At 39.0% G+C, this 72,089-nt stretch overlaps 2 protein-coding genes across 3 annotated transcripts; one reads left to right on the forward strand and one right to left on the reverse strand.

Moving 5' to 3' along the window:
• The first annotated feature begins 26,392 nt into the window (after positions 1-26,392).
• LOC137015502 (uncharacterized protein DDB_G0285291-like) lies at positions 26,393-32,194 on the forward strand. 2 transcript variants are annotated; one of them, XM_067380521.1, is made up of 7 exons: positions 26,393-26,970; positions 27,406-27,577; positions 27,669-28,078; positions 28,208-28,337; positions 28,693-28,760; positions 28,885-28,928; positions 31,843-32,194. In XM_067380521.1, the coding sequence occupies exons 1-7, from the start codon at positions 26,770-26,772 to the stop codon at positions 31,931-31,933; spliced, it is 1,116 nt and encodes a 371-aa protein (XP_067236622.1). In that variant the 5' UTR covers positions 26,393-26,769; the 3' UTR covers positions 31,934-32,194. The 2 variants fall into 2 exon arrangements, with proteins under 2 accessions (XP_067236622.1, XP_067236613.1); XM_067380512.1 differs by having other exon boundaries at positions 27,669-28,337.
• Positions 32,195-35,026: 2,832 nt separating this feature from the next.
• On the reverse strand, positions 35,027-58,873 carry LOC137005665 (uncharacterized). Its single transcript, XM_067366460.1, has 15 exons — positions 58,679-58,873; positions 41,320-45,383; positions 40,211-40,291; positions 39,692-40,084; positions 39,330-39,431; positions 38,950-39,182; positions 38,774-38,826; positions 38,184-38,277; positions 37,978-38,076; positions 37,520-37,637; positions 37,334-37,425; positions 37,185-37,215; positions 36,204-36,440; positions 35,829-36,005; positions 35,027-35,232 (listed from the first exon to the last, which is right to left on the reverse strand). The coding sequence occupies exons 2-15, from the start codon at positions 41,561-41,563 to the stop codon at positions 35,027-35,029; spliced, it is 2,160 nt and encodes a 719-aa protein (XP_067222561.1). The 5' UTR covers positions 41,564-45,383; positions 58,679-58,873.
• Between the last annotated feature and the right edge of the window lie 13,216 nt (positions 58,874-72,089).

A 72,089-nucleotide genomic window follows, 5' to 3' on the forward strand; every position in this document is an offset into this window, starting at 1 on the left:
TTGTTTTACTTAGGGAACGTCTGTTGCTTGAGGATTTTAAGCAGCGTCTTCCTGAGCGCGTGATGCTGTGCTTCAATGAGCAGAAGTTGGCGACACTTTCACAGGCTGCAGTGCTAGCAGTTGAATTTGTGCTTACACATAAAAAACTTTTTTCATTATAGCAGGTGCTGAAATGAGTTCCTTACCGAGGTCTTCAGCAGAAGTTCAGATGCCTAAACAGAACGGTGAGAAGACTAATGAGACTCAAGACTGTTTGAGTTGTAGTGTTGTTGTAGTGAGTGACCCTTTGTCATTACCTGTGACTAAATAAATGATCCATCATTAGCAAAGTGTTTCAATCCGGCAGAGAATGATAAATTGGACAATGTTACATTCTTAGTTACAGGTTAGTTCACCCCAAAATGAAAATTATTTCATTAATTACTCACCCACATGTTGTTCCACACCCGTAAGACTTTTGTTTATCTTCAGAACACAAATGAAGAAAGTTTTGATGACAGATTTCCTTCCATTGACTGCCTTTGTTACTGCAACGTTTCAAAAACTTCATAAAGAGATTGCAAAACTAATCTATACAAATCGAACAGTTTAGTCTAAATTTTCTGAAGAGAAACGATCGCTTGATATGATGAACAGATTTAATCTAGGCTTTTTCTCGCATGTAAACATTGATCAGCGAACATAAACAGAAGCTCAACCAAACCTGCTTCACGTGTGGGAACAAACCTCTTCCGGAAGCTCAAACATGCTGCGTAACACACAAGAATGAACCTCATTAGTTACGCAACATGTTTGAGCTTCCAGAAGAGGTTTGTTCTTGTGCGTTATTCAGGTTAGATTGAGCTTCTGCTTATGTTCGTTGGTCAATGTTTACATGCGAGTAAAAGCCTTAATTAAATCTGTTCATCATAACAAGTGACTGATTCTCTTCAGAAAAATTTCTACGCCGAATTCGAATGCTTCTCACTAGATCTCGCAGCGATGTTATTAATTCTGTGGCGAAATCAATTGCTTTCTTTACTAGATCTCCCAGCACTCTGTAGTAATAGTGACGTGTGATCAAGATCGGCTTGTTATCAGCTCATGCTGCACTGACATTGGTCCAAACTAATAAATGGTCCCTGAAGCACAAATGAGTAGCACAGTTTTATTCCGCTTTCATTACGTTTGCCATTTGACTTTGGGCAATGTTATGGTGGTTACACCAGCACGAGTGTTAACAAGTCAAGTCAAGTCACCTTTATTTATATAGCGCTTTTTATAATGCAGATTGTGTCAAAGCAGCTGTAGTGGCCGTTTGTCAAACAAAAAAAAAACATGAAACTCAAATCAAACTTTCAAACGACAACTTCTAGCATCCTGGGCAGGTAATGTACGCAGGCAAGCAATGAGTCTACTTCCAAACTGGATTCAGGATTTTGTGGCTGGTTTATTTGTTCCAACTGAGCAAACAATACAGCATTTCTCACGCTGGTAAAAAACCATATGCCCATCACCCAGATGCCTACAGGTAACTAACTACTTCCTGCCTATATTCACCTTTGCCTGTGCCCACTACTGCCCCCAGGTGTCTAAAGCAAACATTATAATGATTAAACTAACCAAAAATAAAGACTAAACAAACAACAAAAGAATTTTACCAAAATATATTACTAATGTGAGCAAAATCATAATAGTAAACAAATTAATTAACAAAATTACCACTACTGAAAACAAACTAATGTAGCTCCAACACTCCGGCCCCTAATTGTGCTTTATCACAATTACTGAACTCTCAGAACGGAGCTACACACTATGTATTCTAACTATAACAGGCACAGATGTCTTGCTGCACCTGCAAGAAAAAGAGACAGAAAGAGAATGATAGAGACAGATGAAGAGAAAGAGAGAGTCAGTTCATGTGATCACACTGCCGCCTCCAGCAGCAGGCACAGCTTCGTCACAGGCCTCTCTAAGATGCTGGTCTTCGTTTGGAGGCGGACAGAGCGCACAACGCCATTCACATCTGATCTGGCATCCAAAACTTTCCCCATCATCCAAGATCCTCTTGAAGCTGTAGCGTCTGCCACAAGAACAACATCTCCAGGTGCAAGGTTTCTTCTTAGTGCTGTCCATTTTTGTCTCTGTTGCATCAATGGCAGATACTCAGAAATCCATCTCTTCCAGAAGAGTTCCGCCATGTACTGTATCTGCTTCCATCTTTTTCTGACATACAGATCATTTCTTTCAAACAATCCTGGTGGCATAATTGGTATACCTTTCAACAACAGAACGTGATTCGGTGTCAAAGCTTCCAGGTCATTTGGATCATCTGAGGCCCTCGTAATAGGCCTATCATTCAATATTGCTTCGACTTCGCAAAAAAATGTTTGGAGTGCTTCATCATCCATGGTCTGCTGTTTAAGGACTGAGGTAAGAACACTCTTCACTGAGCGAATCAGGCGCTCCCAAACGCCACCTTGATGGGAAGCTGATGGGGTGTTAAATCTCCATTCTATGCCTTCCTGAAGAAAGGCTCTTTGAATTTTACCATGATTCAGAGCGGTCAGACTCTCCTTGAGCTCACGACTGGCTCCAACAAAGTTAGTTCCATTGTCAGACCGAAAAGTTGAAACTGGGCCTCGTCTGCAGATGAACCTTCTCACTGAATTTATACAAGAATCTGTATCCAATGTGTATGCTACTTCCAAGTGTACAGCACGACTGGTCATACAGGTGAAGAGCACTCCGTATCTTTTGAGAAGACTTCTGCTTCTCTTAACTTCAATGGGCCCAAAATAATCAATGCCAACATGAGTGAAAGGGGCTTCATCAGGCAACACTCTTTCAGCAGGTAAGTCCGCCATTTTTTGTTCAAGGAGTCTTCCTCTGTTGCGTCTGCAAACAACACAATCTGATATGACCTTTCTGGCAGCAGAGTTTGCATTTATAATCCAATACTTCCGCATTAAACTGGACAACATATAATTTCTTCCAGCATGACCTATCTGCTGATGAATGTGGCGCAGAATTAGTGTGGATACATGCAGGTCTTTTGACAGTATAGCAGGACGCTTGGATTCCAATGGCAGTGAGGCTTTGCTTAACCGACCACCCACTCTGAGAATCTCACCCTCCATCACTGGATCCAATCTGTACAGTGAACTGTCCTTGGATATGGATTTCACACCACTCTGCAACAAGGTAATTTCATCCTTAAACCGTTGATGTTGTACATACCGGATGATTGACAGCTCTGCCCTGATCACATCTTGAGGTGTCAGACTCTGTCCTTTGAGCGTAGCCTTAAAGCTCTGCATTTGGCTTTCCACCTGTTGATGACAGTCTATAGTGTCCATAGTGAGATCAGCAGAGGCATAAAGCTCCTTTCTCTTATGTCCCAATAACACAAGAGTATCCTTGATCTTAAGAAGCCAAGCTACAGCCTTCTGCAATCTCTTCCAAGATGAAAAGTAATGAATCAGGTGGCTCGTAGCATTGTCTGTGTCTTTAACAACAGCATTCACTGTCAAGTCCCTTTTGATCTCAGGGTCAGCGCCAGGAATCACCTGAAGATCCACATCTAATTTAGGCCACCCATCCTTGAACTTACGAAGGAAATCAGGTCCCATCATCCATCTCCTACTGTTCAGGAGATCTTCTGCCCTCATTCCTCTTGACGCTTCATCTGCTGGATTTTCCTTTGATCCCACATATCTCCATTGATCAACATCAGTTGCCCCTCTGATGACTGAAATTCTGTTGGCGACAAAGGTATAGAATCGCCGGTTTTCATTTGATATATATTTAAGGACTGTTGTACTGTCGGTCCAGAAAACTGACTTCTCCAGCCTAAGTTGCAACTCCTTCCGTAGCATACGGTCTATTCTAACAGCGAGGACTGCAGCTGTTAGCTCCAGGCGAGGAATTGTTGTCTGTTTCAGCGGAGCAACTCTGGCCTTCCCCATCATAAATGCAACATGCACTTTATTATCCACTTCCAATCTTAAATAAGAGACGGCTCCATACCCAACCTCACTGGCATCAGAGAAGTGGTGAAGCTGTACAGTGACAGGGTTGCCAAAGTCATTAGGCTTAATACAACGATCAATCTTAAACTTTGCCACCTTGTGGAGATCTTCCAACCAGCCAGCCCATTGCTTAGCGAGAACATGGGGAATATCTTCGTCCCATCCAAGATTTCTTTTACAGAGTTCCTGCAATAACAACTTAGCCATCATGCTGAATGGAGCAAGGAAGCCCAATGGGTCATAGAGAGAGCTGACCACCGAAAGAATTCCTCTTCTCGTCTGTGGTTGATCCTGTGCTGAGGCCTTAAATCCAAATTGGTCAGTCTCAACATACCATTGTAGTCCTAATGTACGTTCAACAGGAAGTTGATCTGTATCCAAATCCAGCTCCCTCATGTCCTTTGCTCTGTGGCCTTCGCTAACAGAGCGCAACACTGCACGACTATTGCTGACCCACTTTGAGAGAGTGAATCCTCCTTTCTTACAAAGTGCAGTTAAATCCTGAATCATTTTCCTAGCCTCCTCTTCTGAGGCCATTGAACGGAGGCAATCATCGACATAAAAATTGTTTTTCACTGTACTCACAACCTCTAGAGGGAAGTGTTCTGCGTTGTCATCTGCAGTTCTCCTCAAGGCATAATTGGCACAGCTTGGCGATGATGCAGCTCCAAATAGATGTACCTTCATACGGTATTCCTGCGAAGCCTGTGTAGTGTCACCACCTGGCCACCAGAGGAAGCGGAGAAAGTTAACATGCTTATTTGAGACATGAACCTGGTGAAACATAGATTGGATATCAGCCACTATTGCAATAGGCTCCTGCCTAAATCGGACTAAAACTCCAATGAGGCTGTTGGTGAGATCGGGGCCTTGCAAAAGCTGGCTATTGAGCGATGTTCCTTTGTATGAGGCTGCACAGTCAAAAACAACTCTTAGCTTGCCCTTCTGAGGATGATACACCCCGTGGTGAGGGATATACCACACTTTCCCATTACTCTGTGTCAGCTGGTCAAGAGGAACTAGCTCTGCATGTCGCTGTGTTATTATTTCATTTAGGAACGTGGTATATTCCTCCTTAAAAACACTGTTCTTGTCAAACTTTCTTTTCAGGCTACATAAACGCTGCTCTGCTATATAACGATTGTCTGGCAGGATTACATTTTCTTTTCTGAATGGCAAGTCAATGCAATAATGACCTCCAATTAGTTTTGCTGTTCTACTGACAATATCCATGAACTTAATATCTTCTCTGGACATTTCAATCTGCTCTTCTGATGATGTCTCATTAAAGTCATGGTGATATTGCTTAACAAGCATTTCTTGCAGGTGTTCAACAGAGATGCGATTTGCTGTTACAGCAAAACCGCCACTCTTACCTCTACAGCTTCCACCATGAAGAGGACCATTAACGACCCAGCCAACCCTGGTTCTGACAGCATATGGGCCCCCATCTTGGCTATTTATTACTTCCCATGGCTCCAAAACCTTAGGGGTGTCAGTTCCAATAAGCAGATCTACACTTGCATGAATGTCATGGAGTATTACATCCTTCAAATACGGCCATGGATCAATATCTGCTTGCCGTGGAATATTAAGTGTAGACACAGGTATGGTTCTTTGAGTCAAAACATCAGGAAGCTCTATAAAATCTTCAGCACCCAAGCCAGACACTTCAAGACCTGTCAAAACATGAGCATTCACAACCTTTCGTTGGCCCATTGTTCTCAACAAAATGCTTGTCTTCCTACCTCGCAAATGTAACCTTTTCGCCATGGTTTCTGTACAGAAGGTGCCAGAACTACCAGGATCCAGAAAAGCATATGTCTGCATGATCTTATTAGTCAATTTGCTTCTGACCTTTACTGCAACAATAGAGAAGGTAGAATCATCTTCTACACCGGCCCCAATATGGCCACACGTCTGAAAAGTTACAGATGAATCACTTGGAAGGCTCACAGGATGTTTGGCTTGTTCTACAGCTGTACCTTTATCCTGTCTTTCTATATGAAGGACACCGGGGTGCGGCTGATGACATACATGGCAATCCAATCGACTCCTACAATCCTTGCTTGTGTGGCCTACCTTTAGGCAACCAAAACAAATACCCTTGCCCTTAATGAAGTTGATCTTGTCCCGGTGCGTCTTGGCTTTAAACTGTGAACACTGACCTAGTGTGTGGTTTCTCTGCAGGCAAAATAAACAGCAATGAGTGGAGGGTGTGCTATGTTCTGCAGGCCGTGCCATAGCTTCTTCCCTCACAGGAGTGACATTTGTAACGTAGCTGCTTCCCTTCCTTCTTTGTCGTAGCTGGCTGACACAGGAGGCCTTGACATTAGGAAGTTGAGGATCTTGAATGTTTCCAAAAACTGGATCTAAAGCAATTTTCACTTGTCTCTCAATAAAATTTACAAGATCAATGAATGTAGATCTCTGTCCACTTCCTTCTTGCAGATCACATGCAATATTCCTCCATTTTTCTCTTAGTTTGTAAGGAAGTTTTAAAATGATACTCCGCATGTTAGATGGTAAATCCAATTCCCTCATATACATTACTTGTTCTGTTAGATTTGCACATCCTCTAAGAAACAGAGAGAATGATTGTAATCCTTTCACATCTTCACCTTTAACGGGTGTCCAGTTAAATATTTTCTCCATGTAAGCAGATGCAATTTTATATTCATCTCCAAAGTGCTGAGCAAGAAGACTCTTAGCTCTGTGATAGCCTTGATCTGGAGGCATATGTTGACAACTATGCACAAGATCCTTTGGCTGCCCCCTAGTGTACTGTTCAAGGAGGTACAAACAGTCCCTGAAATTATTCGTTTTCTTCTCAACTACATTTTCAAAGGCTCTAATAAAGGATTTATATTGAAGAGGGTCTCCATCAAAAATTTGCAGATTTCTTGGAGGAAGAGCAGAGGATATATTTTGCTGAACCAACAGTGCAGTGATTTCGTTTTGTTTTTGCATAATGCCCACCATGTCGTTTTGGTTGTTACCGCTTTGAGTTTGAGAGTTTAATAGATGTCCCATTTGACGTCCATTTGCAGTCTGTACTTCTTGATATGGAGCTTCTGGCCCAACTGACCTTCCATACGTTTGTTCTGCAAATCCTTGTCTTGGCTTAACAACTGATGCAGGATCAGGTACAGCAAGAACATCATTTTCATGTGGGACAAAGACTTTGGCAAAAGGATCTAAACCGGTGGATCTTTGAGCCTTGCTCCTCTCCAAATAAGAGTTCATTCCATCAGATCGTCTTGAACCACGCTGTGATGAGTTCATTTCTAAAACCTGAAGCCTTGCAGTTGTAGCTGCCAAATCTGTTTCAAGCGCCAATTGCTCCTTTTCTCTACGAAGCCTTTCCTCCTGCACCTCTATGTGATGTTTTCTTTTTAAAGCTTCGGAGCGTTTAAGAAGAGCTGCTCTCTCGGCTTCCGCATTAATGCGTGCCTCGGATGTTACAGAAGTCTTTGATATGCCAGTGGCACGTGATTTTGCAGAACTTGTTCTTACACTTAAGACGTTAGAAATACTGTCTTCAGGTTGTATTCCATCATCAACGCATCCTGCGTCGATAGATTCTTTAGGCTGTGAGTATGGATAACCAGCTTTAGACAGCCACTCCTTCACATCTTCAATAAATACATAACATAATTTCATCTTCTCTTCAAAGTTTTTAGTTTTATTGATGAGTATTTCATCTTCTGGCAGAGGCAATTCCATAAATGTTTCGTGTATATCGAGTGCTTCTTCATAACACTTAATGAACAAAGCGAGCTGAGTGTACACTGCGTCTGCAGTTTCATTTAATTCCATTAGGACACGGATTTTATCCATAAGCTTTTTAGCCTGGTTAGTTTTTGCAGTGCGTTTTTCTTGACAAGTTTGTATGTAAAAGCACATTCCTTTAGAAGTCAATTTAATTGACCGCTTTGATTCCGGCCTCTCCACCTCTGTCATTTTGTTGCACACTTATAGCCAATTTGTTAATAATATCAGTGAATGTTCACAATCGGGCAACAAGGTTAGCAAAGATGGCAACGTTGCTTAAAACAACTTCGTTTTATACGAACAAATCCTCTTCATCCACACAAGCGCACACTGCACTGACTTTACTTTTTTATGAGTGTAAACGTTGATAATTCAACAAACACACAGCCAATTAAGCAGTCCTTTTAAGTTCATATAACCTTTCATGAAACCGTCTTCTTATACAGCATTTCTAGCGGTACATACCAATTGGAGATTTCTTAGCTCGTGCCAGGCCTCTGTCTCATGCCAACAGATAATCCACACGTGGTGAATCAAACAATCCATGCTGATTTTCCATCGGGTATCCCAATAATATCCGAAGCGAATTCCAAGGAAAGTTCTTCTTCTTTCTTTAATCAATGAGCGGGTTTTTTACTTGATGTAGTGGCCGTTTGTCAAACAAAAAAAAAACATGAAACTCAAATCAAACTTTCAAACGACAACTTCTAGCATCCTGGGCAGGTAATGTACGCAGGCAAGCAATGAGTCTACTTCCAAACTGGATTCAGGATTTTGTGGCTGGTTTATTTGTTCCAACTGAGCAAACAATACAGCATTTCTCACGCTGGTAAAAAACCATATGCCCATCACCCAGATGCCTACAGGTAACTAACTACTTCCTGCCTATATTCACCTTTGCCTGTGCCCACTACTGCCCCCAGGTGTCTAAAGCAAACATTATAATGATTAAACTAACCAAAAATAAAGACTAAACAAACAACAAAAGAATTTTACCAAAATATATTACTAATGTGAGCAAAATCATAATAGTAAACAAATTAATTAACAAAATTACCACTACTGAAAACAAACTAATGTAGCTCCAACAGCAGCTTTACGGTGATAACTGGTATATAATTTTGTCTGCACAGCAGCTCTTAAAGAATAGTGTCAATGCAGGCAGATCAAAGCACTGTTGAATAAATGTCAAGAATACTGTTGAATATCAAATGTCAAGTGTCCCCAACTAAGCAAGCCAAAGGCGACAGCAGCAAGGAACCCAAACTCCATCAGGTGACATCAGGTGGCAAATAGGTGTTAAAATGGAGAAAAAAACCCTGGGAGAAACCAGGCTTAGTCGGGGGGCCAGTTCTCCTCTGGCGTACAGTGCTTTGTTACGATTCAGGTTGCTATCATAAATCTGATAGGATCACAACAATCAAAGTATTTATTTCAGTTTCATCCAGTTGAGGATCGTATTCATCACGCCGGTATGGACGGTCTGTTGAGGAACTGTGGCACTGGCTGTCGTGTCGATGAGGCCTTCACAATGGATGATCTAGTCGACTCGATCTCTGCTGATACTTCAGGGCTGCGTTGTGGTCGTGTCAAGGCACCGGTCCTTGGTCTCACCTGGATACGGCCCGGATCCGGTTGACTGCGGTAAACCTCAGGATAAACAGAAAGAATAATATTAGCGTAGATGCCATTCTTCTTCTGATGTAACGAGTACATCTGGTGTTATTACAAATTTTAACTAATTAAATTAACAAATTTTGATCGCACTGGCAGGAAAAACGATCGCAAAATGCGACCATTTATTCGCAGTCTGGAGCTCAATCTCAGTCATGTGTGGAGTAAAATACAGTTTATTAGGCAATTAAAAGCTTTACTGAGAACTTTGAAATAGAAAGCAAACATAATACCTCATGGATTTCAGATATAACAAATGATAAAATTACTTTTTCCTGATGCAAATACAATCAGCAGACAATAAAAGTTGTTGATAAAATATAAAAAGTAAAGAACAATGTATTAATTTAATCAATAATTACTCAAAGCAAATGTTAAGTAAAAGTGAAAACTAATGAGATGGATCTCTCTCCTACTGAGTTACATGTAGGGATGGGTATTGCTTTACCTCAAACATCTTGTTTTCATAATCCTTGGAAGGCAAACTCGAAATCGGAAATTAAAATTAGATTAATCGCATAGGGCTGGGAAAGAGTTGCTGGATTTCAAATAACAAAAATGCATCATAGACAATTGTCTTTATCGCATATAGGAACAGTTGGCAAGATACAATTAACTTGATAATGTTTATGTGGCAATAATAAATAGTAAGGATATTTTCTTAATTTTGACAGTACTGAAAGCAGAACTAATAACATCTGAGCTTATCGATACTACGGTCTTTACCCCCAGGGCCTGTTTAATTCCAGCTCCGGTACCCATCCCTACTTACAAGAGAAGCAAAGAAGGCAAGGCAATTTTATTTGTATAGCATATTTCATACACAATGGTAATTCAAAGTGCTTTACATAAAGAAGAATACATAAAGAATACGTAATAATGAAAATGGAATGCATAAGAAATAGAAATAACAGTAAAAACAGAATTTTGCTATCTGGATGGAAGAGCTAGGAAGTTTCAGGGAGTTTTTTGTTGTCCGTCAGGGTGGATCTAAACGGATCTATCCATCAGAGTGGATCTAAATGGATCTTCCTCACACAACAGGACCGCTGTCTAGCTCTACCTGTTAAGGCACTTCGAACTGATACACAAAATTTCAATCTCCCCTTTTGTCAAGACGCCTCAAACTGCGCCACACAGCTCCAGTCCCCCTTCCGGAGATATCTTAACAACGCAGCTCAAACTTCCCCTTTGGAAAGTGCCCCAACCAACGTGTTTTGATTTCCAAAATGTGTTAAAGGGTTAGTTCACCCAAAAATAAAAATTCTGTCATTAATTACTCACCCTCATGCCGTTACACACCCGTAAGACCTTTGTTCATCTTCAGAACACAAATTAAGATATTTTTGATGAAATCCGATGGCTCAGTGAGGCCTCCATAGCCAGCAATGACATTTCCTCTCTCAAGATCCATAAAGGTACTAAAAACATATTTAAATCAGTTCATGTGAGTACAGTGGTTCAATATTAATATTATAAAGCGACGAGAATATTTTTGGAGCGGCAAAAAAAACAAAATAACAACTTATTTAGTGATGGCCGATTTCAAAACACTGCTTCAGGAAGCATCGGAGCATAAATGAATCAGTGTATCGAATCATGATTCGGATTGCGTGTCAAACTGTCAAACTGCTGAAATCACATGATTTTGGTGCTCCGTGCCGCTGATTCGACACAAAAGCATTGGGTGGATAGCAGAATAAATGGCACAAACAATGGATTTAGTAAATAGGAAATACAGTGATGCAGTGCCTATAGCTGTACTCCCTCCGTGGTTATTTAAAATGCCTGCAATAGATCTGTATTTACTAAAAGTGGAAAAATCCAATAGTGGTGTAATAAATGAAGTAAATCAGTATATGGAACGGATGTACTATGATAATGTACAGATTTATACAGATGGTTCAAAAGATCCAGAATCCAATAAGACAGGAATAGCAATAGTTATACCACAACAAGACGTAATTATTACAAAAAGAACACCAATCTGTATTTACTACAGAATTGATTGCTATTGTCATAGCTTTACAATGGTTGGAAGAGATTCAGATTAAGAAAGCAGTGGTATGTTAAGATTCAATGGCGGCGTTAAGAAGTATTAAATCGGGTCAATCAAATTGCAGACAAGATATTATTATAGAAATAATGCAACTGCTGTATAGAATGCATGCTCTTGACAGGGTTGTGTCATTTTTATGGGTCCCAGCACATGTTGGAATAGATGGAAACGAAATGGCAGATAAACGTGCTAAAAGATCATTGAATAAAAATAATGTAGAAATTAATGCAAGAATCAGTAAAGCAGAAGCAAAGATAATTATTAAGCAAGCTGTTATTAAATCTTGGCAACAAAAATGGGATATGGAGAAGACAGGTAGACATATAAAATCCAAGAGAAAGTAGGATTACAAATTAATGAGACTGGAAGTGACATTAAAAGAAGAGAAGAAGTAATAATTACACGATTAAGATTAGGACATTCATCTTTAAATGGAAACTTGCATAAAATCAGGAAACACCCTTCTGGGTTTTGTAGATTTTGTGGTGAAATTGAAACAGTGGAGCATATTTTATTACAGTGCAGAGCATATATTAAAGAGAGACAAATGCTGGAAACAAAGATACAAACAGAAGGTGCAAATAATATGACATTAGAACTGATATTAGGCAATAGAAAATTCAGAAGAATGATAATAAGATATATAATAGATACAGGAAACTTCAGGAGAATAAAAGTCTTTATATAATATAGTTTTGTTTTTTTGTTTTTTTATATATATATATATATATATATATATATAATCCTTCCTATTGTCACTTCACACTCCAGTTCAGTTGGTGGCGGTAATGCACCAAAGGTTGGCTTGCTCACCGCAAATAAACGTCACAAGAAGAAGAAGAAGAGCTGTCAGCGTATTTCCTGTTGTTGTGGTCTATAGTGCTCAGTGTTTTTGTATACTTAAAAACTGTCCTCTGTTTCTTTTTCCCATAATTCTTGCCGATGTGTATTAATCAGTACTGTGATCTTCCCTTTAAACTCTGGCTTGCTTAGTGGATTATGAATCAACTTCAGGAAGTTCAGTTGCTTGTTTTTTTTTTTTTTTTTTTCTGGTTAGTCAAATCTCGCACTGTATAAAAAATTTAAAAGTTGCCGCCTGAAGACGCATCAGGACAGCTCATTGGCTCTCGCCTGCGTCAACACCCGAGGTTATCTGTTTGAATATTAAGCGCCTTCACGAGTGGGAAGCAGGTGCCTGTGTTTTTTTCTCCAGATCAATGGATTCAGATCTGAATAAAGAGAAGCTGGAGATGATGATGAAAGATCAGCTGGTCACTCGATCTTCTGTAGGTCTCATTATATGGAGATCCTGGATTATATGAAGTGTTTATTGGATTTACATCATGATTCTGTTCACATGTAGAAATGAACTGGAGAATCTGGATAAACCACAAGGCACGGATGAACATGAAAAGTTTCACTGTTTCAGTATAGAACTACTACAGAAGGTTGAAGGAAACATATAGGCCTAGTGGAATGGTGGGACATTTATCATGTAACACATGAAATGGAGTGACAGCTGAGCAGGGACACACATTTAAGATTGTAAGTTGTTTTGTTGTCATAAACCTATTGCAGTTTGCTCGCTAAAAGCCGTTTGCAGTTAGTTGCAGTTGGGAAGTGTTAAATCGATCAGGCAAAGGACTTAGAAATCATACTGCAGAAATCTCTAAACTGTCAGTTTTCTTGTCCTTATGAACCGTATGCTTTTTTAATGTTTTAATAGAAACTGCAGCCAACTTGTTTCATAATTAGCAAGAACAATAAATGTATGAATCAGACTCGCTAACACATTTGCATTTCTGTGCATCATTTTATTACATCATCCATTCTACAGATAAATGGGTCATTCTACGAAACGGGTGCCAAGTTGAAATATATGGTAATCCTCCAAAAAAACATTTTCTCACCTCAGGCACAAAATCTTTATTAATATTATCCTTTTTATTCAGGCAGGAAGCCATTCTTGTACCACCCACTGTAGTAGTAAAATAAGGCATAGATTTTTAATATCTAATGTTTTCCTAGTAAAATGTCCCTTTTTTGGAAACCATCAATAGAAAGTCTGTAATTCATATTATATATATATATATAATAATTATTATTATTAGATTTTTAATCTTGAAAAATGAATTTGACGTTTCAATGGCCTCATTGTTTGTACTAAAAAAAAACGTTTCACTTAAATGTAACTTTATTTGTATTTTTATCTGATTAGTCCACACAACAAGAACATAATTAAACATTAATTTATGTAATATTTCATTTTCTTTCCATATAATTTCAACAAAATTACTTGTGACGGGGTGGTATAGACAAAGTGTTTCTCTATATGATCTGCTGGTTTTAAACTTTAAAAACTGGGGGAGGGAGATCTTCAAACTGAGTAAAATGTTTGAGTGAATTAGTGGGGGAGTGAATGAGTGAATTAATAAACCAATCAGTGTTGCCAAGTCTGCGGTTGGGCTACTTTTACACTGTTGCCGTGGGTTGTTTTCATGTCCACGGGTTGAAGCGAGCCCAAATAACATGATATTTAGCCCTTGGAATGCACATTTTACCAAGGAAATCCTGCGAGAAAAAAAAAAAAAACCCTTTTACCCCCCAGAACGTGATTTTTATCGGGGGACATTTTGAGAAGAAATTTACCACCCCGTCACGTAAATTTCATCCCAAAATGTCCGCAAATCTCCTATGTGGTCAGGTTTGTCATCTAGCATACATGCATTCAATCTGAAATATAATTTTCTTTGTATTAATAATGTAAAAAAAAAAAAATAGCCTAATAAAAAACAGTTTTCCCTATCTATTTTGCGTGACGGGGTGGTAGATTTGAGCTTGACGGGCCCTGCCTAACATGAAAAAGAAACAAATAAACAATGTAAAAAAAAATTTACATAGCTTCCTGCTTTTGTTCTTGGTGGCTATAAGGCTCAAATGATGTCACTTCAGCTTTGTGATGTCATTTAAAGGAACAGTACATTATTTATAGATAAAACAAGTTAGTGTGACGGGGTGGTTAGTAAATCTGAGGGACACGCACAAATCATAAAATATTTACAAAAAAAAAGAAGGCTTATTGTGAATAAATATATCTTATGTAAACAGGGACACATAAAATCCTGAAAATATTATGTTTGAAAAATATATAACTTTATTTGGTGATATTTTGGATGCAAATGTCATGTTGGTTAACTCGGACATGTGAAATTGGCTATGTAATAATGAAATATTATTAAAAATAGTATGTAAATCTTCCAAAAAAAAATTGTTTTATCATATATCATGTTAAAAAGAACACTTGAATTAATAACTTTAAGCTTTGGAAACACATTTTGGTACATTTTTTTTTTTTTTTTTGTGCCTTATGCATCTGATCAAACGTTGCGGACCCAAATGGCACCCGTTTCGTAGAATGACTCATTTGTATCTCCAGGATACGTCGCCCCGTTGGCGGTAAACATTAATTGAAAAATTGACACGACAGACTTTTGGGGAACATTTATTTGTCCATCTCCTAATTATCATTGATTTGCAGAATTTTTTTTATATGAGCTATAAAAGCCTGATGTATAAATATGATGCGCAAAAACAACAAAAACATGCACATACAAGTTTGTATATTTTCACACACACACACACACACACACACACACACACACACACACACACACACACACACACACACCTACACATCTGGATCGCTATCTTCGTGGGGACTCTCCATATGTGTAGACATAATGATTTTTAAACTGTACAAAGTATATTCTATCCTCTCACACCGGGATAGATAGATATATGCAAATCAATGATAATCGAGAAATGGACAAATAAAAGGCTGTTGTCATATTTGATATTTACATTAACATGAAAACATTGTATTTAAAAAAAAAACTTAATATTTTCATAAATAGACATTATACTTATTGTTCAACAGAATTTTACAAAGAGTGTTTTCTTTAAGTTATGAGTGAATAAAGGTTTTAAAAATCTGGCTATAATGTTGTAACACGCATTGCCAAACAAGCATTCTGTTTTCAGCTGATTTATACTACCCAAACTGGCGACGTATCCTGTGGGATACAAACATTTACACACAAATTATGAAAAATGTAAAAATTAAATTTATAAAATAGTCCCCTCCAAATTTACTATGATAATTTACAACTCTCCAGTTTTTGCATGTTTTAATAAAATGATATTTAATAAGTAACCTTTTTTGACCAGAATTGCGTTTATTTAGACGTAGAATAACTCTCTTTGCAACCACAACACAGTTTCACAACTTCGCCTCAAGTCACAAATCGACATAAGAAATTTGCACTGTACATTTGTAATGGGCGACAATTTTGCGAAAATGGATCACATTTAAATGTGCACAAAAAACGAGACTGAAAAACGAGAGAATTAAATATTTGCTATATTGTGCACACAATTTACTTAAAACGAGGGGGAAAATTATTATATAGTGCTCACATTTACTTATTAGCTTATGTCGTGCGCATGATTTAGCCTACTTAAAAGGACAGAATGAAATATTATATCGTGCACATGCAAGATTTGTGCTACTTAAAATGAGGGAACAAATTATAACGTGCATGCGCACTTTTACTTAAAACGGGCGCGAATTATTAGTCTTTATCGTGCACATCATTTACTTAAAACGATGAAACGAATTATATTGTGGGCACGATTTACTTAATATGAGAAAACGAAATTGTATAGAACATTTTATTATGCGCACTATTTACTTAAAACAAGGAAGGAATTATGTTGTGCACAATTTACTTAAAATGAGAGAACAAAATATTGTATCATGCGCACAAATTATTTAAAATGACGTAGCTAATTATTTTATCGTGAGCCCGATTTACTTAAAACGAGTAAAGGAATATGCTATGGACTTTTTTTTCTCGGGCTTGTACAATTTAGAACGATTGTGGCGATTAATTTATTTTGACAACTAACAGAATGTTAAACATTCGGTGTTTACTTTTTCAGTTACAACATTTTGTAAAAAGATCTTATACTCTAAGTAAGAATTGTTGAAGAATTAATTATATAAAATTCAACGAAGGTTGACTAATATTTGAACTATCTGCATGTCTCATGCATGCGAGGATGCAGTAATGGAGAGAACAAGCTCTTTCCTATTAACCCTAAAACTGGCGACGTATCCTGTGGGAAACAAACATTTGAGAGGGTGTAAAGGGTTCTATCAGGCGCTTCATATTTGGAACCCCTAAAAGGTTCCATATGGAATCCTTTGTAACGGATGAATCAAAAGAACACTTTAGGGTTATTTGTAGCCAGGAAAAGGTTATATATAGAACCTTATACGGGTTCATGGGATAATTTTATGGTTAATTAATTGATTTAGTTAAGCAGCTAATATAGGTACTTCATCACAAGAAAAACTGAATTAACCATAGGCATAACACAATAAAGTATTATATAATCATAATATAATCTTTTATATACGTTCACTGAAAATTGGTGTGCATCCTGAGAAAAAAAAACAATGTCACTAACATATTTTAAGATCTGTCAGCACAAGTTATTTTCACGTTTTATTAAACCCCCATACCAACCCATCATCTGTCAGTCATAATTATATGTAGATTGCTATAATAAATCAAATAATGAACAAATGATTGAAAAAAATCAATTGTTTTAAAAGTAAAATTATAATATGAAAAAGTTAGTCACCAAATTAATGACATTCTAATCGCGCATCTCACCAGCCTCCTGGACAATACAGTAAGCCACCTCTATTTTGTTTGTTTACTAAAAGAAACGCGTAGGCCAAGTGAAAAAGTTAGACAAAAGCAATTAAAGTAAGTTTTTCACTTACCATGTAACCGTCGTTCTCTCTAGCCATTACGCGCTTTGTAATCACTCGCGCGAGAGGCGCGCGGCTGAAATGCGCGGCACTTTGAATAAACCTTAAAGTTGTTTGCTGTTTATGACGAATGCATCTGTTTGGTGGGCTGAGACTGAGTCATAAGAATAGATTTTCAGAATCTAAATGAAACACTGAAACTTCATTCAATATGAGGTTGTTCGTCAATATAAGAGATACGTTTTGACATGGCAAGTTCCGCAGAAATTGCAATCATGTTAATGTGTAGATTAAATAGCAATCTCTTTAAATCGACAGGTTTATCTAGGCTATTTTTTAACTAGGTACACGCTCTGCTATTACATTGCTATACAATTGATATTTATATTGGGATTGGGATAGTAGCCTATATATTTAATGCATTTATATTGATTCAGTGATAGCTAATAAATAATAGTCCTATTTTAGGCTTCAGTAAAAGGTAATTTTTCCCCCAGGGCAGGATCATGTGGCAATTATTATTTTGGAATAAAGCTATTAAACTTGAAAGAAGTAGCCTACATTTATTATTTTCTTCAGAATGAAAGATGTGCCAAAGTACAATATTGTAATAATTTTTAATTATGTAAATATGCCGTAAGGAACCCCAGTGAGATTTGTCAGATTCCTGAGAGGAAAGATCTGGGGCCTCATGTATAAAACTTTAGTAGATTTTATCGTAAATGTGTACGCACAAAATCTATGCTTAAGCACAAAAGTTTTCAGCTTTATAAAACCATATGCCAGAACAGAAATATTTGTGCAGTTTTTAAAAAGAGGAATGATCATGCGCCTAACTCCTCAATGTCATTAAAACATTGCATGCCACAGGAAAGGTGTTCAAAAGCAGTGCATCGACTACATCTAAATTCATTTCATTTTTGTTTAAAGGGCACCTATTATGCCCTTTTTTACAAGATGTAATATTGGCCTTGGGTGTCCCCAGAATGTATTTGTGAAGTTTCAGCACAAAATACCCCACAGTTAATTTATTATAACCATTTGAAAATGTTATTTTTAGGGCCTGTTTTAAAAAGAGCTGTTTTGGTGTGTACCACCTTAAATATAAATGAGCTGCATATCCCCGCCCTGCCTTTGGATGAGGGCGTAACTTGCATACCTATGGCAATAAACAGTCGGTAGAAGCAGAATGGCTGAGAATGAGAGACCAGCTGTTTTGTATGGCATTCATCCGTACATGTTTGAACCGGAATCAGCCCCAGATGATGAAGAGACTCCGGCAGAAGAAACACAATTGAGAATGGAACAGGACGTCTCTGAATGGTTATTTGATTCATTTATGTACTTGTAGAGTTTTAATCGCGTCCCCTTTGCAATTATGGATGTGCAACACACACACACACACACACACACACACACACACACACTGTGATAACGTTCGCCCAATTTTTTGAAACTACAAACACAAATACTGTGATGACGTTTGCTAAGTACGTTAGATACACACCATACAAACAAGGTTTAAATTATATACACAGACATTCTACGACGACGACAACAACTTTAGACGCATTTGTTATTGAATTGGCTGACATCGACTGAAATGACTATTTGCTCAAAAAACATTAAATACACTTACTTCTTCTGGAGGTGACGTTGGATCGCGAACAGTAGGCAACGATCCACACTAACTTTGAAGCAAGACCTGCTTTGAATTGACCCTCGTTCTCAAAACAGTCAGTCAAAAAATGATTCGCGCAAACATAAACGTATTTTGGAATTTTGAGTGGCGCCTTTCCTTCGTAAATAAAATCCATCCACTGTGTTTTCAGTGGCTCTGATGTCGGAAGTAAGTGAAAACTACTATATTCATTATTACATCCCACAACAGAACACTTATGTTTCTTAGGAGACATTACCGGCTGTCATTGAAACAATGGAGGATGGTTGACAGATCACCGAGGGCGGGGTCTATGCCAAAACCTGTCAATCTGTCAATCAAACCACGTGGGTGGGGCTTAGCGCAATTCTACGTCACAGTGAGAGCAATCTTAGAACAGGGCGTTCTGAGACAGTGCTTATGAATTATTGAGATTGTAAAAAAACCACTGGCTGAATTTTTCTCATTCTAGGGTGGTTTTGCTCACACACTGCCAACACACATTTATGATCAAACACCATGTAAAAGTGAATTTTGCATAATAGGTGCCCATTTAACTTCTGTATGATGGCTTTGAGTGATGAACTCCACTAATGAGAGTGGCTTGTTTAATTTAAATGTGTATATAAAATGTAAAAGGTTAAATTTTGTTAATTACTTCGCTCACTCACTCCAGTAAAAGTGTGTAGAGTGTCTGCACGGTGCGCACATATTTGCGCATAATTTATTTATTTTATGAATTTATAAATAATTTTATGTGCAGCTGAGAAACTGTGGAGAGGAAGGGTAAAGCTCCTTTATAGATGATCGATGGATATGAAGTTGGGACCTTGGAGAAAATATGTGTGTAATTCAGTGAGTAAAATAATTAATAATGCTACCGAAACTTATTGAATCTCCAAATTCTCAAAATTGGACAATTGAAAAACACTCCAAATACTGGAATACACTCATGTAAACTATCCCTGTTTGAAGGATATGCTGTTTTTGCTACAAACTGTTCTGACTCTGAGTACTGAGCATCACAAACTTTTCATCACCCATGGAATTGTGGCCACTCAGAGTATGACTACTTAAAATTAAATTAGAAAGAAGTGGTTTCATTCTGCTTACGGGAGAATAAAATAACTTAAGTTTGAAGTCAGTCATGATGTTTATTAGGTGCAGAATTATGTGTTTAATGACAGTCGATGTGATGACTTATTTCACAAGAGATTTAAGCAGTTGCGTTTGTGATCACTTACACGTGTTGATGACAGTGTTAAATGCCTTGTATTTCTCAGAATCTGAAGTGTACACGGACAGGAAATCCGCTTGCTGGTAAACCCCTAGTTTGCCAGGTTGTGCTTAATGATACATTTTAAAAGTATGCATTTAACCTTTGTTCATCTCCAGAACTCAAATCACGATATGTTTGATGAAATCCGATGGTTCAGTGAGGCCAATATCATTGTCAATATCATGTCGCTGCTTAAAATTCGCAAACATTAATTTATTGCACATGTATTGGAAAGACTGAATTTATCAGAAGTCCGAATGTGCGAATATAAAACCAACTTTACCCAAGTATGATGGATGAATGTGGATGGAAACTTTATCTTCAGCTCATACTCATTGATCCTGTTCACTGCCATTATAAAGCTCTGTTTTGTCAGGATATTTATTTATATAACTCCAATTGTGTTCATCAGATATAAACACATAAGATGGCTTGAGGGTGAGTAAATCTTGGGCTTATTTCCATTTGAAAGTGAACTAATCCTACGTTAGCATAAATGCTAAAAGCTGAAATCGTGATTAAAGGACTTTTAAACAATCCACTGCGTGATTAGAGATCAATTCTGTTTCCCTTTTGATATTGTGGTAAGAATTTTGACATTTTACAAAATAACATGGTGTAAGACTTTTTTTTGGATTGAAAGGCTATTTTCTCAGAAAGAGCAACCTTCAGTGCTTCAGATCTTATCAGAGAGGGAAAGTACCATCTTTTCTGTATGTTTGTGTGGGATAAGTTATTTTTAAACAGTTTAATTTTGTAGAATTTGGGCAATTACTATTTAGAGCTTTTACACTAATAAAAAATTCTGCTTGATTTACTTAGAAAAAGTGATGATTTTCTTTTTGCATAATTTTATTAAGTAGATCAAACAAGATTAGTCTTTGTAAAAAATACTTTTTTCTCTGTTGAATAAAAATTGCACAAAGTGAACTTAATTTTAGTATTTCTCTAATTTGTGTGTGTGTGTGTGTAGTTTAAGTTTCCTTTGCAGTACTTTTTACTCAAACATTATAACACTGAATTAAACCATGCTTTAAAGTGTATGCTTTACTTAGAAACATCTAAGTAATTGATAAAATAAATGTTATAATTAAGAAGTATTAGAAGTAACATGGCACCTGAGAGACCTCAATACACATTCAATGGGTCATTTTTGAGTATGAATGTGCCGTTTTGAGTAGAAAATGAACTCCATCTGCCACAAAATGGCAATTTTCTAAACCTAACAAAAGCAATGATGGAACTGTAAATACAGTGAAAAATCAACCTCATTAATTATTCAAGACCCAGTGCATGATGGGAACACCAGTATCAGAAAATTTGAGTAGGTTTTACTTAAAGTATTAGTATTAGTATTCACCCAAAATGAATATTCTGTCATTTATTACTCACCCTCATGCCACCAAACATATTCTCATCGCTTTATAATATTAATATTGAACCACTGTACTCACATGAACTGATTTAAATATGTTTTTAGTACATTGGATCTTGAGAGAGGAAATGTCATTGCTGGCTATGCAGGTCTCACTGAGCCATCGGATTTCATCAAAAATATCTTAATTTGTGTTCCGAAGATTAACAAAGGTCTTACAGCGGTGGAACAGCATGAGGGTGAGTAACAAGTGACAGAATTTTCATTTTTGGGTGAACTAACCCTTTGAATTTATAATGTTGATAAGCTTGAATTGAGTACTAACATAGAATTTACTTTATTATTATTATTATTATTTCCTTAACTATTTCAAGTAGAAATTAGTCTACATTTGTTTGTTTATTCTGTAGTAGTATTTACTTTACCACAGAATCATTTTTATCAGTACAATAAATTAAATATTACCAAAAGAATAGTAAACTAAAATATTTAGATTACTCGACATGATGCATGGAAGAAATACACTGACTAATTCAGACAAAAAACAAAACAAAAAAAAAATCACGATTTTCAGCTACGTAGGCATTTTCTACAGAAAATATTAAATTGTTATGGCCTGTAACTTGTGATCCATGACAATGAGTAACAAATTACTAAAATAGCACCACAGTAGACAAAATGTAGCCTATCTGCAATCATAGGATCACCCATATTTGTTTTGTAATGAGTAACGCCTTCTACACCGCAAATATCAAGACTCATGTCACTATAGTGATGTCTTTCGCGAACGAGTTGGCACTATGAGCCGGCTCTCGCCTGAGAGACTATTTATTTATTTAGTTTAATTTTATTTATAGTAACCTTTACACAGGGCCGTCGCAAGGGGGGTGCGAGGCCCTGTGCAAAGTTGACTTGCGAGGCCCTCTCTGCAATTGATTTGCGTGCGTGTGTGCGGGTATTGCTATAGTAACGAACCCAACTTTCGCGTATCTGTAAAAAAAGGGATTTGACCTATTTCAGATGCTGCAATTAGAATTTAAAATGGAGCGAGTAAAACTGTATGCAATCTTGACTTGTGTGGTAGGCTATAACAACAATAATAAAGCAGTTAAAGGATTAAAAGCGATCTAAGGGAATAATAACTAGCCTAAATATGGTAAAATAAGATCTAGGTCTAATTGTAGTTATGAGGTAATCAACCATTTAAAAATATTTTATTTTAAAATGTGAAAACGCAAACGTTTCTTGTCATATTAATTTATGATTAACATGAATCATGATGGCATAATTTCGATTCAAAACGGCGAAATTTCATAGAAAGTTGAGTAGTTTGCATCATTAGATTAGATAGTCTATCACTAGATAGCCTATTACAGTTGCTCGCTGAACATTTCTATCGTAAAACAGTTGTCTAATACAGACCTGCATCTCTCCACGAACTCTCGTTGCGTTGTGACAGTAAGACCCGCCTTCTTGGATTTGATTGGCCATCTCACTCATTCTGACAGTGACGAGCGCTGTTAGACTGCTGAGGCAGACCCAGACCAGACTAAAACTTTAGTCATTCTAACATAAAACAGATTTACTCATTCTACACTAAAATGATAAATTAAAACAACAAAATAAGAAATATTAATTATAGCCTATTATTATTTATTTTTTATTCATAGAGCTCAGACAAAATCATTGGCTACACTTTGAACTTTGGCGTTACATCAGTTCAGCTGTCACTTTATTTTGACATGTTGAACAATGACATACAATGACAATGAATGACAGACAGATTATTACAATTTAATAATTCAGGGCTAAAGGCTATAGCCTATTTCATTCAGATTTTAGAAACATTTTTCAGATGAGCATTTACACACAGAGACAAAGAATATACATTAGGCCTATAGATTTATGTCAAGAATTTCTGCAGCTGCAGGCTGAATACATTTTGAACTGGTTGACATTTATTCAGAAAAAAAAAAACCTTGGAATGTTTAGATTTGGTTGAACACATTTAAATATAAACAATAATATGATGGTTGAAATTTATCTATAAACAATAATACATATGAGAATGAATTAGATTAAAGTCACTTTCCTTGCCTTTTTTGCTGCAAACTCTGCAATAAAATCATTGTAATCCAGCTTGGATGCAATATCCTTTTCAATTGATAAAAGGGCGAGACCACATAGTCTTTCCTGCGACATGGTTGTACGCAAATAGTTTTTAATTAGTTTCAATTTTGAAAAGCTTCGCTCGCTTGATGCCACCGTTATTGGGATAGTCAGTAGGATCCTGAGCGCAATTTCACAGTTGGGAAAGGTTCCCTCAATCCTTCTGATAAACCAAAGTGTTTGAAGTGCTGTAGTTACTCCCTTTGGAATAATCTCTCGAAGTATCCTCAACTCATGGAAAAAGTCCACTGCATTTATATCCTGAGATTCGGACGCACTCAGAGCATCATTCAGTATTGTGCACTGTCTTTCCAGTTCAGTTTCATCCATTTCACACAGTTTGGTCAGATCAAAAAGAAATCCAAACATGTTGCCAAACTCCTGCATTTGTTTGAAACGGGTATGGAGAGCAGTGAGAGCCTGATCTACTATCACAAAAAAGTAGTCCGTTACATATGCTTGCTCTGGGTCTGGGGTATATTCATTTTGATTTTCATCCCTTTTGCACTTCACTCGTCGTATAGCTTTAAATACAGGTTCAATGTCAATATCAGTAGCAATCTGTATTGCAGTGGATTTTGCAGCAACAAATCCGGTGTCCCTATATTTTTGCATGAAGTCAATTAGTCCATTTAGCTGCGACAACGCGACATCCAGCTGCATGTCCTTTGACTGCAGTGTCTTACTGACGGTGTTCACGGCAAACAGAATATCATACCATATGACCATAGACATAAGGAATTCAAAGCTTTGGATTTCATTTGCCAGCGACATGGTTTCACTTTTAACTTTTGGGTCACTACAGTCCTCTGCCACTTCAAGCAAAGCATCCCTAATATCACTTGTTTGATAGCGTATTGCTCTTACACTCTCTACGCGACATTCCCACCTTGTTTCAGACAGAGGTTTTACAGTGAGAGATGGGACTTTCGCTTTAAGTATTTCCCACCGTTTAGGCAACACGTTCTCATTCCCAACTCGTCACATATGGACGCTTGGTCAGGACCCCTTGGCGTCACATATTAACGCACTGGGTACCCCCTTGGCGTCATTTTTCAACGAGCAGGGCAGTCCGATAGACTTCAATGGAACTCTGAACCGGAGCCTGCGGCGTTGAAATTTGACGTCTTGGGTAAACACACCGCAGCCCGTTGACTGCTGTGGATGGATCGAGACTACAATAAATAAGAATAGATAGGAATAGGCTACAATAAATGATCTATGCCGAGTGTGGTCAAATGGCGGCCCCCATATCATCTTTATCTGGCCACCCAACTGTTTTTTAATGTTAAGAAATCCCTCGCAGTCTGATATTAAAGTGCCCTCTGAGAAAAAGGGGGAGCGTTCACAGAAAATGAACAACGGTGAGTTTAACAACGGTCATCGTGTGTGCGACAGCATTCAGCGGTGAGTTTAACAACGCCCCACTGCAGCTAAAGCATCATTCAGAGGTGAGTTTAACCAAAACAACGCTCAACTGCAGGTAGAACAGCATTCAGAGGTGAGTTTAACAACGCTCCACGGTGCGTGTAGTAAGAAGTTTAAGCGTTTTCTGGTCACAGGGTAAGTGACTAATTAGGGTGCATGCTGGATAATGTATTTTTATAGGACTCTGGTATTGATAAATAAATATGTATATATGCTTGTGTTCGATTAATCAATGTCTTGTTTATTTATTTATTTATTAAAAATCCTCAAAATTAATAACGCTGACGTCATTGTATGGCGCGATCGCGATCCCAAGGTCCATTGCGATTTTCCACTTGGTAAGTAGAAAAGTTAATTAATAGAGATCGAGACTATTCTTAAATTCACACACTAAAAACTGTAGAATCAGGTCAAGTTGTGTTTAGAACTTTTAGAAGTGTAAGGCAGCAATTTATTAGGACGGTTAATGATAGAAAACTTTTTTTATATATATATAAATTACTTGCTGCACCAAATGTGCAGTAGGCTAGCAAAGTTAGCTAATTAAATTCAAGTTAATTTTTTTCGCATATAATCATGAAGGTGCAATCATGGGGAATACAAGATTTTCAGTACTGATGTGTTTCCAGTTACCTATTTTACATACTCAGACTGCCACTTTAGCCAACATTATAAATGGTCCGGTAAAAAACAGGGTTGCCAGATTAGTTTGTTTTCCAGCCCAGTAATTGTTTAAAATCCACAAATAATCTGACAATAAACGCCTAAATATTATCTATAATAAACAGTAGAAACAAAATCATAACAACAACATTATTGTGTCTCAGCACAATTTCTCAGTTTTCTATTTCTTTCTTTTGTATTAAAATAACAAAATTCCACCTGCCCAAGCCCATTTATTCACACATGGTGTAACCCAAAATCAACCAAATGGGTGGAAAACTGTCCAATCTGGCAACATTGATGAAGAATACTGGTGTAAAGTGTAAGGCACAGGTGTCAAACTCAGTTCCTGGAGGGTCGCAGCCCTGCAGAGTTTAGTTCCAACCCTAAATAAATGCACCTTACTCAGCTAATCAAGTCCTTAAGGCTTATTTAAAAGTTAAAGGTATGTTTGTTGGAGCAGGGCTGCGGCCCTCCAGGAACAGAGTTTGACACCTCTGGTGTAAGGTATTCAATTCTTAATATATTTTTTTTCTCTCTCATCAGGTCTTTCGAATTTGCCTGCTCCTTATTCTAAACCCGACCACACAGACAAACACACACTCACTCACACACACAATAAAGGCACTTATAAGAGCCACGTCTGTCCTGTTTACCTGTCTGTGCTGTAGTTTACTTGTCAGTCTCTTTTTAGCTCTCTCTAATCTTTATCTCTGTTTTTATCTTTATTTGTTTTATTTGATCATCTCTCCAGTTCTCTTAATAGTTCCTAAAAATCCTCTTTATTGTAACAGTTTGTCCATCTGTTGTTTGTTTGTTATATTTCTTGTCTAGTCATGACAAGGCCCAAATTCAGGTCCTGCCCTTCTTGCCAGACTCCCAATCAGGCAAGCAGGAAAACCTGTCATGTCTGCTTTGGAAGCCTGTCCACCAAAAAAAAAATAAATGAAAAAGTGGCATCACTGGATAGCCAGTGGGGGAAATCTGTCCTTAAAAGCAGAAATGCTGGGCGTCTAATTGATTCTGCCCGTATTGCAGTAAGTAAAATAGTTCATATTTCATATTTTAGTGTGAAGTAAAACTGAAAGGCCATGTTTTTCACATACTGAATATCATACTAATATGATCTGGCCTTTACAAACATAGTCTTATTTCATACATGGAAGAATCCGTCTTTACTTATAAATTTTGCTAAAGAGTTACAAAATTGTATTCTGTGTCAAGTATTAAGTAAGTCATGATGGCAATGGCAGAAACTGTAGCAGTACCTCTGGCCTTATCTTATATTGACGATTGATTGTATACAGTTCAAGAGTAATGTGTCTTCTAAAATAATCTTAATGAAACGTGTTATGGCTCATTTTATTGCATTGTTTTTCATTAAATAAAATTGCTTTTAACAGTGCTAATGTTTCTAATACTTCAGTGGGTGTTGCTAACTAATGTGTGATAACTGCTTTTGTTCATTTCAGGTGCAGAAACTTGAGGCTGTTGGATACAAGCCAATTTTATTTATTGGGAAACAGGACAAAAGGGCTTCAAATAAGTGGGTGGCAGATATTATTACACATCTGCACCACACTCCTGTCACCAAAATTCTTTTGGAGAAGATGCGGAGGGCTTATGAGTTTATCTTAACAAAAGGTAAGAGTAATGTTTTTGTTTAGAAATTATGGTTATTTAAAATACATGTATATTTCTCTGTTACTATGTACAAAGTAAACTTGTATTTTAGCAACCTCCACAGCACAGCAGCCAGAGAGTGTCGCCGCGGAGCAGCCGGAGAGCCAAGCCACGGAGCAGCCAGAGAGTGTCGCCGCGGAGCAGCCGGAGAGCCAAGCCACGGAGCAGCCAGAGAGCGTCGCCGCGGAGCAGCCGGAGAGCCAAGCCACGGAGCAGCCAGAGAGCGTCGCCGTGGAGCAGCCGGAGAGCCAAACCATGGAGCAGCCGGAGAGCCTCACTGCGGAGCAGCCGGAGAGCATCGCCGTGGAGCAGCCGGAGAGCCAAACCAAGGAGCAGCCGGAGAGCATCGCCATGGAGCAGCCAGAGAGCGTCTCCGTGGAGCAGCTGGAGAGCCTCACTGCGGAGCAGCTGGAGAGACAAACCACGGAGCAGCCGGAGAGCCTCACCAAGCAGTCTGAACCCGTATTTGTTCTGAATCTTGTTCCTGTGTCTTCCTCACTCTCTCCAACCTTTCTCTCTCCTCCTTCCTCTGCTACTCCTACAACTGTTCTTCCTTCACTTTCTTCCCCTCCTCCACCTCCACTGCGGCAGAGGAAAAGAAGGTTAAACACCTTTACCGCGTCACACTCTACCACCCCTGTCTCTCCTCCATATCCATCTCCCTCTTCCATTTCCAAGCCTTTGAGTCAGGAGGTGCCACTGGTAAAGAACAGAAGAAAAGGTAACTTTTTGCATGGTACGTCTTACTCCACACTATTAATAAATTTGCTCCCAGTCAAAGCTGACTTCATGTAAATTGGATTCATTCAGCTAACCAGGACATTGGTAGCCAGTTCACAGTATTTTGTTATTTACGTAGTTGTTTAGCTGTGGTTTAGTGGCCAATGTCCAAGGGTTGAGGGAAACCAATCCAGTACATTTTGCTTGATTGACAAAAACGGGGACAAATTCACTTTGACACAAATGGAAAAGACTGCATATCACCTCACATGTGAAATTATAAATATGGGCTTGTGTGATTCAGCTACAAAGCATGGCATTCGTGGCTTAATAAACTTGTCTTTTCATTATTTCAGGTTGTCGAAAATGTAGTAGGCAGAAGGTTTTCCTTTTTGATAAAATAACTGGGGAACGGATAAATGAGGTAAAATGTCTTATTAGGCCATGTGCTGGACTCAGTGACTGATTCTGACCTTTAAAAGATAATATCCAGTGATTGCTTAAACAGTTAAAGTAATTATTACTTGTGTTTGTTTGTGTCTGTGTAGGGGAAAGCTGAATTGAAAGTTCACTGGTTGCCTTGCACTGTGTGGTAAGTCATGTTTTATTTCCTTTTTAATTCCATTTCAATGCAATGGATTAGTCCATTCCATGACCCAATACAATGTTGGCAAAGTTCAACTGCTGTCTTGCAAGCAGCATGGAAGTTCATGCAGTGATGTCCAGTGTTGGCAAAGTAATGCATTACAATATTGCATTACTCCCTTAAAAAATAACTAATTGCATTACTTAGTTACTTTTTATTTGCATTACTTTTTCACCTGGGCTTGTTTGTTTGTATTTAATAACAACAAAAAATATATATTTTGGCAAATGTTTAAGGCTCTTTCACACCAAACGTGAAATTAATAAGCCTTAGGCAGAAGGAAATGCATATCCATTCCTTACAGTGGAGGGCGTAAATGTGAGTAAATGTTCACATTTAGTCTAGATCAGGGGTGGCAAACCCTGGTCCTGGAGAGCCTCAGTCCTGCAGAGTTTAGCTTCAACCCTGATTTAAAAACTCACCTGATGTAGCTTTCTAGCAACCTTACAAACCTTGATTATCTTGTTCAGGTGTGTTTGATTAGGGTTGGAGCTGAACTCTGCAGGACTGTGGCTCTTCATGACCAGGGTTTGCCACCCCTGGTCTAGAACTACAACAACCATCATGTTCACACAGCACACACAACACCTCTTTAGCACTTTATTTCTCTCAACTTTAGGACAGGAGAGGTGTCAGTCAATAAATGTGAAAAAGTAACTTGTGTTACTTATTTGAAAAAGTAACTTGGATATTTTGTTATATGCTCCCTGATCTTGGCAGTAAATAATCCTCTGAGGTAGCCTGTAGAGAAACTGGTGTGAGGTCGATGGTCAGTACTTTGATTTAAATAGCGATGAGGTAGAGGCATTGGGAAGAGCTAGATCTGGCAGGCATGCCCTTGAAGCCTCTGGTCTTGCATCCTGAGGATGAGACAGAAAAACAAACAGAAAGGTATTGGTACAGGTGCCATTCACTTAAAAAAAGAGTTATAGTATGTAAAGTGTGTGTGTGTGTTCTTGTATACATGGTTGTATACAAGGACACAAATGTGTATAATGACATGGGTATTACAATGTAAACATGGTTTATGAGGACACACTAAACAGTGTTTTTTTTGAAATTCAAAAATGCAGACAGTTTCCTGTGATGGGTAGGTTTAAGCCAGGCACACACTGAACAATTGTAAGGCTTATTATGACTGTAATTTGATACTTACGACTGATCATGCCCAAGTGTGTCAAGTCATAGCCAGTTGCGTTTAGTCAGTGTTTACAGTCGCATTTAAATTCCTTGTGTAAGTATTTAAATGTGCTTTAGTCGAAGAAAACTGTCTTTGTGTGTTGAGCTCAGAATGTTTCAGCTAGTAGTTAAGTGTGTCCCTGGCTATAGGGGCAGAATATACAGTTTGCTAATGTAGAATATACAGTTTGTACAGTATAAAAACATTATGCCTATGGAATGTCCCCACAATTCACAAAAACAAACGTGTGTGTGTGTGTGTAACTGAAATGAGTCTTGAGTTTGGTTGTAAACTGACTGTCTCTAAATTTGGAATGCTTGGAAGACTATTCCATAGTTTCAGAGACAAATGGGAGAATGATCTACCTCAACTTTATTTAGAATATTATATGAAGATCTTGGAATTCTGTGATTGAAGCGGACACAAGGTATTGTTGGTAATGAGGAGCTGGAACATCCAGTGCTTTTCAAGTAATTAATATCATTTTAAATTAGTTGACAAGCAGCCAATGTATTGACAATAAAATGGTGCTGATGTGATCATATTTTCTGCTTCTAGTAAGTGGTCTAGCGGCTACATTTTGAACTAGCTGAAGCTTATTGAGCCTGCAGGACATCCACCCAATGCATTACAATAGTAGCAGTGATTCATCCCCAAAATTTTTCAGCATCTGAAACACTAAGCATGTGTCATATTTTAGCAAAAGTTCTAAGATGGACAATCCTGTTGTACATGTGCTGGAAATGTGATTTTCAAAGGACAGATTGCAGTCGAGCATAAGATCTGTGTTCTAAACTGTTCTGGATGACTTAACAATACATCCACTGAGAGGCAAATTAATCACCTTGCTTTTGGAGTTTTTTTGGACCAATAATTAATACTTCTGTTTTGCCAGAATTTCTTAAATAGGATGATGCTGGAATTTGTTTGCATTAAAGATGAGAGCAGTGACAGCAGTGATAATAAAATGCATGAGGAAGATCAGAGACCGAGAAGAGCAGTAATAAATATTAGTGAAGAGGAGAATAATGAAGAAAGGCAATGGGATCAAGATGCAGCCACTACCCTTATCCCGAGTCTGTAGAACTGCAAAATCTGCTTGGAACACAACATGATAACATGCTGAAATTTCTAAACTAATTCTGCTTCTGCAAGTCAGATATAGCCACTTTTCAACTAATCCAATAGTGGTTTTTACTCCTAACAAATATGAGATTTTCCTCAACCCACTAATATAACTTAATCCCTCAGTTTATCAGAAACATTTTGAAATCACTCAATTTGAAAGTACATGGCTTTCAGTGTACAGAAACTGTATGGAAACATGTAATATTAAAAGTAACTAGTAACACTAGTAATTAAAGCTGCCAGACCGTGTACTTGACTAAAAAGTACAATATTTAAATCTGAGATGTAATGTTGTAGAAGTATAAAACTGTGTAAAATGAAAATATGCCAGTTAAGTCCAATTACCTCAAATTTGTATTTTAAATTACTAAGTACTTTGTAAAGTAAATTACTGAGTAAATGTGCAGTTACATTCCACCACTTGGGTTAACCAGGATTAATGCTGCTTTAACAAGCATCGTTAAATGTCATCTCTTTAATTTAAACATGACAGTGATCTTGATTTTTGCTCTGTGTTCTAATGACATTATGTACACTTATGATGTTTTACAGTGGCAAAACCTGGGATGACACATGGGAGCCTGCGAGTGAATTCCAAAACATTGTGCCAAAGTCCCCACATCCCAACCAGCTTTCAGCATGACAACATCACCATAAACACCTGGACTCATCAATCACCCTTCAATGCAGTTTATTTTTGAGTGTTTTTGCTGTTCTTCAGTAAAGTTTTTGCACAGTACCCAGTCTCTTTTAGCGTTTATTTTCTTACAGTTGTCTTTTTAAAAACTTTTTGCTTTTGTCATGAACTGCTTAACAGTTAACAGTGTACCTTGCGAGATCATAAGTTTGTTGTCTGTGAGCATAAGCTCATAAATACCAAAAAATACTCCAAAAGCTACTAAAATGTCACTCAAATGTTGTAGTCATAAATTAGATATGAATTACTTTATTATTTATAATCATAATTGTAATTACCAATTTATGTTTTCCTTGCATTTAGTTTAGTTTTTGGCTTCTTTAAAGGGAAGAAAATAATGCAAGTTTCCTGATGGCAGACTTGCATCTCCTGGTTTGTAAAAAAAAAAAAAAAAAAGAGACAGAGAGAGAAAGGCTTTAAAAAGTTTTTTATTTAAAGCCTGTTGGGTCACAAGTATTTTATGTTTAATAGATTAATTTATCTCTGTTAAAAATTACTGCATGCTAGAATAACTATCACAGTCATTTTCTTTTTGTAATAAAAAATGAAATATTTTGATATATTGTATTATTTATTTCACATACAGTGCACAGCTGCAACAATTATTTAATATTAGTTACCCTCTGCTTAATGCCATGGAAACCAACTGGCCTTTGAAAAAATGTTTCAGTTAATTGTATATAAAATAAAACTATTTTTAATATTCTACTACGTAGTAAAGAAACAAAAGGGCCCTGTAGACCTGCCAATCACATCTAATTCCATGATGCCCGCAAGTCAACTCAACGGGAAAGACTGAGGAATACAGCTACGGCAACTGGACATGCGCACATCAATATTGCGTCATTTAATATTTATTTATTTAATTTAATAACTATATTTGCAGTATTGTAAGGGTATGTTTAGGGTTGGGGTAGGGTAAGTGTTAATAAAACTCAATTTGATAAGTAACAAGTTTAATTCACCATTATTTTCCCTAAAACTTTGCATCACTTCCGGCAGTAACTGTACTGTAATTACCATATATGGACAAGTATGACGTGACACAGCTCTAACAGGACACGCTGTGATTGGAGTAACTTTTAGGCCAAAATAAAGAGTGATTAATGTTGCAAACTATGTTTTGATGTCTTTATTACGTAAGTAATACTGTCATTTATCAATGAGGTATTGCTATGTTGAAAGAAATTACCCGTTTACAGAGATCCTAACCCTAACCCTAGTGTAACTTCAATGAACTACATTTTACTGCGCCATTGTTTTCCGTTCCATTGATAGAATTACAGAGGCGTATGGGTAATGCAGTTTAAAAACATTTAGTAATTAAATCAAATAAATACAATCTTTAATGAACAAATGGGCATCCAAATATGTTCATTGTACAAACCTCTATGACATATTTGAGAGTCAGAATGAAATTTGGTATTTTACTGTGAGCACATTTTAAAATGCTTTTATAATGCCTTTCCACGCATGTCAGAAATCTCTGATCAATATTATTTAATAAACATAGCATAAATAGTTGTCCTACCAATTTTCTCTTTGATATGCTTACCAGACTTTGAGTTACAGCCATTTGAAATGTGCATTTGTTTTGCTCTTCCAGGGGCCGCTGCCAGGTCCCTGGGGGAGGTAGGACAGTAAAACTTACACAGATAGACTCTCTTCATCATGAACAACAAACTGTTGATTCATATTTATAACTGAATATTGTTTTCTTTTCCCCATTTTCTATATTTACATCATGCTTGTGTTATGTTTTGCTGATATTGTGAGACTCTGACTACAGTAACATAGGCACAGGATGGTGCACAATAAAAAGAATCACAGTATAAAAGACAACAATAGTTCATTATTGTCTCAAATGTCATTAATATGACTAAAAATGTTTATGTAAAAGAAGCATGGTAAGTAATTACAAAGTTTTTTTTATTTTTTACATCATGAAATTAAACAAACTCATATGATGGTATAGTGCATTTTTATTTTCAAAACAATTAACAATTTATTATACAATACACCATGTAAAACATTTTATTGTAGACTATAAAATAGCATAAAGACAAACTGGATTCAATAGAAATAAAAAGGGACTTCAAAATTGCTATCATCATGCTGTTTATCAGGTCACAGCTGATGAAGCTACACAAGTGGTGAAATGTTTTGAGCACCACAGAATCAAATCAGTTGACTCCAATACTTTTATTAGATGACACATAAGCGGATGTAATATTATACTGGGAAATAATGATTCCTCCTTATCATAATGGTTTTCTTCCTCATAATTTGCTCTTTATGTCTCTAAAAAGGTTTCAGTTGTTATGTAACACCTTACCGTTAAAGTAAACTACACTTTCACAGCCACGAGCTGAAGTTCTAACATTTCATTTTCCCCTGTGAATCATATAACCTTAAATTATTATTACTCATGCAAGATTATTAATTATTTTGTACACAACCTACACTAAAAATTATTTTCATAAATTAATCTGCTATTTATTTCTTGACAAATGAAGAGTTTGGTTTGTGATAAAGTATGAAAATGAGAAAATCAGACACAATTACACACAACCCAAAAAGATACATTGATAAAAGCTGTGAACAGTTCAAACCTCAAATAAAACAATACATGCTGGAACCATTAAATGTTTTTGCATGAAAATTATTAAAATTAATTTTCTGCCAATCAACTAATTGTACTGTTGAGAAGTTTCTTTTGCAACAAAATGTCATTTTATAAGCTCTCCATGTGCTGTCAAATGCATTTTTTTTCTCTCAGAATTTATAAGTAAAATGTATAAGTAAAAAGTTGGATGAGAAGAAACAACTCATACCTCAAATCTCTTTAATTAATGCACTTAATTTCCACCACAGACTAGTTCTATAGGCATGCAAGCACACATTTCTATGTATGTGAAAGAAGAGGCAACACTTTTGGTTCCATTTATAAAGGTGATGAAAAGCAGATTTTATTACATTCTTAATATCCAGAGTTAAGGTCATTGTCCAGAACGATGAAAGGTGTCACAGTCTTGTGGATTACAGTCCGTCATCAGACATTTCACAGTCACTGTCGTACTCATCAGCTGAAGCACTGTACAAAAAGTTGATGTTGCCTTCTCCAGACAAAACTTGCAGGTAACAGTCTCTTGCTTGCACCTTCATTTCTCTGACTTTATGTTGCTTTCTGAGGATGATGCTCTGCAGACCTTTCAAACCCTCTTCACTTAGGCCACATGGTGAATCTTAAAAGAGGAACAAAATAACATTAAGCATGCCTTAGAAACTTTATAAACAGACATCATTGTTGTGTATATTTATTAGGGCTGCCCCAAACAGTCAACGAAATGTTAGTCAGTCAGAATAACCATAGTTTTTCCTGCATACAACACAACCAAACAAAGCCACAGGACTTGGTAACAATCAGACAGTCACGAACAGATATTATGGATTACACGGCTGGTCCTCATGTTCACTAGATAGTAAATGTCATGAAGGAAATTCAAAGTTTGAGCATTGCGAGGGCATCAAGGACAAGAAAGCAACATTCTCTACTTTCAGCTACCAGTTGGAGTGAGATTCAGGCCAAGTGTAACGACTTATAGAGCTAAAAGCCACTTATCGTTAAATAAAATGTTTTCATTACTAGGCTACTTACTTCAATGATTAGAGAGGACATGTCCTATATGTAGTTATGGGAATATGTACTTTAGTAGATTTTAGTTAACAGATCACTCTTACTAACTGTATAATAAAAATATTCCGATAGTTGTGATGGAGCGCAGGGAAATCTAAGGTCAGAGCAACCCTAATGTTTATGCCATTTCTTACAAATACATACTTCTCATTGTCTCACTGGCAAACATGCGGGACAGCTCTCTGAGGTTATCAGCACGAGTTGAAAGAGATTTCCAGTGGTGGTCCATCTCTGCCACAAGAATCTTCAGCTCTTCCTCAAGTCTTCTTACTGACATGATGATGTCAAACGCTCTTCTTTTTGTCCTTAGATCGACAGAGTCTGGAATGCATTTATGAGAAAGACTTAAGTCATTTGTATCAAACATCAACCTTTAAAGAATCACAGAAAAAGTCACAGAATGACAATTGAAGCATTGAGGGTTATGTGTCATAATGTATGTATCAGATTTGTCAGAAGCAGTCAACAGACTAGTGTACACACCATTGTGTGGTAGCTGCCATGGCCAAGCTGTCTCACCAGACAGAATGGTTTCCATGCAAAGACTTTCTGTGCTTGGAACCATTCTGTTGTATTTCTCCACAACAGATGTCAGGATCCCCTTCTCCTCCCTGATCTTGCGGCGGATTCTGGCACGACCTTTGTTCCCATCGGTGTCTTTATAGAGACGCTGGGAACGTCTCTTGATACTTGCTACCAGGACCTCAATTCTGCTGGCCAAGCCATCAGCATCATTTGTGGTTGTTACTGTTGCTGCTGAGAAGAAATAGGTAGTTTGCAGTTTAAATTAAAATAAAAGTAACAATTACAATTATTTGTGCACTGTAAAACCAAACAGTGAAATTAATTAAATGAAATGAGTTTGTTTCACTCAAATAATAATGGAAGTTCTATGTATTTATTAGGAAAAAAGTTTTGTGAACTCAAAATTTCATTTTAGTAAGCATAACATAATATGATTTAGTTTAATTGCAGCAGATTTCTAATTCCCAGCATGCTTTGTGTCAGACATTATAAATAAATGTTAAAATTAAGTGTTATTTTGTGTGTTTTTGCAGATTATCATAGGTTATTCTTTAATATTGTTTGATGTTGTGATTTACAGGAGGTTCTGTTATGTTAGTTTTGTAGGGTTATACCACTGTGTTGAAGAGTAGAGCATGTGTTTTGGTTGAGGATTGGCTGCTAAACATTTTAAACCACATGTACTGTATGTTGTTTGATTATATACATATAATGACAGTCTCTTTGATAGTTATATTAGCATGTGTTATTTGCTATCAAACATTTAACCAAGATCTGAAAGTGATATTTATGTAAATGAGCTGTTTGTAATTAACACTATGATGAGTGGGGTGAGGCTGAGAACTGTGGGAGTGAATGGATGTCGGTGATTCTGAACTTTAAAAATGAGTTTACTTAAATGTTTTGAGTATTCTGAACTTGAGGTTTAACAGTAATCATTTCCTCACCGTCTGCCCACTCCTTTACATCACTGACCCAGTCTTCCAATTGGCTCTCTGTGACTGGCCTACAATGACAAGCAATCACAGAACCAAGAAACAAGAACCAAATGTTCAATGCACAGCTTCATACACTGCAAACACACAATACTGACCATCTAAAACAAATTCTACTGATGTCATTACCTTCTGATATCGGCGAGACAGTGAAATTTCCAAATTTCTGAACTTTTGCTGATTCCAGCGCATGGCCATGAGAGTCAGCATGTCTGTGCGTCCTGCAAACACAGAAAATATGATGTTACCATATAATGTATAAAATATGATGTTATTATGTCATTATGTAACTAGAGCAGTATGTGGTCATCTTACCTGCTTTTGACATATGTTTTGTCGTCACTGCAATCCTAGAGAGGAAGGCATTGCACTGTTCCACCTCCTCCCCTAGTGTTAGTCCAGCCCCATCCTGATACGCCCCACTCCATTTCACCTGAGTAAGAAAACATAAATAAACAAAGAACCAGATGTTTGCAGATGTTTGGTTTAAGATAATGTGGTTCTGTCACATAGTAACGTTTTCTTACCTCGCATTTAAAATCATGTGCTTTGGCATGAAATACCGAAAGGAATGGCCTCATGTTCAGGAGGTGCTGGAGCTCTGGGCAGCTTTTTGCAACTCTTTGCAGGTAGGGCCAATATTTGCAGGTCACATCCATACAAAAAAAAGTGACTTGCCTACTGGCCAGCTTTTCTTGAAGGTACAGGGGATAGGCAAAAATTTCACCCCTGTACATATTTAAAGCACAGAGCAGCACTCCGTGCCGACAAACCGCAAGCTCCAATCCCTCTTCGTCTACCTTGCTGGCAGATCTTTGGGAGGTCTCTCTGGCTGCTGACCACTCGCCTCCACAAACACCTCTCCCACCGACCTACAATATGGATAATGGTCAATGAAAACAAGACTCTTCTAAACAAACTCTTCAGTAAGAGGTTACTGTAGTATTGTAGTTTTATTTATCATCATATACACTTTTACATGTTTGGTTGTGCTGTGAATGTGGTCCACAAATCTCGTAACATCTTCATCCTTGGCTATAAAGATGCCTTCAAAGATGGCCTGTTCCTCAGATCTAAAAAAAACAAACAAAAAAACAACAACAAAGGTACAGAACAATTTATGATAACTTCTTAGAGTTGTCATAAGTACCAACTTCAGTACCAGTCTGAAATTTAAAAAATGTAATGCTTTGAGCACTGTTGAGCGGATTCGTAAACACCTCTGATTGGCCATTGTGTTCACACACTCATTGGGTATGTCTGAGAATGGCTTTAATGATCAGCGCTAAAAGCATTAGTCACATTTTTATAATTTTTAATAATTTTTATACGTCAGTACTTTTGACAACTCTATAACTTAAAATTTAAGATTACTTTGTGCATAATAAAGAGCCATGTTTTCTTAATAATATGTAAGAACACTGTGACACACAGTTTGAAGTACCTAGCAGCATTCTTAAAACGGTAGTGCTTGCGGTTTCCATCTACGGAAACGGCGAGCATATTTGGGGTGCATGCAGGGCAGATGAAGGGCTCTTCCTTGCATATACTGTCCACCTCAAATCGTACGGCCTCCCACTCAAAAAACTCTTCTGAAAACTGTCTGCAGAGATCTTGCCAGTCTATTAAAAATAAAGAAACCAACAGCTAATAATATACAACAAATACATTAGCATCAAACAGGTTTTCAGCCCACAATTCAAATACATTAACAATACTGCAGGATTAATAAATTCAATACTCACACGACCAAAGCGAACAGTTCGCTGATCCAGCATTCTTAAAAATGCTTGGCAGGACAGTCCTGGTGCCACCATCTTCATTTCCTCAAATGAGAAAAATATATCGGTAGCATACATTGTGGCAAACTGAAGGGTTGCCGGCCAGTAGTCACTGCCGTTTAGGTCGGCCACTACAGCAGTCCAAGTGGCTTGGCATGCCTCACAAAATAACTCGGGCATGCTTAGATCATATCGTCCTGGAAAAATCAAAAACACATCCACTGTAATGCAATTCTTTGCTGGGTCAATCAGGGTTTGGGTTCTTAATACAATTTATACATTACTTTGTATACTTCATAAGATGCTTCTCAAACAGGACAAAATAAAGTTCTTTACATTCTTACCATTCATTGTGACCACAGCAACAGTCTTTCCTGGACTGACCCTCAATGACTCTGGTGAACAACCACAGATTTTTTCAGGCATTTCCACAGGTACAAGCCGCACTGAAAAAGATCATACAGTACATGTGAATTAACATAATTTGTATTGACTGAGTAATATAAGATTGTAATGGATCAATGTTATTGAAGCACATTGCTGAAAAAGAACACAAGATATGCTCAAAAAGCCGACTGACACAGAGTATCTACATAAATTCAAGATCAAACAAAAAGAGAAAAAAGGGATCATTTAAATAATAAAACTTATGAGCTTAACTATTCTGAAAATGGGATATGTTGTACAAACACAAGCCAAAACTTACCACATTGGGAAAGAGCCTTATCCACCACAACAGTTGTTGGAGGCAATGGCTGGAAGAATCCAGCAGTCATGGCATCTCTATTGTGGAGGACATGTCTGGTGTGCATGCTGATGTCACATTCAGCACAGAAGAAGGGGCGTGGTCGACAGTCACAACACCGGATAACTGCTGGACTGCTCCTACACTGTTGGCAGATGTGTGTTGCCACACTTTCTTTTGCTGCAGCCGTGTTTACCAGACGGGGTCTCTCTGCCCTCCACCTCTCTGAAAAGAGACTCTGACGTATGCTCCAGTTCGAGGATGCCAGAAGAGGATCTCTTGGGGTTCCAAGAGGTGATGCCTCATCACCTGAGGAATCGCTCAGTGAGTGCTGGAGATCTTGTAGAAAACACTCTGTTAAAATAGTATGGAGTTTTTAGAAACAATAGCAAATTTTAAAATACAAACATTTATTTACATTCTAACCCACTGTCAGATATAAATGGAAACAATGAAAATGGTGTACAATGAAGTACAAACCAACAGTCTCTGGAGCAAAGGCCACCTCACAGTTAGTGTCAGGAGCATTGAAGGGAGGATCAATGTTCTGAATGTGATCAGCTGTAGAGGATTAAAACAACACAAATCAACATTTACATATATCATTCAAATTTACAACTGAAATTACCAGCCTGAAATGGCACAAGCTCACTGTTTAAAGGGATAGTTCACCCAAAAATTTAAATTCTTTCATCATTTACTCACCCTTAAAGAGTTCCAAACCTGTATTCATTTATTTGTTCTGCTGAACACAAAGGAAGATATTTTGAAGAATGTAACCAAACAGTTGGTGGACCCCACTCACTTCCATAGTATTTATTTCTCCATACTAAGGAAGTCAGCGGTGTCCCACAACTGTTTGGTTACCCATATTCATCAAAATATCTTCTTTTGTGTTCAGCAGAACAAATAAATGAATACAGGTTTGGAACCTGAGGGTGAATAAATGACGACAAAATTTTTAATTCTGGGTGAACTATCCCTTTAACATACAGCTGGAGAGTTTTTTTATTTCCCAAACCCTAATGTGGACAGTCCAATTACTCTCGTTTAGCTGCCTATAAGGTGTCTTATAGATGATAACAGCATATAGGAATGCTTATATAGAAGCAGATTAAAATAAAACAAGCTGGCTGGCCATTGACAACACACTCAGAAGAATGCGTCGTTTCAAACACAGCCTTCCCAAGACCAACACCTTGCAAGCGATTTACTATGATGGTAACCAGGCAGGCACATTTTACTGCATAACCATAATATTGACAAGATTTCCTAAAATGTCATAACAGCCCACAAATAAACATTTTTTTTATGTGCTAATTTTGTAGTTCATACTGCTTTACAAAAATATTTAATAGTAACATAAATGTGCCTCTTTCACTTAATTTTTCACTTTCACTTAAGACTAGTGACATCTTTAATAAATCTACTTTTTATGTAAAAAATCAAATGACTGGTTCTGGTTTGATTGTTTCCCTGACATATCAACTAAACATGTATTCCTTCATTTCCTTAATTCCTTTATTACAATATTAAGTCCCTAAACAATGTGATTTCTCAAAAAATCTTTAATGAAAAACAATACTGACCCTTTTTTGACTGATGCCTGCTTGATCTTGGCCTTGCATAGACAATATTTCCATGCACGTCTCTTTTTCTCCAGTGCACCCTTGGTTGCCTTGGCTCAGGCATCTTTGCTGGTGCTGCTGCCTCCTCCTCTTCTTGCAGCTCACCAAGAAAGTCATCAAGACTTTGGAGCTCATCCTTCAGTTCTTGATGATCAACCAAGTTATCCAAGACCATTAGATTTTCTTGGATTTCTGAATCACTCATGGTTATAGTGATGGGCAGAAAAACAAACAGACAGAAAGACTCACAACAAAGAGATGGACAAATAAAACAGGGGGGGGGGACAAAGAGAGACAGAGAGAGAGAGCTGAAGAGAGTACAGGTGATGGGTACAGGTTAACAAGATGGACGTGGCTCTTAAAAGTGCCTTTGTTATTTATTTGTGTGTGTGTGTGTGTGTATGTGGTGGAGTGTTAGAATAAAGATAATTTTTGCTGGCAAATTTGAGGGACCTAATGATGAAAAAGAAAAAACAAACAGACAAACAAAAAAACAGAATTGAACATTTTACATCAGTATTCTCTTCACCTGTGTTGCCAGATTGGGCTTGAGTGTACGTAAAATTGATTTTATACAGTTGAATAAGCAAAAAGTTAATACTGTTAAATACATTTAACACAAAAATTGTTAATAATGTAAGTTTTTCTCTATTTCGCCAACAAAAATAGTTCCAAACAAAACAGCAGAACTCACTGTAAAAAGTACATGAATCAATTAATAACTTATGACAACATAATTTATTATTACATTAATTATACACATGGTTTTATTTCATAGTGAGAAATTGTGCTGAGACACAATAATGTTGTTGTTATGATTTTGTTTCTACTGTTTATTATAGATAATATTTAGGCGTTTATTGTCAGATTATTTGTGGATTTTAAACAATTACTGGGCTGGAAAACAAACTAATCTGGCAACCCTGTTTTTTACCGGACCATTTATAATGTTGGCTAAAGTGGCAGTCTGAGTATGTAAAATAGGTAAACACATCAGTACTGAAAATCTTGTATTCCCCATGATTGCACCTTCATGATTATATGCGAAAAAAATTAACTTGAATTTAATTAGCTAACTTTGCTAGCCTACTGCACATTTGGTGCAGCAAGTAATTTATATATATATAAAAAAAGTTTTCTATCATTAACCGTCCTAATAAATTGCTGCCTTACACTTCTAAAAGTTCTAAACACAACTTGACCTGATTCTACAGTTTTTAGTGTGTGAATTTAAGAATAGTCTCGATCTCTATTAATTAACTTTTCTACTTACCGAGTGGAAAATCGCAATGGACCTTGGGATCGCGATCGCGCCATACAATGACGTCAGCGTTATTAATTTTGAGGATTTTTAATAAATAAATAAATAAACAAGACATTGATTAATCGAACACAAGCATATATACATATTTATTTATCAATACCAGAGTCCTATAAAAATACATTATCCAGCATGCACCCTAATTAGTCACTTACCCTGTGACCAGAAAACGCTTAAACTTCTTACTACACGCACCGTGGAGCGTTGTTAAACTCACCTCTGAATGCTGTTCTACCTGCAGTTGAGCGTTGTTTTGGTTAAACTCACCTCTGAATGATGCTTTAGCTGCAGTGGAGCGTTGTTAAACTCACCGCTGAATGCTGTCGCACACACGATGACCGTTGTTAAACTCACCGTTGTTCATTTTCTGTGAACGCTCCCCCTTTTTCTCAGAGGGCACTTTAATATCAGACTGCGAGGGATTTCTTAACATTAAAAAACAGTTGGGTGGCCAGATAAAGATGATATGGGGGCCGCCATTTGACCACACTCGGCATAGATCATTTATTGTAGCCTATTCCTATCTATTCTTATTTATTGTAGTCTCGATCCATCCACAGCAGTCAACGGGCTGCGGTGTGTTTACCCAAGACGTCAAATTTCAACGCCGCAGGCTCGGGTTCAGCGTTCCATAGAAGTCTATCGGACTGCCCTGCTCGTTGAAAAATGACGCCAAGGGGGTACCCAGTGCGTTAATATGTGACGCCAAGGGGTCCTGACCAAGCGTCCATATGTGACGAGTTGGGAATGAGAACGTGTTGTCCGACCACATGCTCACAGACACACACAGATCATTGTACCTTATTATCAGTTTAAAATTAAATTTGTGTATGACTAACCGCAACACACACCAGAGAAAAAGGTAACGGTGTTGTAACGACAGAAAAAATAATTTGTTTGATTACTCGTTACTGAAAAAAGTAACGCCATTAGTAACGCTGTTTATTTATAACACTGTTATTCCCATCACTGGTCCTGACACGTGTTGTCTAACTCCAATAGAGCTTATAATGTCTGAAAATGGCAATCCCAGTGCATGTTTTTCATTATCTACATGGATATTAAAATCACCAACAATTACACCTTTATCTGCAGCCAGTACTAACTCCAAAAGAAATCAGCAAATTCTTTGATAAAGTCTGTATGGTGTCCTGATGGCCTGTATACAGTAGCAAGCACAAATGTCAAATGGGACTCATCACTTACACTAGATAGTGTTACATAAAGCAGTGGTTCCCAACCACGTTCCTGGAGGCCCCTCAACAGTGCACATTTTGCAAGTGTCCTTCGTCTCACACACCCATTTCAGGTCTTGAAGTCGCTATAATGAGCTGATGATCTGAATCAGGTGTGTTTAATTGAGGAAACATCTAGGTTACGATCTATAATCATATCATTTACAAAGAGTACTATTGAAGAAAGGGATCGTATATTCAGCAACCCAACTTTATCATTTGTTCATCTGTATTACAGTGCATAAACAATAATTATGAAAGTTGATATTTTTTCAAGCACATTTTACCAATTTCAAACCACATTAATCTTAATAACTACTATTAATTTTGTATTTAATAATTTATAAGTAAAACAAAATAAAAACGCATTATATTCTGGTGTGCATAATTATTAAGTAGTAGGTTTAATTTTACAGGTAAAATGGACCATAAAAAGAGATTCAACTCACACTGAGAAGTCAAAACTTATCAAATGCTCACGAGAAGGACGCAATACTAATGCAATACTAGAAATTGCTAAATTAAGTTGTGACAAATGGACAGCAACAGTGAAACCGTTACAGATCGCTTATCTTTATTCCGCCTGCTCTCTTTCTGCTGGTTGTGTAAAGCTGTGGTGAAATGAGTAATCATTTTTAGTTTATTTAGTAAAGAATTTGTGTTGTTCAAAGTTCAATATCATTGTTTTGACTTCATGAAGATCATCAAACTGAATGAACATCAAACTGACTAGAACAAACTCTTTGACATGTATATATGATGCTGGATACCAAGAGTGAAACTGTTAATAATGTTGACAGACAGTAATCTCATTCATGTGTCAGTCATGTGTGGGGTGAACTATTATTTATTAAAGTCAGTAAAACAAAAAGTTATTTTTTTTTTTAATTCTGTGAGTTTGCAGCTTTCTGTTTAAAGGGTTAGTTCACCCAAAAATGACAATCCTGTCATTAATTACTGTGTCGTTCTACACCCGTAAGACTTTCGTGAATCGTCAGAACACAAATTAAGATATTTTTGTTGAAATCTGATGGCTCAGTGAGGCCTGCATAGGGAGCAATGACAAGGTACTTAAATCATATTTAAATCAGTTCATGTGAGTACAGTGGTTCAATATCAATATTATAAAGAAACAGGAATATTTTTAGTGCACCAAAAAAACAAAAATAACAACTTATATAGTGATGGCCGATTTCAAATCACTGCTTCAGGAGGATTCGGAGCACAATTCATGAATGAATGAATGAAGAATAAACACCAACCTCTTTGTTCTTCAGTATCATGATTTTCAGGGTTCCCACTTTAAGCCAAATTATCCAAATCCAGACTTTCAATGACTGGAACAGACCTTTTAAAATTCCATGATATTCCAGAAATTCCATGACTCGTAGGAACCCTGATGTTTCTTTCTGCAGGTTCTGGATCACTGGATCTCTCTGTCTTCACCTTCCAGATGCTTTCTGGTAGTTCTGACAAAACAAACAAGACATGATGTGATAATAATAAATATGTCAGACCCTACACCAAGTAAGAAGACTAAACACGTGTAAAATAAATAAATAAATAAATAAAATGAATGACACTGATCATGTAAATCTTCAAAACACGCTAGATAACAGATCATCAGGTTTTGTCGAAGCCTCAGCAACACACCTTTTCTTAAATTATTTCTGATGATCAAAACAAACTTAAATTAACTAGAGCTACAACAACTACTTGATGAAATAGATTATGAAAATAATCAACAACCAAACAGATTCAAGATTAATCATGTACAGTAGTGGCCATAGAAAAATAATGGCAGATAAACAAAAACACATAAAAATGGATGCTAAGAAAATAATCTTATGATTTAATCTTTATCAGGTTCACAGATTTCAGGTCAGCACAGACTGGACATTCATGGATATTTATGCACATATAATCATCAATCCATCTCTGTACAGGGGCGGATCTAGAAAATTATTTATAGGGTGGCAAAGGGGTGGCATGAGGTCTATGAGGGGTGACAACACCTAAGTAAGCGCCCATGCATAGATTTTGGAGATTTATGGCCTGACATACACAATTGTGTTCACAAACATTGCATTACCAAAATAAATAACAAGATTTCAATATCCATCATGGCACCAAGTAAAGGCACTATATGAAAAACATCAACAGATTTAAAATGAGTCTGACCTTGTATCACTAAAGGAGATGAGCAGTTTTATTAATATTACACAGGCTACTTCGATGGCATAAATCACATGTTTTAGTGCAAGTTAAAGAACAAAAACAAGTTTTTTGCAAACAATTTTTGAGTTTCTGTTGTTAACAGAGGTGGGAATGTCTGTGTGTGTTCACCCAGAACACCCTATCAACTACAAACTCTAGCAACACCCCAGCAATTGCAGCAAGAGCCTAGCAACCACCCAGAATCTCCTAGCAACCACCTAGCAACCCTTTAGCGATCGCCCAGAACGTCTATATTCTGGCCTAACCAACCAGTTTTTACGTTTTTTTAAACAAGACTTTAAGTTGGCTTTATGACAAGCCAGCATAAATTTGTCTTTCAAACTTTTAATCTAGTTGAAATGAAAAACTATAAACACAATCTTAAAACTATGCACCAGCTTGTACAAACCTCAAACTTCCAGGTCAAAATAAAATGTTTTAGTCAAAAACTTATTCTTGTCTGACAAAATCAAACTTTGGCCTCAGATGACACACAAAACTTAACAAATACACACTACTGCACTGCCCAGTGAACACTAGTGAGATCGTCTCGGTTACAAAGGTAACCCTCGTTCGCTGAAGGAGGGAACGGAGACGTACGTCGGACAGACCGACGAATAGGAATCTCGCTAGAGAGGCCAATCTACTTCGAGTGTAACTAAACGAGCCAATGCACATTGGCATGCAATCATATGCATCAGCTGCTCGCCTCGCAGCGCGGGTATATAATGAGCAGCAGGTGCGTTGCATCTTCAGGTTTTCGCTGAGGAGCCGAACCGGATAGGCGGCAGCATCAGCGGGGTACAGCGACTGTGGCGACGGGACGTACGTCTCCGTTCCCTCCTTCAGGGAACGAGGGTTACCTTTGTAACCGAGACGTTCCCATTCAGTCGGTCACGTTCGACGTACGTCGGACAGACCGACGAATAGGAATCCCTACCAAAGCGCCACAGGAGCTGCCCCCTTCCAGCGCTCTGTTGTAAGCCACCTGAACCCCCTTGCCTGAGGATGGTGGGACAGGGCTAACACAGAGAGAGTCGATCACTGCTGTTCCCCAAAACCCATTCAGTGAGACTATTGGATAACGCTGGGAAAGCGTACCCTTCGCTGGGAAAGGAACGCTGCGGAAGCCACATCCTTCCCCGAAGGAGTTATGTGGAGAAGTACATATGGACTAACCCTATAGGGCTGTGCTACATATGGAAGAGCTGGGGTGACTCCAACCCGATGAAGGGTAGGTTCTCCCAGAGGGAAAGACACGGGCTTCGTTTAGGAGCAACCGTGGAACCAACCATATGGGATCCCCGTAGGGTCACACATATGGAACCCAGCCTAAACCCGGTTCTCAAGGATACAACGGAGTATAGGCCTGGCGCCAGACGCTCCGCCACGTCGGCTGCCGAAGGGATATCGGAGGACTCGACAGGGTCTGCCTTGTAGGGACTCTCTGGAGAAAAGAAGCGCATGTAGCGCAGCAAGCCGACACTAAGCCGGGGCCTCTCCGTGCCTCTGACCTGTGGCGAGAACATGGGAGGAGACCGGCTCGACACGAAGGCTATAGTATCTAGCGAACGTGTTAGGTGTCGCCCAGCCCGCAGCTCTACAAATGTCTGTCAGCGAGGCGCCACGAGCCAGCGCCCAGGAGGATGCGACACCTCTCGTGGAGTGAGCATGCAACCTGAGCGGGCAAGGCACACCCTGAGCTTGGTAAGCCAGGGCGATGGCATCCACTATCCAGTGGGCCATCCCCTGCTTGGAGACAGCCTTTCCCTTCTGCTGGCCTCCATAACAGACAAGAGCTGGTCTGAGGTCCTGAGGCTTTAGGTTCTGTCTATGTACAGTCGCAAAGCGCGGACTGGACAGAGTAAAGCCAGGGCTGGGTCTGCCTCCTCCGAGGGCAGCGCTTGCAGGCTCACCACCTGGTCCCTGAAGGGAGTGGTAGGAACCTTGGGCACATAGCCAGGCCGGGGTCTTAGTACCACGTGGCTATCACCCGGCCCGAACTCCAGGCACGATTCGTCGACCGAAAATGACTGCAGGTCCCCTACCCTCTTGATGGAGGCCAATGCCACCAGCAGCAAAGTCTTCATAGACAGAATCTTTAAGTCTGCTGACAGCAAAGGCTCAAAGGGAGCAATCTGAAGTGCTCTCAGCACCAGAGTGAGGTCCCAAGAGGGTATGGAGAGGGGACGAGAAGGATTTAACCGTCTCGCCCCCTAAGGAACCTGATGACCAGGTCGTGCTGACCAACAGATTTGCCATCTAAGTGGTCGTGGTAAGCGGATATAGCAGCAGTATGGACTTTGAGGGTGGAGGGGGACAGCCTACGCTCCAACCCTACTGCAAGAAGGAAAGCACGACTCTGATCGAGCATCTTCGGGGGTCTTCCCGGCGAGAAGAGCACCACTTGACGAACAGGTTCCACTTTGGAGGCGTAAGCACGTCTCGTAGACAGTGCACGTGCCGAAGTGATGGTGTTAAGTACCTCAGGGGGTAAGTCACCTAGAACCTCCGCATCCCGTCCAAGGGACCAGACATGGAGTTTCCAGAGGTCTGGACGTGGGTGCCAAAGAGTGCCCCGTCTCTGAGAAAGAAGGTCTTTCCTCAGAGGGATGGGCCAGGGAGGGGCTGTCGCGAGGAGTGAGAGTTCTGGGAACCAGGTCCGGTTGGGCCAGTAAGGCGCAACTAACAAGACCTGCTCCTCGTCCTCCCTGACTTTGCACAGGATCTGTGCAAGTAGGCTCACTGGGGGAAACGCATATTTGCGCAGGCCCCGGGGCCAGCTGTGAGCCAGTGCATCTGTCCCGAGTGTCCCCTCGGTCAGAGAGTAAAACAACTGGCAGTGGGAGGTTTCTGGTGAGGCAAACAGGTCTACCTGAGCCTCTCCGAATTCTCTCCAGATCAGCTGAACCACCTGGGGGTGGAGTCGCCACTCTCCTGGCAGCGCAGCTCGTGATAGCTCGTCGGCCACACGGTTGAGCACACCGGAGACATGAATGGCGCGAAGCGACCTCAGATGCTTCCGACTCCACAGGAGGAGATGGCGGGCGAGTTGTGACATGCGACGGGAGCGTAGACCACCTTGACGGTTGATGTACGCAACGGTCGCAGTGTTGTCCATACGGACCAGTACATGCTTGCCCTGAAGCAGGCCTTTGAGGCGGCTCAGAGCAAGGCGTACTGCCAGCAACTCGAGGCAATTGATGTGCCAATGCAGATGGGGTCCCGTCCAAACCCCTGAGACTGCATGCCCGTATTACGTGGCACCCCAGCCGGTGGCAGAAGCATCTGTGAACACCACAGCATGCCGGGACACCTGTTCTAGGGGCACTCCTGCCCGAAGAAACAAGGGGTCCGACCACGGACTGAAGGTTCGGCGGCACTCCTGAGTGATTGGCACCCGGAATGTGCCGCGCTGCCACGCCCATCTCGGGACTCGGCCGTGAAGCCAGTGCTGAAGCGGTCTCATATGAAGCAGACCGAGCGGTGTTACAGCCGCAGCAGCCGCCATATGCCCCAGGAGCCTCTGAAAGAACTTCAGTGGGACCGCTGTCCTGCCATTGAATGTATTCAGGCAGTTCAACACTGACTGAGCACGTTCCTCTGTGAGGCGTGCTATCTGCTCGACCGAATCCAACTCCATACCGAGAAAAGAGATCCTCTGCACCGGGGCGAGTTTGCTCTTTTCCCAGTTGACCTGAAGCCCCAACTGGCTGAGGTGTCTGAGCACCAAATCCCTGTGTTTGCACAACTGATCCCGGGACTGTGCTAGAATGAGCCAGTCGTCGAGATAGTTGAGAATGCGAACACCCTGTTCTCTCATGGGAACAAGGGCTCCCTCCACGACTTTCGTGAAGACGCGGGGAGACAGGGCCAGCCCGAAGGGTAGGACTCTGTACTGATATGCTCGACCTTCGAACGCGAATCTCAGGAATGGCCTGTGTCGCGGAAGAATTGAAACATGGAAGTACGCGTCCTTCAGGTCAATCGCTGCAAACCAATCTCGGGGACGGATGCACTCGAAAATGCGTTTCTGCGTGAGCATTTTGAATGGTAGCTTGTGGAGGCTCCGATTCAAAACTCGCAGGTCCAAGATCGGTCGTAACCCGCCGCTTTTCTTGGGTACAATGAAGTAGGGGCTGTAGAACCCCGACCTCAAATCGGCTGGAGGGACCGGCTCTATCGCGTCCTTCGCCAGTAGGACTGCGATCTCCGCACGCAGGACAGGGGCATCGGCATCTTTCACTGTAGTGAAGAGGACGTCCCTGAACTTGGGGGGGGGGGAAGTCGGGCGAACTGAATCGCAAAGCCGACCCTGATGGTCCGAAGGAGCCAGCGAGACGGACTGGGGAGTGCTAACCCGGCTCGCAGAGACCGTACAAGCAGGACCAAAGGGACCACCGGTGTACCCGCAGCAGGGCAGCGAGGTGGAACACAGGGACGCGGCTCGGGGGGCTCTCTTTGTGAGGCGGCCCGAAGCGGCGTCACAGTGTGCTAGGCAACACTTACCTGGCTCCACGGATGGACAGAGGGAGCAGTCGAGGCTTTGGCTGCCCGCTGCTCGCTGCTGTCCGCTGGCGACAGAAGAGGGGGATGAGAGTGGTGAGGTTTTTCTCCTCCCACTGCTCTCCAAACCCTCTTCAGACCTGGAAATGGAGGAACTGCTCTTTAAAATTTGGGTACCGCTGCCTCTTGGGTCAGTGGCGGAACAGAAACAAACCCAATAAAGGATTTACCACCTGGCCCTCCTCCAGGGGTGGAAGAGCAGCCCCACCCATCTCTGGGTCGCCCGTCTCAGGGGTGATTCTCACCAACCAGTTAAACAGCTGCAGAGACGGGAGGCGTCATCTCCCCGCAATGGATACAGCAGAGCCTGCTGGGCCGGAGTTTCTTGCAGGGGACGACACCCTTGGCGACGAGCAGACTGAGGGGCGGCCCAAGAGGAACTCAATGGTTTGTCATGGGAAGCTCCCCTATCCGCTACTAACTGAGGAGAACCGCTGGGCTCAGTCCTCGACAGTGTCACCGAAAGGCCACCTCGTAAGATGGGAGCATTGAGAAAGCATTTAGCTTGACAACCTCTCACACCTCACAAGGTAAGCCAGGGGGCACTTCTGGACCACGGAGGTGGACATCGTCTGGCTGAGGGCCTGCGCCGTGACTTTGATCACGGTTAGTCAACAAGCGCAGCTCAACCCCAGCACAGAACTACCCTCATGCAAAAAGAGTGCCTTGGCCTCACATGCAGGGTGGGTGTGGTCTGTGTACAGCCACCCCATCCAAGAGGGTAGTGAGAGAGGAAAAACTTATGCAGATTGGCACCTTTGGCATTCCATATTTATGGCACCAATATACCCCCATACTGCCAAGTTTTCCATGCACATCTGGAAGACCCAGGAAAGCATGGCTGTAAACTCTGAATCTGAGTCAGCATAAGCACACACCATTACAGTGGGCAGCGTCACCCTCATTTCCAGAGCATAACAGCACTCTCTCCGATGCTGCAATCGACATCTGTCCCTCAGCTGGAGCTCTGAATGAAATGCTAGGTTCCCCTATGAAAAGGACCAGCAATCCAATCCAGAAACTGCACAGCTTGCAATGCGCTAGAGAGGGAGGGGCCCTAGGGGGTTGGTTCCCCGAAGGAACCCCTCAACCTCATGTCACCCAAGCCATATCAGCAAAGTAGACCTCTTCTGGTGCACCAGAGAGGGCGCTACAATGGAGATTACGCAAGGGAACCGCGCATCTAGAGCGCCGAGCGAGCGCTGGGTTGCCGTGACAACCCGCGCTGCAGCCCGGCAGCTCGACGGCACACGACATGCAGAGGAGCGAGAGGTTTGCTCTCGCTGATCTCCGCGGTCTCCCAGAGTGTCGGGCAGAGCCGCGGCTGTGCTTTTACACACAAGCGGCAGCTGGCCAACAACAGAGGGGACTCAAGCTTCCCGGAGAAAGAAGAGTCACGACCGGCGTGTCGACGTGATCATGTTCTCATATGAAAACATGAACACCCACGAACATCATTTCAGCACGCGCCCAGACATGCGAAACGGTGATCGTGGCCGTCAGTGAGGACAGGAACGATCGCATCCAGAAACACAAGTAGGATGTCGTCTTTAAAAAGACGCGAATCTACTTGTGTAAGCTCTTTCAGGGACTTTACTCTTTTAGAAGTGCTGAAGCACGCAGGGGAACGGCCACCGCAACACAGACAGGGATTGTGTGCAACCTGTCATGTGCTTTCTCTCTCTTTGAAGGCGCTCACTCTTACCAACCGTAAAAACGGCTTTTCAGCGCTCAAAAGCGCACCGTACCGGCCGTGAGAACAGCCTTCTGACGCTGTCAAACAGCTATTTGCTCAAAAACGGCAAACGAAACAGAAAAAGAGAAGACGTCGACCCCGCTGCTGTGCTGTTCGCCCGCACTCGGAAAAAAAGAGAAGTTCAACCAAAAAGCTTGACTCGTCTTCTAGCAGACACTCGCTTGCAGAGAACAGGAACAAACACCGTTCGGCTCCGAAGCGAAAAGCTGAAGATGCAACGCACCTGCTGCTCATTATATACCCGCGCTGCGAGGCGAGCAGCTGATGCATATGATTGCATGCCAATGTGCATTGGCTCATTTAGTTACACTCGAAGTAGATTGGCCTCTCTAGCGAGATTCCTATTCGTCGGTCTGTCCGACGTACGTCGAACGTGACCGACTGAATGGGAACAATTAATGTAACACTGTAACAAAAATACCGCTTACTGGGATTCAGGAATTATTTTGCAGCTCATTGTCTACTACACTATACAAAAATACATTTACAGATGCAGTAAAATACAGCAATGATTTTTTTTTTTCATTTTACTATTGTAAATTGATCTGGCAGTAGATATGTATGAACTTGGTATGCACCACAATACAGTAGGCCTATAACAAATGGACTTCGGTAAAGTTGGTTTTATATTCGCACATTCAGACTTCTGAAAATTTCAGACTTTTTTTCAAGTTTGAGGGTGTACAGCGTGCGACAGTTTACTGTACATAGTTAAATTTCCCTCATCTAAAGTACTGGTACTGTGTAAGTTTAAAACACCTGTAAATTATTCATTCAGCTCTCTCTCAGATTTTGACTGGTGTGTGCCATCAGTTTTGCTACCTAAGGTAAGGTGAACAGATTTCTGAAATGAGAAACCGGGGACATTTCCTATGTGAGGGGTCAAAATACCACCAAAATCTAATTTGTTATTACCTGTTAATTTAAAAAACGGGGACAGTACATTTTTTATTTTTTTTTATTTATTGTTGTGGGTTTCACATTTTACATTAATAAATATTATGATTTAATTTTATTATTAGGATTTTTGGTCTGGTTTTAATAATTCACCAAAATAACTAGCCTGTAGGCCCAACGACAAAAAACTATTATACTATTTTGAAAAATCACATTACAAAATATAATGTGAGATAAATAGCACAAATAATATTTGCAACATTTATTATTTTAATTTTCACGAGCTGTTTATACTGTTTATACCAAGGGGGTCCGGGGGCATGCACCCCCATAAGAAAATTTTGTACATTTTAAGGTTAAATGCATCAATCTGGTGCACTTTGGAAGCTAAAAATTAAGAGCTTCAACCCATGTACAGTATGCAAATTGAACAAAGAAACAACATTGACTTGTACCTGGACATTAAAGAGGGCTCAAACATCTTTTTAGCTGTGATATAAAGTCTACATCGTTTTAGGTGTTTTAGGATGCCAAACAATTATTACAATAAAATAATATAATAATGTTTAAGGCCTATATAATTATTCATATGACAGTAATATCCATATAGGCTATTGTAACAAATACACTGTGTATTTTTTGTATTTTTTATTTATGTTTTTTTTTTTTTTTTTTGGATAGGCTACTTTACACAACGTATAGGGAAATTAAAATACTAGTTTGTAACCAATTTCTGAGATAAATCCTTGAGCTTTAATTTTGATCACCAAATCCCAGCAGGGGCTGGCGCAAAATGCGGCATCGGCATCTCGCAGCGGCACTTCCGGCGGCATCTCCAGCGGCCAGGGACTTCTTCGGCAGCTCTCCCTACAGCGGCATCTCCAGCGGCCGTGGCATCGGCATCTCATAGCGGCACTTCCAGCGGCATCTCCAGCGGCCAGTTACTTCTTCGGCAGCTGTCGCTAGAGCGGCATCGGCATCTAGAGCAGCCAGGGACTTTATTCGGCAGCACCTGCCGCTGGCCATTATAATTCAATGTTGTTTTTTGTTTTATTTTAAAAACTACATTTAATCAAAATAACATAATATACCAGAAGACTATCATTTGTAAGCATTTATCACACATTTTGTTAATAACGTTCTGATGCTCCACTACATAAGAGAAAGTAAATCACATGCTTTGATAAAATAAAACTACAATGTTATCCATTGCTTTGAAATGCACATGAATATAAACTGATATTTTGTTAATACAGAAATTAATTTCTGATAGACTATGCTGCACAAAGCTGAAATTGCAGCATCTCGTAGCGGCATTTCAGGTGGCATCTCCAGCAGCCACAGATATTCTTCTAATTTTAAAAGGATACATTGCAACAAAATAGCATTATATATCACAGGAGTGTCATTTGTAAGCATTTATCATTAATTTTGTTATGTAAGCCTTTTCTGGTGCTGCAGTTGCTATCAGAGCACGCTGAAATTACTGCGTGTGTATATGACTTATGGTAGCTATATAATGTAATAACAGTCCTGTGTATATAGCAGCTAGTTTTAAAGTGAAAATATTACACCGAAATTAGTGGCAGGTGCCACAAACAGCGACAGCTGCCAGAGAAAGTCCATGGCTGCAGATGCCGCAATTTCAGCTTTGTCCATTGGAATAGTAAAACAAGAAACAGATTTTTAAAATCTAATGTTTTCCTAATAATAGAAAAATGTCCCTTTTTTTTGGAAACCATCAGTAGAAAGTCTGTAATTTCATATATATTTCTTATTTTTAGATTTTTAATCTTGAAATTGACCTTTTGACCTTTCAATGGCCTCATTGTAACGGGGTGGTAACTGATGTGACGGGGTGGTATGAATGAAGTGTTTCTCTATATGATCTGCTGGTTTTAAACTGTAAAAACTGGGGAGGAGAGACATTCAAATTGAGTAAAAAGTGTGTGAGTGAGTGAATGAGTGAATTAATGAACCAAACATTGTTGCCAAGTCTGCATTTTTCCTGCGAAATTGGGCTAGGCTACTTTTACACTGTTGCCGTGGGTTGTTTTTCATGTCCACGGGTTGAAGCGAGCCCAAATAACATGATATTTAGCCCTTGGAATGTAAATTTTACCAAAGGAAACCTGCCAAAAAAAAAAAAGTTTTACCCCCCCAGAATATGATTTTTATCAGGGGACATTTTGGGATGAAATTTACCACCACCGGGGTGGTAAGTTTAAGCTTGACGGGCCCTGCCTAACATGAAAAAGCAACAAATAAACAATATAAAAAAAATGTGCATAGTTGCCTTCTTTTGGTGGCTATAAGGCTCAAATGATGTCACTTAGGCTTTGTGATGTCATTTAAAGGAACAGAGCATTATTTATAGATAAAACAAGTTAGTGTGACGGGGTGGTAAGTCAAACTGAGGGACGTGCACAAATCATAAAATATTTACCAAAAAAATAAGGTTTATTCTGAATAAATATATTTTGTGTAAACAGGGACACACATATAATCCTGAAAATAGTATATGTTTGAAAAAAATATATAACTTATTTGGTGATATTTTAGATGCAAGTGTCATGTTGGTTAACACGGACATGTGAAATTGGCTATGTAATAATGAAAAATGATTAAAAATAGTATGCTAATCTTCAAAAAAACAAACATTTGATCATATATCATGTTAAAAAGAACACTTGAATTAATAACTTTAAGCTCTGAAAAAAAATTGGCACAGTTTTTGTGCCTTATGCATCTGATCAAACGTTGTGGACCCAAATAGCATCCGTTTTGTAGAATGACTCATATACACACGCAGTAATTTCAGCGTGCTCTGATAGCAACTGCAGCGTCAGAAAAGGCCTACATATTAACAAAAATTAATGATAAATGACAGTCCTGTGATATATAATGCTATTTTGTTGCAATGTAGCCTTTTAAAATTAGAAGAATATCCGTGGCTGCTGGAGATGCCACCTTAAATGCCGCTACGAGATGCCGCAATTTCAGCTTTGTGCAGCATAGTCTATCAGAAATTAATTTCTGTATAAATATCAGTTTATATTCATGTGCATTTCAAAGCATGTGATTTACTTTCTCTTATGTAGTGGAGCATCAGAACGTTATTAACAAAATTTGTGATAAATGCTTACAAATGATAGTCTTCTGGTATATTATGTTATTTTGATTAAATGTAGTTTTTAAAATAAAACAAAAAACAACATTGAATTATATTGGCCAGCGGCAGGTGCTGCCGAATAAAGTCCCTGGCTGCTCTAGATGCCGATGCCGCTCTAGCGACAGCTGCCGAAGAAGTAACTGGCCGCTGGAGATGCCGCCGGAAGTGCCGCTGCGAGATGCCGATGCCGCATTTTGCGCCAGCCCTCTCTCCCAAATCGCCAGCTGGTAGTGGAGCAAATGTGCTCACTAGGCCAATTTCACACTTCCTGGTTTTTGGCTTCCGGAACGATCCACGCAGTGTAAAAGATTTTCCGGTTACAGTGATAGATAACCTCGATCAGAACCAGCTCGGGAATCAAAGTCGTTTTACGAATTAAATGTCATGAAAATGTTTGAACATTCTTGGTGAATTATTGGTGAGACTACAGAGCTCTCATTAAGAGCTAAATTTAATAAATAATTCGAAGTAATGGCGGTTAAACTGGTTATATTCTCTGTGTCTGTTTGGCGCGGCTGTGCATTATCGCGATCTATGTGCTGTAAAGACAGTGCCTGCGTCTCAATGTGCGCATACTATAGTAGTCTATGTGACATTAGTAATATTCAGTGCTATTTAGGGTGGATAGTATGCACATTGGGATGTATAGAGTATTTTTATCGACGTGCTGGGGAAATGATTGGCAGCTCCCTTATCACGCAAGCCTGGTCCTCTGATTCATGAAACAGGACCACTCGCACCCTGATATTTCTGGATATAAACACTTCAGTCATCTGTCACTCATATTTTCCTGTCGTCATCATCATAAAGTGTGTATTATGCACAGTATTATTGTGCTGTTGCAACATTAATGCAAAGACTAATAGATGTGTACAGTGTAGTGTTGGAAATTAATTATGTCTTAGTTTAATCATTTTAATAGATCAGGAACATGCTTGAATGTGGGATGTGATGCCATATGAGATTAACATGCTATATATTTTTAAAACGTATTAAACTCACGACAATATGTATCTCACGACTTTATATCCCCCATTATATATTGGGAGTTATTTTATTTTATTTAATGAATAAATTATATAAATAATGTTCGTCGTACGTGATACGATCGGGGAAATTGCTGAATGAGTGGCTGCGTAGCCTTTACTTATGACAGCTGGTGCTATAAATCCACCTGCCGGTAAATTCGAGCAATGGTTTGAGTGGCCATATGAGCTACAAACAAGTAGAAAATAATTTCTTTGTAAATTATACAAAAGCAACTTGGAAAACAGACAAAACAGAAAAGGTAAGAAGCGATATTTGAGAAAAGAGCATATCAATCTAATAGCCGTAGACGCATAGCGGAACTAACTTTACCCTGCGTCACGTGATTTCCGATTCTTGTGAAAAAGACCTCTTCTCTTTAAAACACGCAGCACAAACAGACTGTATACTTAATCACTGTATTTTGTATGTTTTATAAAGGCACAAAGCCATATCACGGTTTCGATTTTAGTTCGTTGGCAAAATCCAACGTAGAGACCATTTATGTTTTAAATTTTCGGTTCATTATGAAACGCCGGCGGCACAGGGTCATTAATGGGAAACACTGAATGAATGTTTAGCTGACAAATGTGTTAAACTGTCATATCAGGTGTTATATCATAACAAAAACCCTTCAACCGGACCGAACGAGTCTCGAGGCCTGCTGCTGCTCTGAGCGAGTGACAGGAGGCGTGGCTCTGTACAACTGCGATGTACGTGCCGGTGTATGGATACTGTAGAAAAGCGGCATTGAACTGTTTAACATATTTTAATAGAGATATGTTTAGAAAAATATATACTGTATATTTTAACAGCACTATTAAGAAACCTCTATGCTGTATGCTGGCCAGACTTTTTTGCAATGTATTTGCGGATTATTTTGAAAAAAATATAAAACGGGGACATTTCCAGGGACAACTCCAGTCGGGGACGGAGCACCAAAAACCGGGACTGTACCCGGAAAACGGGGACGTCTGGTCACCCTAACCTAATGTTGTCATTGTTAAACGTTTTGAGAAATGTGTCTTTGCTTTGAGAACTGAACGAATGGTTTGGGAAACTGGGCCAACTGAATCACTTATAATGTGTTAGCATTAGAGAGAAAAGCTAAAATACATTTAGATTCTTACCTAACCGACGCGACTGCGCGCGAGATGCGCCCGAGCGCGGAAATTGAAGTATACCCGGGGCTTTAGGCTTTAATGAAGTCAGGATTGTATTTGCGGCAAAATCTTGACTTTTGGGGCGGGTTGGCACAACTTTGGTCTCCCCTTTTCCGCTTTAAATATTTCTCCATAACTTTTGCTACAGGCTACGGTTGACTGTGTCTTCTTCTGCTTATTAGCGCTTGTTAAACAACTAACTGAGGCATTACTGCCACTAGTGGTGGGATGGTGTATTGTAACTGTCTCATGGATAACAGTGGTCATTCTGGTGTCTTCAATTGATAACTTGTCTGGTCCCGCGGCCCTCGCGGCCCACAGGTGAAAAATGTAACTTTTTTGCGGCCCTCCAGGTGGCGCTTGGGCCGCGGCCCTATGGTTAAGAATAGGTGGACTAGAGCATCCACGTTCTATATTTAAATCCTTTCACTTAGCCCAGTAGTAATATATATATATATATATATATATATATATATATATATATATAAATTTTTTTTTTTTTTTTTTTTTTTTTAATATCCTGTATCCAACTCTATCTCTATTAAAATCATATCCTAATAAATATTCTAAATGCTTATTTACCTTTCCTTTTTTGTTTAAAAATTATATTAATTCCTTCCTTTCTTCATCATACCTTTTACAATCATATATTACATGCTCCACTGTTTCTTTCTCCCCACAATTCTCACACAGACCAGTCTCATGTATTCCAGTTATAGACAATGAAGCATTCAATCCCGTATGTCCAAGTCTCATCCTAGTAATTATTACCTCTTCTTTCCTATTTCTACCACTTATATTTCTTTTAGTATTTACCATTTTTTTTTAATATTATATAAATGCCAACAATGAACTTACAACAAACAGGAACTTATATACACTGATGAATTAACTCAAATAACATACAGCTGTGATACATGTGATGAGTGTCCATGGTGACTGATTGTGGCGGGAAAACAGAACAAAGGAGCACATGTGACAGAATGAAAACCAAAACAAACAGAACATGACATGACTGTGACAAGAATCAGCAGAAAATAAAACTGGACAATAGCAATAAGCTGTTGATAAAATGAGTAAAGAGTTTAATCAATGATCAATTTTAGTCAATTATTTCTTAAAACACAAAAATGAAGTAAAAGTGATTCATGTTCAGGGAAACATTCAGATTCATGTCTCTGTTAGAAGTGTTCTGGTCTCTTCTTCAGCTCCTGAACGATTGAAAGGTTTTTCATCAGTGTGAATTTTCTGGAGCTCTTCTTCAGAATGAGAAGAGAAACTCTTCCCGCACTGATCACAGGTGTAAGGTTTCTCTCCGCTGTGGATCCTCATGTGAATCTTCTGTCTTGATTTACATGTGAATCTTTTTTTTACACTGAAGGCAGGTTTTTGGCTTGTTTTTCCTTTCTTGTTCATGTCCATCAGGTCTTAAAGAAACATTAAATCAGGTGAGATTTCAAATGAGAGACAAACATGAAATGAAAAGTGAAGCTCAAAGTCAAGATCACTGATGAGTTCAATAGTCATTTTAATCTCATCAAATCTGGTCGACAACTGCTGTGTCACGATTATGATCTATTTTAATGTCATGATGTGATAAATCACTAGTTTGGTCACAAAACTCCTGATGGAGCAGGCTTGACATGTAATCTGTAAGCAATCTCTGTAAGCAATGATGCATTTACATCAACGAAAGGTGGTGTTCAGATGTAACTGTGTTAAAGAAGATGTGCTGTCCAGTTCTTAAAACACTCTTCATTAACTGCAAGCCGTTCTATTCGCCGCAGGAGTTTTGCTCGTTCATTCTGGTGAGCGTCTACATTCCTACGCAAGCGCACGTGAGCTCGGCTTTACAGAAACTCAACCAGCTCCGTCAGGCCAAAGAAGATGCTCGCAGAAATGGGGACAGAGTCTTGTACAAACAGGCCAAATACACACTGGAAAAGGAGATCAGAGTGGCAAAGAGGAATTATTCTGATAAGCTTCTGAATCAGTTCTCTTCTAATGACACAGCTTCAGTGTGGAAAGGTCTGAAAGTTATCACCAACTACAAGACACCATCCAGCTCTGTGGAGAATCAACGACTGGCAGACGATCTGAATGAGTTTTATTGCAGGTTTGAAAAAACACCATTAACACCTCCAACAACCCCCCTCTCCCCCACTCCTCCACTTCAGTTCAGTGAAGATGACGTGCGCCAGGTCTTCAGAAAGAACAAGAGAAGAAAGGCACCAGGCCCAGACAGTGTTTCACCAGCCTGTCTGAAAACTCGCGCTGACCAGCTGGCCCCCATCTTCACACAGATCTTCAACAGATCACTGGAGCTGTGCGAAGTCCCCTCATGCTTCAAACACTCCACCATCATCCCCGTCCCAAAGAAACCCAAAATTACTGGACTAAATGACTACAGACCTGTGACTCTAACATCTGTGGCCATGAAGTCATTTGAAAGACTGGTTTTGGCTTATCTGAAGGACATCACCTGACCCTTACTGGACCCCCTTCAGTTTGCTTACTGAGCAAACAGGTCTGTGGATGATGCAGTCAATATGGGACTGCTTTATGTTCTCCAGCATCTGGACAGACCAGGGTCTTATGTGAGGATCCTGTTTGTGGACTTCAGCTCTGCTTTTAACACCATCATCCCATCACTCTTCCAGCCCAAACTAACTCAGCTCTCCGTGCCCACTTCTGTCTGTCAGTGGATCACCAGCTTCCTGACAGACAAGCAGCAGCTAGTGAGGCTGGGAAAACTCACATCCAGCACCCTCACCATCAGCACCGGCGCCCCTCAGGGCTGTGTCCTCTCCCCACTGCTCTTCTCCCTCTACACCAACAACTGCACCTCTAAAGATCCCTCTGTCAAGCGCCTGAAGTTTGCAGATGACACCACACTGATCGGCCTCATCCAGGACGGTGACGAGTCTGCTTACAGACTGGAGGTTGAACAGCTGGCTGTCTGGTGCAGTCTTAACAACCTGGAGCTCAACACGCTCAAGACCGTGGAGATGATCGTGGACTTCAGGAGAAACCCCCCTGCTCTCCCCCACTCACCATCATGAACAGCACTGTGGCAGCAGTGGAGTCATTCAGGTTCCTGGGCACCACCATCTCCCAAGACCTGAAGTGGGACAACCACATTGAGTCCATTGGAAAAAAGGCCCAGTAGAGGTTGTACTTCCTTCGCCAGCTGAGGAAGTTCAACCTGCCACAGGAGCTGCTGAAACAGTTTTACTCTAACATCATTGAATCCATCCTCTGCACTTCAATTACTGTCTGGTTCAATTGTACTTATCCAGAGTGAGAAAAAGAGCAAAGAAAATCACTCTGGACCCCTATGAGGACTCGTACGGGCTCAAGTGCTGAAATGTCAATCATTCATCACTGTAACCTCATTACGCCCTATAACTTTTGCCGTAATGGTATTTGCCTGACCATAAGATGATTACAGTTTATTTTAATCCACGCTAGCGGCACTTGTTGAAACGATAGGCAAAAATGTGGAGCAACTGTGTCTAAATGCGGAAGCAACCCTGCATATACAGGTGCACCTTAATAAATTAGAATATAATGAAAAAGTTATTTATTTTTTGTAATTTAATTCAAAAAATAAAAATTAAATATATTCTAGATTTATTAGACATAAAGTAAAATATTTCCAGACTTTTTTTTGTTTTGTTTTCATTTTGATGATTGCAGCTTGCTGCTCAATCAACATCTCAAATTATTGGAATATTTAATTTCAAGTTCTATTAAATTACCATTCTCAGGGTATAAATACTGGGTTTAGGTCAGTAATCCCAACAGCAGTCATGGGGAAGTCTGCTGACTTGACAGTTGTCCAGAAAACGATCATCAAGACCCTCTACAATGAGGGTAAATCACAGAGGGTCATTGCTGAAAGAGCTAGCTGTTCACAGAGTGCTATGCCAAAGCATATTCATGGAAATTTGACTGGAAAGAAAAAGTGTGGTAGGAAAAGGTGTACAAGTGAATGGAATGACCGCAGGCTTGAGAAGATTGTCAGGTGAAGCCGATTTAAGAACTTAGGAGAACTTCAAAAGGAGTAAACTGAAGCTGGAGTCAGTGCATCAAGAGCCACCACACACAGACTTCTTCAGGAAATGGGCTACAACTGTCACATTCCACGTACCAAGCCACTTCTGAACCAAAGACAACGTCAGAAGCGTCTTACCTGGGCTAAGGAGAAAAAGAACTGGACTGTTGCTCAGTGGTCCAAAGTCCTCTTTTCAGATTAAAGTAAATTTTGCATTTCATTGGAAATCAAGGTCCCAGAGTCTGGAGAAGAGTGGAGAGGCACAGAAACCATGTTGCTTGAAGTCCAGTGTGAAGTTTCCACAATCAGTGATGATTTGGGCTGCCATGTCATCTGCTGGTGTTGGTCACTGTGTTTTCTGAGGTCCACAGTCAACGCAGCCATCTACCAGGAACATTTAGAGCTCTTCAAGCTTCCTTCTGCTGACAAGCTTTATGGAGAAGCTGATTTTATTTTCCAGGAGGATTTGGCACCTGCCCACACTGCCAAAGGTACCAAAAGCTGGTTCAATGACAATGGTGTTACTGTGCTTGAATGGCCAGCAAACTCTGACCTGAACCCCATAGAAAATCTATGAGAGGAAGCTGAGAGACACCAGACCCAACAATGCAGATGACCTGAAGGCTGCTATCAGAGCAACCTGGGCTTCCATTTCACCTGAGCTGTGCCACAGGCTGATTGCCTCCATGCCATGCCGCATTGATGCAGTAATTCATGCAAAAGGAGGCCCAACCAAGTATTGAGTGCATAGAAATGAACATACTTTTCAGAAGCCTGACATTTCTGTTTAAAATATCTTTTTTTATTGATCTTATGAAGTATTCTAATTTATTGAGATAGTGAATTGGTGGGTTTTTGTTAAATTTGAGCCAAAATCATCACAATTAAAAGAACCAAAGACTTAAAGTACTTCAGTCTGTGTGCATTGATTTTATTTAATACACAATTTGAGTTGAATTACTGAAATAAATTAACTTTTCCAGGACATTCTAATTTATTGAGATGCAACTGTATATGCTTTGTAGAAGTGTGGATTCAAGGAGAACTTCGAAAAAGTAAGGTAGTTAAATGCCGAACACAGTTTAAAATAATTCGGGACTTCTCGGGTCTATTTGGAAAAAGCACATTTAATTTAAATTACTCGAGACCTGAGGCCACTGATACCAAACCTGATCCGTGTCCGTGTCACTCGTCAGAGATTTGGACCTGAACCCGCTTGGGAAGACCTCTTCTGTGAACATGGGAAATCTTCCAAAATCTCTAGCATTTAACGTGACTTTAAAGTAAACATTGCGCTTATAGCGTATGGACTATAATTTTTTTTTTTTTTTTTACAGAAAATCTGCTGTAAGGATGTAGGGATGGGGGGATAAAAATGTTTAGATGAAATTGTGGAGACACTGTAAACATGCCAACCAATCAGAATTTAGGAACAGATTTTATCTGTGTTTATGATTTTGATTAAAAGCAATCTGAGGTGGGTTGTGTGTTTTGATGAAGGGCTGCACAATGACCCAAACAATCACAAAAATAACAGACAATTTGCAGTATTTTACCATTATTAACTGGCATGTTAGTTACAGTGAGAATGCTGAAATAATGTAATTTTGTGTTCAGACAGAAGGGGGAGATAAAGCACTGTATCTGGGTCTTCTGGAGAGAAAACTGGCTGTTGACACCACAAACATTTTATCATTTGTGTTTTGTTTTCTTTCAAGAAAGAAAGAAAGAAAGAAAGAAAGAAAGCTGCATTTTGCTTGTTTTACTAAAACAAGTTTCATTAAAAAAGGTAATATAAATAAATTTTGGTCAGCATTTATCATTATTATTGTGTGTAAGTGTTGGGGTGGGCTAGCAATGCAATTGATTGTGGGATTATCTTAAGTTTTAAGAAGTGATACATTTTCTAAGAATAAAATCAATAGTCTTCTCTAAAGGCGAGATGTTCGAGCAGCTCCCCTATGTCTTCTTTGTGTAGACATTACAAACGCTGAAGAAAACCACACTAGGTAGGGTTGTTGAGTTACTGGTGCTGTGAGGTGTTAGTGCACCTGTCACTCATATCTTTTTTGCAGAACTTATTACAATATACTTCATAATGCATTTATTTGATTTTTATCCATGTATATGTATGTATATTTTCTATCTTTGCCTTGAACTTTTATATTTACTTCCCCCTGGCAACTTTTATTTGTTGTAATTTGTCTTTTGATATTGTTTCTTGAGACAACACTGTATGTTACTGTCCTTAATAAACCCTATGTAGCAGCATTCCTCATACAATGAGGCTGTGAGAGACATCATTTTAATTTTTCTCATGAGTTCAGTAAAATCCCACTTAAGTGCAAAAAAAGAAAAAAATAGAGTTCTAATGCATGACAAAACACATTTAAAATAATTATTGAAGAATTATTAAACGTTAGAAAATTGTAACATTAAAAATAATAATAATGTATTTCCCTGGATCTGACAAGGTGGGTAAGCTGTCAATCATATCTCTGCCCCTGTTACAGAATTGGGGAAAGTTGCAGCATATGAAAAATGTCATATAGACTACTTGATTTAGGATCATTTTTAGCTTATGTGGGGTAAATACTTGACATGTAATGAAGGTACAGGATAATGACCTGGTGGAGAGACAAAATAAGAGTTTCATAAATATATTTGGTGACTAACTAAACACGCAAATCTACAGACTAAACATGTAAATGAACGGCAAGAATGCATTAAAGGTATTCGGTTTTCAGTAGGAAAGGTGTCTTTTTAGCGGCCCCTAAAGTCATAATTAACCATTTTTACAACGGAAGTGAATCAATCAAAAACCAACTTTAGCTTGAAAATAATTTTCCTATTGTCACTGTGAAGCTGATTAGAAACAATATGTATTTGTGAAAAGCGCTATATAAATTAAGATGACTTGACTAACTTTTCCAGGTTATAATTTTACTTGTTTAATTTCTAGTCTACATGGGTTCATTTTTTGATTTGTTTTTTTTTACATAGTTGGTAGCCATTTTCTAACTTGTTAGTGTGAAAAGAGATGTTTGAATGAACAGGTGTCACTGAGTCATTAACTCATTCACACACCAATCAAACAAGCAAAATTAACCTTTTTTAGCAGATTTATTAGCCTCCATTAAACATTTCTAATGGAAAGTAAAGGAGTCTAAATAGCTTGTTTCTTCTACACTGATTCTTCACATGCTGGTTCAGTACGCACACACAAAGGGCTTCTTTTCATGACATTTGTGATCATTCCAGTTGCCATCTGTTGAAAGACAGAGAAAAAAAAAAAAAAAAAAAAAAAATGTTTTTTTTGTGTTTTATGAAAAAAGAAATAATGTTTAGTATGGTAGACAGAAATATTAGGACTTGTTCGAAAACAATCAGCAACATGAATGAGATGAATGTTCATTCTTTTATTCTCCATCTTATGAAAATATGACACAAAGCAGTATCTACTAATCTTCTGATGGACGGTCTAACAATTCAGATTGATGGATCATTTATCATGTTATTTCATGAGCATTAACAGACGTTACTTACAGACAGAGTTCATCTCAAGGCAGTGCTGATATCTATAGTTACTGGGTTCTCCAGGCGACCATATTTGATAGTTCAATTTGGGTTCCATCACTCCAGAACCAAACTCCCTCCTGTGAACAGAAGAAAAAAAAAAAAAAAAAAAAAAAAAAAAAAAAAAGTTTATGTCCACAGCTTAAAATTATCTAAAAGATGATTCCTCATGAACACTAACCCCACTTTAAACATGTCAGAAATCTGAACCGAGGAACAAGTTGAAATGACTTTCCTATGATAACTGACAGGTGTCACAGAGGTTTACAGAGCTTATACCAAGAATATTCTTATGATTTTTTTATATGAATGTATCATACCTCACAGGCCCGACAGGCTGGAAAATGGAAGTTTTGTTTGTTATTATGTTTTAACCCTAATGACCTTTCATGGAATTAAATTAATAGCTTTGTTATTATTTTCACACTATGTAACTTTTGGCCCTTTACCGTCATCTAGCATCTGGAGTGGATCACAACAATCGAGTAACTCTAGATTTTCCAATGGGTCTGGCACCATATTTTTACCATATTTACCTTTTGTCACATTTTATGACACCAGAGAGAGTAACCACTAACATTCTAGTAACCTCATACGAGCTTCAAAAGGTTGTAACTAGATTTACCTCCTGTTGGGCCAGAGAGAGCAATTGCCCCCAGACTCCTCAATACACACAGAAACATATAAGGACTCTTTAACTCATGAGTTAAATTCCAGAAAAAGTATCCAATGTATTCCCGAAGGTGTATCCTAATATGTTTACTTTCAAGTGGATAAAAATGTATCTCGACTTTAATGTTTTCCAAATATAGACTTTTTGGATTCAAAAGGTTCCTCTCCAATTGTCTGACCCAACTTTGTATGTTAAGTTACTGCAAATTTTTATTCCAGTTTTAAAGTCTTTTGGAGGAAGGCTTACCAATTCGGACACCTCCATAAACTACACAAATTAGGCCATAAAAACATCATAAAGAAGCTTTTTCCCGCTTCAGAATTGGAACTGGGATCTCCGGGAAACACACAGGAAAACATTGATTACCCCACTTCAGGACGTCCCCTGTCCGCCAGGAGATGATCGGGTCATGCTGCTCTAACCGTGGACGCCCCAGAATCACGTCAGATGTAGAATCCTCCAGAACCAGCAGATGAATCTCCTCGGGATGAAGAACGGCAATCTGTAGGTTAAGAGGTCCCACCATGTGACGTACTTGATGGAGAGGACGACCAGAGTCGATGAAGGCACTGACTGGAATACAAACATCAGCAGTAAGATTGGCAATAATAGTGAGTGGATTTTGATGATTTAGAGTAGGAAGGATGACACTCACCATAGATCGCACGAATGGGGCGAATGGGGCATTCAGCTCTGAAATGCCCAGGATGGCCACAATATAAACAGAGAGCCTGGGTCAGCCTCCTCTGTCTCCCAGCTGAAGAAAGACGTGATCTGTCAATTTGCATCTTGAGGCTGGCTGGTTATGGGGAGCTGACGGATTCAGGCTGGCGGAGGAAGGATGGAAATAGCCGCTGGTTTTGGTGATCTTTGATGCACAGCTGCATACGAGTGGCGAATCTTATTGAGAGTTGGATGACTTCCTCGAGCCCGATGGTGTCCTCGTATGCAGCGAGATCTGGAGATGAGGGCTTGTTCGTTCCAACCACTCGCTGCCGCTAGGGTTCTGACGGTTCGCACCGGTTTGGCCATGGGACTGGCGAAGACAGATGGAGGAGGAGTTGCAGCGTGGAATACGGAAGTGCTCGCTGGTGGTGCTGGCGTGGATGTACTGGTGAGAGTGCGACGAAGTGCTATAACCAAATCCTGGAATGGATCTGTAGTACTCATCGTGGTTGCTCAGCGGTGTTGGTCCGGTCTTCTGTTACAGTACAGAGGGGTCGGAGACACAGGTACAGTTTATGGTGTTTATTGAGACAACCAGAGCAGTGAGCAGAGGAAGTTTCCAGACAGGATATATATCAAGACAGTAATACTTGATTTAATCTTCACACCAGATACGATGAATGCAGAGGAACGTGCAGCAGATGAATTTCTCAGAGTAGATATCAAGGCAGAGTTACTTGACTTGATCTTCACACCAGATTCAATGTAGGCAAGGAGACGTGGAGTAGACTTCACATAGAGACACTCACGGAGGACTGGAGAACACAGAGGATCTAGGAGACACACTGGAGACAGGTAAGCGGTCCGTAAGGTAAGCAGTCCATAAGGTAAGCATTCAGGTTAGTATGCATTAACGAGACCAGACAATGACTGAGTGATTGTGAGTGTCTTTTATGGTGCTGCTGATTGGGATGATGATGAGTGTCAGGTGCGTGTGATCAGTACTCTGGTGAGGGAGTGCGACGTGATTGGCTGGGTGCAGAGCCTGGCGTGTCTGTGACAACTGCTCACTTTATAAAGTAATGCACTACAATACAGCAGCAGGACAATTGAACACATTTTGGTTTAATTGTTTTGATTCTAATTTATGATTTTTTATTAGCTCTTTTTTTTCTTAAAAAGTGTTGCAATAAGACTGTCGCATTAATGCAAAAGACATTAATGCAAGCTGCACAAAGATTTGCTAGATTTTGCGTTATTCAATCTGTTCAGATTCAATTCTCCAATCCTGACCCATGGCTTGGGCAGCATTCATTAATTCAAAAATTTCAATCGAGGAAACTCTTTCCTGAAGTCCATTTCAAAAGAAGACTATTGCTTTGTCTTCTACTGTCATTGTTTGCAGGTCTAAAGCTGATCTAAAACCTTGTGAGTTGAACACTTTTGAATGTGATAGTGATACACAATAGTTTGTGCTCATGCCAGTCAGACAGAGAATAGCTTCACACCCTAAAAGCTCCATATTTCACAACTCTATGAAAATGTCTTCTGGACATATCCATGCACAAGAGACACAAGCATTACAGATTATGACGATGCAGAAGATCACTTTAGAGGCCTTTTGAAGAATTAGAGCCACTTTCTTTAGAGGATTGAGTAGACAAAACAATTCCTAGACCTAGACTAAATAACACCAAATACAGAACTGACAGCTTGCAAGGTAAAGTAATATTAAAATATTAGTAGTAAAAATATTTCTTCACCTTCACGAAGTTCTAACATTAAAGTAAATTTATATATATATATATATATATATATATATATATATATATATATATATATATATATATATATATAAAGATAAATTCATATAAAGCTTGTTTTTTATGTCTGTCCCTTAATTTGCACTGCATTCATTAATTTATTTTATTTTCAGAATCTGGTACAATTTATACCAAACAGCTGAAGAAAAGACCCAAAGTAGAGTTCACTGTTTCAAGTGTTCACATGGTGTAAAACAGAATGGGATGAAGAATTCAGGCCCCGTGTGGATCTTGTAACAGCTAATGTTGATCTCTTCAATGCCATAAATGTATTTAACACATATGATAGAGCAGCAGATGCACGTGTAAAAGGCACCTATGTTCAAAGTGGAACATATAAACATAAGGAATATAAAGACGAAGCAGGAGAGAGACTTTCCAGGGCTGGAGCCTTTGCAGAAGTTGCAGGAGTTGGATGAACTCAAGCTGAATACAGTATATTTGAGGCAGAAGCCAAAGGCCCCAATGTCTCAGCTGGTGTTGAATTCAGTGTGGCTCAGGATGAAGTCGGCAGTGCATCAGCTAAAGCTGGTCCAGTTAGTGTGAAAGTGGGACTTGGACTCAACATGGGTGTATCTATTGGTCTGACTGGGGTGGAGGCAAAATTCCTGGGATGTGGATTCTCAGCTGGTGTAAAAACCAGTGTATCTCTTCTGGGTTCAGAAGTGTCATGTTCAGTCATGTAGTTACCTTTGAAATTGTGAAGACAAAAACAGTATCCTGAATATATATAAACAGAATTAAACTAACACTTTAACAAAATGAAAACATAAAATTATTTTGTTTTTATTATGTTTTTTTTTTGTTATGATTATATAATTGTTGAGACTCTTGTTTTAATTTAAAAATAATAATAATAATAATATATATATTTTCTTAAGCAGGTATGTTTATTGCTTCTCACTTCAGTACTTTCATTTCCAGTGTATAACTGTTATTTTGTGTTCACAGATTTTTATTGGGACTTTGGAATTGTACAATAAACTGAAATGTAGTCACCACTAGGGCACCACTAGTTTTTTCTAGTCAACTAGTAGTCGTTCATTTAAGCTATTAGTCAACAAATCACATGTTTATATGAATAAATCATAATAATGAGCCTTTAATTGCCTAAATATAATCAGCGCTCAAACTCAAGCATAAAGCTTGCCACAGCACGCCGGTAAACATAATGATAATATGTGTGTCTTTAAAAAAAACAAAAAAAAAAAAAACAGAAGAAGACTAAACATTTTAATAATTTTATTGATGATGTTTTCTGTGTCAAGATCTACATTATTTAGCCTTAGATGTTTTCCAATTATATGGTCCCTGCAGCACAGGTTTTATCAGCTGGTGATTTTCAGAGCACATTTAAGAGTGCAAGTTGCAACTATTATTAACAATAATGGAAAGATGAGGAAGATCAGTATGACACAATATGCATTTCGATTCACAAGCTTGCAATTCAATTTGATAGGCTAGAAGTTATTTTTAATTTACTGTTTATCAGGTACAGTACATGACAAATTTTCTCAAGAAAAAAAAAAAAACTAATGCTGGTACTACATTAATATTGTAGGTTAAAATTGACTGATTTGTATACAAACTTACATTACACTTAAGGACATTTTTATCATAATAATGTTATAATAGGTCTACTAACTTTAAAATTATTTCTACTCCAAATATATATTTTTTTAAATATAAACATTTAAATAGAGGCTGTCTTGATTGATTTATTTAAACATGCTGTCAATAGAATTGGAGTGTTTTCTTTCAAACAATTTAATAAAGATTTAAAAGATAAGAAATGATATGAAGCAGAAAATTTTTGAACTTGGAAAAACTCTGGGGTCTATGAAGTTTTCATAAGGTGACATAAAAACACACACACACACACGCATGCTGTGGGCTCAAGTGTAGTGTATACCCATCTTGTAGAGATGACAAATGTTAGATTATGTGTTGAACATGGGTTCTGGGGAACAGAAGCATTGCTGTGTGTAAATGAAGACAGTTAGGAAATAAATGTCTAGCAATTAAGAAATCATAAAATGTACAATAAAAAATGTGTGTATTGCTAAAGCTATTAACACAAACAGGGAATGTATTGACCCAAGTAAAAAAGGTGACATAAATAACATAGCAATTGACCCATACAGGTAATATGTTAATGCAAGTAGAAGCCACATGTGCATAAATATAGGGATAATGTGTGTCGAAAGTGAAAATAAAAACAGGGGCTGTTAGTATGGAAGCCCGTTTCCGCCACTAAAAAAAAAAAAAAAAAAAAAAAACGCCAAAAAAAAAAAAAAAAAAGATGAATTGCGACTTTTTATCTCAGAATTCTGACTTTTTAACTCGCAATTGTGAGATATAAACACGCAATTGCGATTTAAAAAGTCAGAATTCTGAGATAAAAAGTCGCAATTCATCTTTTTTTTTTTTTTGTGGCGTTTTTTTTTTTTTTTTTTTTAGTGGCGGAAACGGGCTTCCATTTGTTAGAGCTCTTGAGTGTGTGTAGAAAAAGATCTGTCGATTTCCCTCGTCATGACAACTCATGACGAGTTGTATTCACGCTTGTTGTATTCCTCACCGGTA

The sequence above is a fragment of the Chanodichthys erythropterus genome, chromosome 3 (genome assembly GCF_024489055.1).
Source record: "Chanodichthys erythropterus isolate Z2021 chromosome 3, ASM2448905v1, whole genome shotgun sequence".
Taxonomy (NCBI): domain Eukaryota; kingdom Metazoa; phylum Chordata; class Actinopteri; order Cypriniformes; family Xenocyprididae; genus Chanodichthys; species Chanodichthys erythropterus.

Excerpts from the sequence above, each read along its gene's own strand:
- LOC137015502 (XM_067380512.1), top strand. The coding sequence starts at position 26,770 with ATGACAAGGCCCAAATTCAGGTCCTGCCCTTCTTGCCAGACTCCCAAT. Across the intron at positions 26,971-27,405 it reads TTGATTCTGCCCGTATTGCA|GTGCAGAAACTTGAGGCTGT; the intron begins GTAAGTAAAATA and ends TGTTCATTTCAG. Across the intron at positions 27,578-27,668 it reads TGAGTTTATCTTAACAAAAG|CAACCTCCACAGCACAGCAG; the intron begins GTAAGAGTAATG and ends CTTGTATTTTAG.
- LOC137005665 (XM_067366460.1), bottom strand. The coding sequence starts at position 41,563 with ATGAGTGATTCAGAAATCCAAGAAAATCTAATGGTCTTGGATAACTTG. Across the intron at positions 39,432-39,691 it reads TAAGGCTCTTTCCCAATGTG|TGCGGCTTGTACCTGTGGAA; the intron begins GTAAGTTTTGGC and ends GATCTTTTTCAG. Across the intron at positions 37,216-37,333 it reads TGTCTCGCCGATATCAGAAG|GCCAGTCACAGAGAGCCAAT; the intron begins GTAATGACATCA and ends TTGTCATTGTAG.